Source organism: Lethenteron reissneri, chromosome 8 (genome assembly GCF_015708825.2).
Source record: "Lethenteron reissneri isolate LAM-NWPU_2019-01 chromosome 8, ASM1570882v1, whole genome shotgun sequence".
Classification (NCBI taxonomy): domain Eukaryota; kingdom Metazoa; phylum Chordata; class Hyperoartia; order Petromyzontiformes; family Petromyzontidae; genus Lethenteron; species Lethenteron reissneri.
In genome coordinates this window covers 8,429,017-8,500,508 of record NC_083786.1, presented here as the reverse complement: position 1 = coordinate 8,500,508, position 71,492 = coordinate 8,429,017, and the positions used below count along the sequence as shown (strand labels likewise).

Here is a 71,492-nt window from a genome sequence, read left to right as displayed (position 1 = left end):
GAGTGTTGATGGGACCGAGTGTTGATGGAGCTGAGTGTTGATGGGACCGAGTGTTGACGGGACCGAGTGTTGATGGGACCGAGTGTTGATGGGACCGAGTGTTGACGGGACCGAGTGTTGATGGGACCGAGTGTTGATGGGACCGAGTGTTGATGGGACCGAGTGTTGACGGGACCGAGTGTTGATGGGACCGAATGTTGATGGGTCCGAGTGTTGATGGGACCGAGTGTTGATGGGACCGAGTGTTGATGGGACCGAGTGTTGATGGGACCGAGTGTTGATGGGTCCGAGTGTTGATGGGACCGAATGTTGATGGGTCCGAGTGTTGATGGGACCGAGTGTTGATGGGACCGAGTGTTGATGGGACCGAGTGTTGATGGGTCCGAGTGTTGATGGGTCCGAGTGTTGATGGGACCGAGTGTTGATGGGACCGAGTGTTGATGGGTCCGAGTGTTGATGGGACCGAGTGTTGATGGGACCGAGTGTTGATGGGACCGAGTGTTGATGGGACCGAGTGTTGATGGGACCGAGTGTTGATGGGACCGAGTGTTGATGGGACCGAGTGTTGATGGGACCGAGTGTTGATGGGTCCGAGTGTTGATGGGTCCGAGTGTTGATGGGACCGAGTGTTGATGGGACCGAGTGTTGATGGGTACCGAGTGTTGATGGGACCGAGTGTTGATGGGTCCGAGTGTTGATGGGACCGAGTGTTGATGGGTCCGAGTGTTGATGGGACCGAGTGTTGATGGGACCGGTGTTGATGGTTCCGAGTGTTGATGGGACCGAGTGTTGATGGAGCTGAGTGTTGAGGGACCGAGTGTTGATGGGACCGAGTGTTGATGGGACCGAGTGTTGATGGGTCCGAGTGTTCACCGGCCCGAGTGTTGATGGGACCGAGTGTTGATGGAGCTGAGTGTTTATGGAGCCGAGTGTTGATGGGTCCGAGTGTTGATGGGACCGAGTGTTGATGGTCCGAGTGTTGATGGAACCGAGTGTTGACAGGTCCGAGTGTTAGTGGGTCCGAGTGTTAGTGGGTCCGAGTGTTCATCGGCCCGAGTGTTGATGGGACCGAGTGTTGATGGGTCCGAGTGTTGATGGGACCGAGTGTTGATGGAGCTGAGTGTTGATGGGACCGAGTGTTGATGGGACCGAGTGTTGATGGAGCTGAGTGTTGATGGAGCTGAGTGTTGATGGGACCGAGTGTTGATGGGACCGAGTGTTGATGGGACCGAGTGTTGATGGGTCCGAGTGTTGATGGGACCGAGTGTTGATGGAGCTGAGTGTTGAGGGACCGAGTGTTGATGGGTCCGAGTGTTGATGGGACCGAGTGTTGATGGGACCGAGTGTTGATGGGACCGAGTGTTGATGGGACCGAGTGTTGATGGGACCGAGTGTTGATGGGACCGAGTGTTGATGGGTCCGAGTGTTGATGGGTCCGAGTGTTGATGGGACCGAGTGTTGATGGGACCGAGTGTTGATGGGTCCGAGTGTTGATGGGACCGAGTGTTGATGGGACCGAGTGTTGATGGGACCGAGTGTTGATGGGTCCGAGTGTTGATGGGACCGAGTGTTGATGGGACCGAGTGTTGATGGGACCGAGTGTTGATGGGTCCGAGTGTTGATGGGTCCGAGTGTTGATGGGACCGAGTGTTGATGGGACCGAGTGTTGATGGGACCGAGTGTTGATGGGTCCGAGTGTTGATGGGTCCGAGTGTTGATGGGACCGAGTGTTGATGGGTCCGAGTGTTGATGGGACCGAGTGTTGATGGGACCGAGTGTTGATGGGTCCGAGTGTTGATGGGACCGAGTGTTGATGGAGCTGAGTGTTGAGGGACCGAGTGTTGATGGGACCGAGTGTTGATGGGACCGAGTGTTGATGGGTCCGAGTGTTCACCGGCCCGAGTGTTGATGGGACCGAGTGTTGATGGAGCTGAGTGTTTATGGAGCCGAGTGTTGATGGGTCCGAGTGTTGATGGGACCGAGTGTTGATGGGTCCGAGTGTTGATGGAACCGAGTGTTGACAGGTCCGAGTGTTAGTGGGTCCGAGTGTTAGTGGGTCCGAGTGTTCATCGGCCCGAGTGTTGATGGGACCGAGTGTTGATGGGTCCGAGTGTTGATGGGACCGAGTGTTGATGGAGCTGAGTGTTGATGGGACCGAGTGTTGATGGGACCGAGTGTTGATGGAGCTGAGTGTTGATGGAGCTGAGTGTTGATGGGACCGAGTGTTGATGGGACCGAGTGTTGATGGGACCGAGTGTTGATGGGTCCGAGTGTTGATGGGACCGAGTGTTGATGGAGCTGAGTGTTGAGGGACCGAGTGTTGATGGGTCCGAGTGTTGATGGGACCGAGTGTTGATGGGACCGAGTGTTGATGGAGCTGAGTGTTGAGGGACCGAGTGTTGAGGGACCGAGTGTTGATGGGACCGAGTGTTGACGGGACCGAGTGTTGATGGGACCGAGTGTTGATGGGTCCGAGTGTTCACCGGCCCGAGTGTTGATGGGACCGAGTGTTGATGGAGCTGAGTGTTTATGGAGCCGAGTGTTGATGGGTCCGAGTGTTGATGGGACCGAGTGTTGATGGATCCGAGTGTTGATGGAACCGAGTGTTGACAGGTCCGAGTGTTAGTGGGTCCGAGTGTTAGTGGGACCGAGTGTTGATGGGTTCGAATGTTGATGGCACCGAGTGTTGATGGGACCGAGTGTTGATGTGGGTGGGGTTTAGTAGATGTGGGCGTGGCTATGTAAAGGTGGGCGGGGCTTCTGTGTGGGAGGAGCCTCGCCGTGTGTCCCCGTTGAGCCTCCCAGCCAGCCCCCCATGTCAGAATCAGAATCTTCACTTTGACTGGAAGAATCCAAGGCTCATACTGGCGTTAGGGGGGTTGAACTGCTTCAAGGGAAGTCGAAGGAAGTTCCCACTCAAACGACCATTGAACGCAGTGATCATCTCTCTGCTGAGCCCGTGGTGGAAATTCCCTATTCCCTATAGCGGACGGTTGACGAGTCCAGTGTCTCTCTTGGACATCTACTGTTCGACTTGCCCACAACGTGGTGCTCCTTTTATTTACCCACCTCCCAAAGATGTGATGGGCTGAGTCAACCGCTCCAGCGGGATTTGACCTCGCGATCTTTCCCATTGCGAGCCGCTCGCTCTGCCGCTACGATTCACCGGGCCGGATGGACCCCCGCGTCAACGGAGACGACCTTGACAACGATGACGACGATGGCGCCGATGGTGATGATGATGATGAGCATAAACCATCGCTCGAACTCTGGTCATCCTCGAAGCAGCGACTTTTGGCTGACCACCAAACAAAGACGGTGGCCACCGCGTCAGCGCGCGTTCAGATGCGCTTGTGCGGCCGTCTGGAGAGCTCTCCCTTCCGATATTAGGAAGCCACTGGACTTTTAAATCATCAACATTGAAAACGCATTTCTTTAGAACTGCTCTTTGTGTTAAATGTATTGTCTTTCCACCGCAGCGGTTGGCTGCGTACGGCGCAAAAGATGTTCAACAGAAACACCTAACAACGACGACGACGGTGTGTGTGTGTGTTTCTCTCCCTAGCCCCTCTCCTCCTCCCACCTTATCCGACCCCCCCCCACAGACCCCGCCATGTCCCTGCCGACCCCGGCGAGCTGCGTGCCAGGGGCCAAGGCGCGGCGGCGAGGATCGGTGCCGCTCTGCGCCCTGCGCGTGGCGCTGCCCGACGGGCGGGCGCTGGAGCTGGCCGCCGCGGTGAGGTCACGAGCGCGACCCCTGACCCTTCCGCCACGAGCACGACCCCTGACCCTTCCGCCACGATCGCGACCCCTGACCCTTCCATCACGAGCGCGACCCCTGACCCATCCGCCACTAGCGCGACCCCTGACCCTTCCACCACGAGCGCGACCCCTGACCCTTCCACCGCTCGCTCTCTGACCCTCGACCGTGACCGTTAACCGGCTGTGATTTATTTTTTGTTTGTTACCTGGCCCGTGACCCTGAGCGGCGCAGGTGAGTGTGACCGGGCAGGAGCTGCTGGCGCAGGTGTGTACGCTGCTGCGGGTCCGAGATTCGAGGTTTTTTGGAATCAGCATCTCAATCCGTGAGCGCCCTGCACTGTGACACGTGACCTGCACTCGCTGTGTTTACACCCACACACCCTGCACTCTAACACGTGCCCTGCACTCCACGTGTTTACATCCACATCCTGCATGGTTACACCCTCAATATAGCCTAACACATGCACTTCGTCATACGCACAGGTTTTCTTTCACACACACTCCTTACTCTCTCACACACACTCACACCTTCTTATTCACACGAAGACAAAGATCCCCCGTATATTCCTTAACAGACTTTTGCGGCAAGTACTGTTAGCGAGCACCTATGAAGGCCGGCACGGGACACGAGATAGTGGGTGGCCAGCACCACGCCCGGCCGCCTTTGTCTCCCCAGTGGCGATGTTTACACACCACACCAGGTACTCATTTGAGGCTGAGTCGACTTAGGGGAGGTCCTAGGACCAGTTGAGATAATCGTCACTGGTGTTGGCGGCCGTGAGCAGGAATCCAACTCGAATCACCAGGTTCATAGCGTTGCGTACTAACCATGACGCCACACACACTAACACTCACACAACCACACCATCTCTGTCACACGCACATGCATGAAAACTCACTGACACCCATTCACTCGCTCATTCACCCGCTCGTATGTTCACCCTTGCATGCTGACTCTCTCACACTCACTCACTAAACTCTCACACTACACTCTCACACTCCACTCAACAACAACAACTACCAAGTGGCGGTGATGTCACCAGAGCGATCGTGCCATGCTAGCGGCAACCTGAAGTGTCGAAGGCCCATTGGCAGGAGGTCACGGAACAGATCCAGGTGCCGTGGGTTGACTGACTGAGATGATTGGCAGATGCACCAGTTCTGCTCCCCAACTTTCCTTGTTTTAGCCGCCTGGAGCTCTGCTCGCTTTTGTGAGCGTCGTTCCTCCCCTCTCTGTTGTTGTTCGAGGGCGACTGCCTCCAACTCCTCCATGAGGAGCCTCCTTCACAGAGGCCGATCTTGACACTGCTGGTACCGGTTATCGGAAAGTCCACTCAGCTCTACAATCCTTCTGTACCGCATTAGTCCATATCTTCTCTAGCCCGTCAAACTCCAACGCCCTAACACACACTCACTCTTATTCTTTGGTTCTTTCGGTTAAGTCACGTCTAAAGATAAAGAACCAAAGAATAATTCCTGCAGTCACGAAAGCTCCAAAATTAAGAACACACTCACTCTCTCGTGCACATTGTCTCTTCCCCCCGCACCCCCTACCCCATCTGACCCCCCCACCCCCACCACCTCTCCTCACCTTGAAAACCTCATCTCAAACTCAGACCACATGTCTGCCTTGGAGAGTTGCAGTGTAGAACTCAAAAGAATTGCCCTCACCGGCGCGTAGTTTTAGATTGGCCACCCACCCTCTCTCCGAGCGCTCGCTAGCAGCACTTGCCCCAAAAGCATGTGCAGGCTATCCGGTGCCTGTGCCTCTATACACACGTGCAATGCGCGCGTGTGCCCGTGCGCGCGCGCGCGTGTGTGCGCTGCAGGGAACGAGCACGTGTTCATGGAGCCCCAGGACAAACTCGGCAAGTACTGCCCCAAGCAGTGGCTCCGGGAGGTGGCCCAGGTTTGTGTGGGGACACCCCCGCGGCCCCCGCGGCCCCCGCACATCCACAGACTCCCACCACGACCCCCCCCCCCTCACCACTACCCACACGTGCACCCCCTTCTTGTGGTGTCTTTGGGGGTTTTTTTGGCCGAACCCTAACGCAGATGAGCCTAACTCGCAGACGCGACTCAACCCTGACCCTGTCCCAACCCTGTCCCAACCCTGACCCTGACCCTGTCCCAACCCTGACCCTGACCCAACCCTGACCCTGACCCACCTCTGACCCTGCCCCAACCCTGACCCTGCCCCAACCCTGACCCTGTCCCACCCCTGACCCACCCCTGACCCTGACCCTGCCCTGACCCTGACCCTGACCCAACCCTGACCCTGCCCCAACCCTGACCCAACCCTAACCCTGACCCTGCCCCAACTCTGACCCTGACCCAACCCTGCCCCAACCCTGACCCTGACCCTAACCCACCCCTAATCCTGACCCAACCCTCACCCTGCCCTAACCTTTACCTCACCAATCCTCACCTCTCACCAACATTCAAACCCCTCCCCAACCCTCGCCCCTCGCCGCCCCCCGCCCCAGGCGCAAGCTGCCGGGAGGAGTGGGCCCCCCCTCACCGTCTTCTTCCGAGCCCAGTGCTACGTGGACTTGGCCCGCGCCATCCGGTGCGTGCACGGTACAGACACAAATACAAAGGTTCCCCCCCCGTATAGCCTCAATAGACCGTGGGGGCAAGTGCTGTTTGCGAGCAGCATCCATGAAGGCAATGGTATCGCATCTCCAATTTAGCGCGGTTGACTACGTATGGTGCGAAAGAAGTTTAACTCGCGTGCGTGAGGGTGCGTTGACAGGTACCACGCCCCAGTGGCGATGTTACAGGGAGGAACAATGTTCCACACTGCCCACCAGGGATTATTTAGCTGTCTGTCTGTCTGACTGTCTGTCTGTCTGTCGTGCATAAATAAATATATAATACACACAGCTCTTTGATTGGTGGAGACCTACTGCCGGGTACGGAGAGGGGAGGTGCCTAAGGGAGGAGGGTCAGGGGAGGGGCCTAAGGGAAGAGGGGGTCAGGGGAGGGGCCTGAGGATATGGGGGGGGGGTGGCCAGGGGAGGGGCCTAAGGGAGGGGGGGGGCCGATAGTGAAGGGGGCTGGCTACCTGGCTGTCTGCCTGGCTACCTCAAGTCACGTGATCTTGTACACAGGTAGAGGAACAAGAGGTTCCACACTCCCCACCAGGGATTATTTGTCTGTCTGTCGTGCACGAATGCGCTGTCCAACCAAGTTCCTACCTGCCCACTCCGAAGGAACGTGTTTACTCACGGCACCGAGTGACTCATTTAAACCGATTCAAATAGTCGTCACTGACGTTGGGAGACCTGAGTGGGTTTTGAACTTGGGTCGCCGGGTTCGTAGTGCGCCGAGCTACCTGCTACACTACCGCTGCATACACGCACACAAAGATCACACCCGTTAGAGCCGTTAACAGACTGTCGGGGCAAGTGCTGTTAGCGAGTGCCTATGGAGTGCAGGCACGGCACACGAGGGGGTGAGTGGCCAGCCCCACGCCCGGCCGCCTTTGTCTTCCCTAGTGGCGATGTTTACACACCGTAACAAGGTGCGCATTTGAGGCTGAGTCGACCTAGGGGAGGCCCAGGACCGGTTGAGATAATAGTCACCGGGTATTGGCCGCGAGCGGGAATCGAACTCGGGTCGCCGGGTTCGTAGCGCAGAACAGGAACCACGACACCAAAAGAGGCCCAGGAACGGTTCAGAGAACCCCGTGTACAGCCTTTAACAAAGCGTCGGGGCAAGTTAGCGAGCGAGCGAGCGCACACACCCACACACACGCACACACACACACATGCACACACACACACACACGCGCACACACACGCACACACACCCACACACAACAACAACCGCCATTCGCCACTAAGTGGCGGAGACGTCACCACGACGCTTGTGCCAGGCCAAGTGCACCTTGAGGCCACGTGAAGTGTCGAACGCCCGCTGGCAGGAGGTCACGGGGCAGACCCAGCAGGTGCCACGGGTCGACTGACCGAGATGACCGAGATGACTGGCTGATGCACCACCTGTGCCCCCTACTGTACCAACACACACGCACACGCACACACACACGCACACACGTGTCGCGGAGCCACTGTGGCGCTGCCCACCCACCCGCCCACGTGCCGTGGAGACGCGGGACCGAGTCGACATCCAGAATTGGAACTCGCGACCTCGTGGCCTTCCCATCGCGAGCCGATTGCCGTGCCGTGTAGCCACCTGGCCGCTTCACCGTCATCGTGACGAGCGTCTCTCACCTGCGGTGCGCGCGCGTTGTGCCTCCCGTATCCCCGCACCGCCCCCACCCCCTGCTCCCCGTCCGCAGTGACCCGGTTTCGAGGCACTGGTACTACGCCCAGGTGCGCGCCCAGGTGCGCGCGTCGCGCTGCGCGGGGAGGGAGGAGGCCTTCTTCTCGCTCGCCGCGCTCGCGCTGCAGTGCGACTTCGGGGACCTCGCGGCGGGGCCGGCCGGGGCCGCCTCGGGGAAGACGACGCGGGAGGAGGCGCACGGGGACCCGACGGGGCGAGGTGGGGACCAGGAGGAGCCGTCGTCGCTGCTTCCTCGCCACGGCGACGAGGAGTACTTCGACCCCAGCGATTACTTCCCCGCGTGGGTACGCAGCGAGGAGAAGGAGACGCAGCGAGGAGAAGGAGGCGCAGGGGTGGGGAAAGTTTCCGGCCTTTCTAGGTGCTCGCTAACAGCACTTGCCCCAACAGTCTGTTCAGGCTTTACGGAGGGGGGGGGGGGGGGAGGTCTTTGTCTTTGATGGTGGCGGTGATGAAGCTGGTGTCGCACGTGCTAGGAATTAATGTAGATGACGACGACGATGACGACGACGACGACGACGACGATGATGATGACGATGATGATGACGACGACGACGATGACGACGATGATGACGATGACGACAATGACGACGACGATGACGACGACGATGACGACGATGGGTGGTGATGTGGGCGCGTGCCAGGTGCTGTCCCGCCGGGGCCGCGGCTTCGTGCTGCGTCACGCGCCGCGCGCCCACGCCGAGCTGGCGGGGCTGGCGCGGGGCCGCGCGCTGCTGCGCTTCGTGCGCGAGGCATGCACGCGGCTCGCCGACGACGTCCCCGTCACGCGCTACCACCTGCTGCTCCACGTGACGAGCGCACCGCACGTCATCACCGTCACCATTGTCTTCATCGTCGTCGTCGTCACTATCGTTATCACGTGCCCATCACGTGCTACCTCCTACTGCTGCTCCCCCACGTGACGAGCGCACCGCACGTTATATTCGTCGTCCCCATCATCATTGTCATCGCATTGCTCGTCACACACTACCGCCTGCTGCTCCACGTGATGAGTGCACCGGATGTCATCTCCATCATCATCTTAATCGTCGTCGTCGACATCACCATGGTCACCATTGTCAACATCGTCATCATCATTCTTATCATCACCACCATCATCATCACCATCGTCATCATCATCACCATCGTCATCATCATCATCACAATCGTGGATGAATGAGTGAGTGATTGAATGAGTGGGAGAGTTGGTAAGTGAGAGTGATTGAATGAGTGCGAAAGTTGGTAAGTGAGTGGGTGAGTAAGTAATAGAGTAGGTGAGTGAGTGAGTAAGTGAGAAAGTACGTGAGTGAGTGGGTGGTTGGATGAGTGCTTGAGTTATAGTTGGAGAGTGTGTGGTTGAGAGTGAGCTGAATGATTCGGGAGAAAGGAGTGAGGTGAGCGACTGAAACAACGAATGAGTTGACCGTCTCCGCAGGATAAACACGTGGACCGGGAACTCATCCTAGGAGTGTCGTTCGACGGACTTCAGATTTTTCAGGTGAGTGGTGATACACTCACCACATCGCTTGCCACATTGCTCGCCACATCACTCACCCCACCTGAAAATGTTGAACCGGTCCCGGGCTCCACATCCTTCCCACAAGCACTGTGGTGAAGTATGGTAAAAACAACCCCCCTTGAGCATGACAGCCTTCATCCAGCAGTGGAGCGACGACCGCCTGTGAATGGGAACTTTAATAGGCACGGTATATAAATATCTTGCCCGCTCTCCCTCTCGCACTCTCACTCCCACACTCTCCCCTCTCTCTCAGGGCCCGGGGAAGCACCAGGGGGAGTTTCTCTACGCGGTGCCGTGGACGAACATCGGGAAGATATCGGCGCAGGTGAGAGAGGGGGGCGCAGGTGAGAGAGAGGGGTGCAGGTGAGAGAGGAGGGCACAGGTGAGAGAGGGGGGTGCAGGTGAGAGAGGGGGGCGTAGGTGAGAGAGGGGGCACAGGTGAGAGAAGGGGGCGCAGGTGAGAGAGGGGGGCGCAGGTGAGAGAGAGGGGTGCAGGTGAGAGAGGGGGTGCAGAGGAGAGAGGGGGTGCAGAGGAGAGAGGAGGGAGAGAGAATGGAAAGTGAGAGTTGAGAGAGAGAGAGTGTGAGACTAGGCCCTAAAGAAAGTTGTCCGGTGTCGGACAATCAATTTCAAAGACAATGCCAATATATTATCAGAGCTTTATTCTTTGGTGCTTTCGGTAAAGCCACGTAGAAATAAAATAATAGTCTTATATTAGTTAATTAATTGTCTTTCTACATGTATTCTATTATTTAATTTATTTCCTTTCTACGTGGCTTTACCAAAAGAACCAAAGAGTAATTCCTGCAGTAACGAAAGCTTCAAATCAAGTTATCAGAGTATGTGTTTTTGCATGCTCACCACAAGCACTGAGTGCGGTTAGTGCAGACTTGATGGCTTGCAAAAGGTTTCTATTTAGTGCTTGAACATCTTAACGCCTGTTTTATTCATCATTTCGGTTTTTTTGGGGTTATATCGCGTAAATCTAAATGCGTTGTTAAACCCGCCACCACCAGACACAGACAACATAATTAGTGAGGTTTTAAACAGAACGTGGCCAATTCTTTACTAGTACAGCACACCGGTGTGTTGGAGAGAAAAACCACAACATTTACAATCCGAGTACGACGTTTCGCCAGTAATTACAACCAGCTTCATCAGGCGACAGCCAGATTTGTGGAGAAATCCTCCCGTTTCGTTCCTTAAATAGAGTGGGTAGACGCGATGACGTCACTTGTGAGCTCTTCGCGTGTGAAGTGAGGGGGGGGGGATTAATGAATGCAAATAAATTACAATGGGTGTCCATTTACGCTTGGGTTATTCACGTGGTAATCAACGAACATTAACCATGCCCTGTTTTATTGCCAGAAAGGGTAAAAAAAAACTATCCTTTACACCATTGGAACCTCATTTGCCAGTAAAAAATAGGATAATTGGTTTTTTACCCTTTTTTCTGACAACAAAACTGACACCTTTTTTTACAAGGAGTCATGTTTGCATAGACCACGATACCTGCAGTCATAATGCAAACAAAACAATTATCAGAGTTATGTTTTTTTGTTTGCATTATGGTCTATGCAAACATGACTCCTTGTAAAAAAGGTGTCAGTTTTGTTGCCAGATAGAAGGGTAAAAAACCAATTATCAAACCTATCCTTAATTTTCATCAGGAGGAGCAGCGTCTCCTGTTCTCACAGTGGGCAGGGAAGAGAGGGGGAGGGGGGGGACTCAGAGTGGGGGGGGGGGGGCACACACGGGAGTCACGTGGAAGCTTGAGCCGATTGAGACACAGAGAGAGATGATGACGACGACTTATTATTATTATTATTCTTCTTCTGTCCACTGCCCGCCACCTTCCCCCGCACCCGCGATTAACACGGTGGGCTACGTACGGCGCGAAAGAAATTCAACGCACACACACACACAAGTGTACAGCACCTCCTGCCCCCCTCCCTCTTCTACCTGCCCCCCCCCCGCCTCCCCCCGCAGGGTTCACGGTTTGAGGTCCGCCTCGAGGGCCGGGCGTCCGCGGGCGGTCGCCTGACGCTTCGCACCGGACACCCGCAGCACGCGAGCAGCCTGCTGCACCACGTGCGCCGCTGCCACGAGCTGCACGTGCAGCTGCAGCCGCTGCTGGAGAGGATGCGGGCGCGGGAGCAGGGTGGGTGGACTGACTGACCCCCCCCCCCGTCCCTCCAGAATTTTGCCAAAGATCCCCAAGGCAGGAGCCCGCGTGCGAACGAGCCTCTTGAGACTCGTCGCTGGTAATTCGTGGTGATCGTGATAATGATCACAAGTCAATTGCGCGCGTTTGGCATCACCGCCGACTGTTCTCAAGGCGTGAGCGCCACGCGGAATCTATACAAATAAAAACGCGGAATCTATACAAATAAAAACCTTCATCTGTGTGTCGCAAAGACCTCTAGGGGACTTGCCGACAAGGTAGAAAGCTGAAATGTGGTGCACAGGTAGCTTTTAGGCTGATACACACAACAGGAAAAATCTGAAAATCCGAGATTTTTCATTTCAAGGTCCCCAAATCTCGATTTTAAGTGGCCCATCAACATGTTTATGCATATATAAGATGATTCTTTGGGTCACGTAGATAGAAAAATAATAAAACAACGACGGACGTTTCGATCGCAACACAAGCAATCATCTTCAGGGGGAAAAATAGAACAGGCGGACTGCTGAGGCAGGGAGAAATATGGCGAGAGAGCTACCGCAGCCAAAGGTTATACTGGTAGGAACCTCCTGGTTACACCAGCCCACAGGGGATTATTGTGTCCGTCCGTCCGTCGTGCAGGGAGGGGCTGGGTGGGGAGGGAGGGGCTGGGTGGGGAGGCGAGGGTGGGGAGGGGCTGGGTGGGGAGGGAGGGGCTGGGTGGGGAGGGTGGGGCTGGGTCACCCCGTGGTGCCCTTATAAAACTCAACGTTTAACCTACTCACGCCGGCTTGTGTCCACCCTCACAGTCGGGCATATTTGTGGAATACACCACGCCGACGTTGACCCTGGACATTGACCGAGCAACCCAACGTTCCTACCAGCTCCCTCCGCAGGAATGTGTTATAAGTTTGAGGTGGGTAAGTGGGCGGGGCTAGAGATAGAATTTGCAAATAAAGGTAAAATCGCTGAGGGGGTACAATGGCTTGCTCCGTCTCCCCCCGATTGCAGACGTCCTCCCCTACCGAGAATGCTTCATCAGCGACTACCCTGACCCGAGCCCCACGGAGCCCCCCAGCGCCGACCTTGACCCCGCCAGACCGCAGGGGGTCCAGCAGCAGCGGCAGCAGCAGCACCAGCAGCAGCAGGAGCAGCGGCAGCGGCAGCAGGAGCAGCGGCAGCGGCAGCAGCAGGAGCAGCAGCAGCATCAGCAGCAGCACCAGCAGCGGCAGCAGCACCAGCAGCAGCAGCGGCAGCAGGAGCAGCGGCAGCGGCAGCAGCAGCAGCAGCAGCAGGAGCAGCAGCAGCAGCAGCGAGGGGACGGCGTGGACCCGCTCGGAGGAGGAGGGGGGGTCGCGGCGGACGTCGGACAAGACGAGACTCAAGGTGATGACAGAGACAAAGGTCCCCCCCCCCAACCCCTATAGCCTTAACAGACTGTTGGGTCAAGTGCTGTTAGTGAGTAGGACCCTATGGAGGCCAGGAGGGTACACGAGGGGGTGGGTGGCCAGCACCACACCCGGCCGCCTTTGTCTCCCAAGTGGCGATGTTTACACACCGCACCAGGTACTCATTTGAGGCCGAGTCGATCTAGGGGAGGCCCAGGACCGGTTCTGATAATCGCTATCACTGATGTTGGTGGCCATCAGTGGGAATCGAACCTCGGTCGCCGAGTTTGTAGCGCAGCCGCGCTAACCGATGCACCACCGCTCACACCAACGTCAACCGTGACACACGCACACGTGCACACGCACGCACATACACACGCGCGCACACACACACACATGTGCACACACACGCGCGCACGCACACACGTGCACACACACACATGCACACACACGTGCACACGCACACACACACACACGTGAACACACACACACACATGTGCACACACACGCGCACGCACACACACACACACACACGTGCACACACACGTGCACGCGCGCGCACAGCGTAGGCACTTTATAAACCGACTGGCGGATGGGTGAAGGCCTCATCTCCACGCCGCGTCCGTCACTGGGGTTCCTTGACCATACTTCACCACGCCGGTCAGTCGGTCACTGAGGCCCCAGGGACCGATTGTGACGTCACTCGTCGGGATGATTGCGCAGAGTCAACACCCTCCCCTAACCCCCTCCTCCACCTCCCCCACCACCCTCCTCCTCTCCCACCCCTCCTCCTACCCCCCCTTCCTCCCCCCCCGCCTTCTCCCCCACCCCCCCGCCTCCTCCCCTACTCCCCCGCCTCCTCCCCCTCCCCCCTCGCCTCCCCCTCCTCCCCCCTCCTCCCCCACCATCCCTCCTCCTCCCCCACCCCGCCGCCTCCTCCCCCTCCCCCCTCCTCCTCCCCCTCCCCCCTCCTCCTTCCCCCTCCTCCTCCCCCTCCCCCCTCCCCCTCCTCCTCCCCCACCCCCCCTCCTCCCCCACCCCCTCCTCCTCTCCTACCCCCCTCCACCCCTCCTCCCCCACCACTCCCTCCCCCCACACCACCCCCCAAACCGGGTCTTGAACTTGCGACATTCCGATCGCGCGGCGCCCAGTCGGCCCCCCATATGCACTCATAACGACAACAACAACAACGACAACAACAACAACACCGACAACAACAACAATTCACGAATCGATTCCGCAGGAGGGGGGCAAGTGGCGTGTGGCGTGCAGGCGGTGAGCGGTTCCGCGTGCTGCGCTCTGGCTCAAATCGCCGAATAGCGAGCATAGCGAGCATAGCGCGGTGATGCGTCTCACACGTTTTGCCCCCCCCCCCCCTCTGCCAGGTGTGCGCTATAAAAGACGCGAGCAGCGTCCTGGCGTTCTCCCCAGGCATGCCATCCCGGTCGCTCGATTGCTTGCACCTGTGCCCTGAGCGGAGAATTTTGTTTTGAGCAAAGGAAGAAAGAAAGACACTTTTCGATTTAAAGCTTTCGTGACTGCAGGGATTAATCTTCTTGGTTCTTTCGGTAAAGTCACGCAGAAGGGAAGTAATAAAATAACAAAAATAAAACATAATAAAATAATATTTTTTGTTATTTTATTACTTCCCTTCTGCGTGACTTTACCGACAGACCCAAGAAGAAAAAAGAAAGACACGTTTTTTTTTTACTCGGCGGCCCATCATTCTTTAGGGGGTCGATAAACCACCTACCACTTTGCGTGGAAGTCAGCGTTGAGTGTTCCGTTCTGTGGATGGAGAGAGATGATACTCGCTCGCGCCACGTGAATGTGCAATCGAATGTCCCTCCGGGGGGGGGGGGGGTGGGGGGGGGCGATAAAACAAGTGCCACTTTGAAGCGACGTTCTCCGCCATGGGAACGTGGAATTTCCCACCCGCTGGCTCTTTTCATGGGGCTTGTAAAACCACGAGATGTGAGCACCACCGAGATGCCTCGATCGACGACAACGACAACAACTAAAAATAACCGGACGGAATTAATATAACGCCGCTGTTGCTTTTTAATAATTCGGCTTGGCCGTTCATTGCCTCCGTTGTGTGTTGCCGCGTGGCGTCTGTTTGTGTTTCATCTCGCGGGCGGCTGCAGAGGAGTCGCCCCAGGGTCCACGCAGGGTCACGCTCAGAGATTAATCCAGCAGTAGATAGATAATGGTTGATGTTGCTACTACTACTATTGATGGCGATGATGATAATAGTTGTTGCTGCTGACACTGTTGCAGTTGATGGTGATGATGATGACAATGATGATTGTAGCTATGGGTGCTGAAGCTGATGATGATGATGATGACAATGATGATTGTAGCTCCTCTTTGGTTTTTTCGGTAAAGTCACGTAGGTAAAAATTAAAAATAAATCACGACGTTTCGGAGGCAACACTTGATACAGCAATTTTGCTGTGACGGTGCCACTTGAAGACGGAAGCTTGTGTTGCCTCCGAAACGTCGTAATTTAATTTATTTTTCTTTTTTTACCTACGTGACTTTACCGAAAAAAACAAAAAGTATGGACCCTTGCAGTCACAAAAACTTCAAATCTAGAATGATTGTAGCTATTGCTACTGCAGCTGATGATGATTATAGCTATTGGTGCTGAAGCTGATCGATGATGATTCGATCCAAAATATGTGAGAGTGGGACAGAAAGTCATCAACATAGCAGTTGATAGAAAATGACCACTGCTTCTGTTGATGATCACCATGCTGAATCCATGCCTCGACCCGGCCTATGCCAGACATGTGTTGTTGATTCATGGTGAAGTATAGCTGGTCTCGTTTTGTTTGTAGTCGTGCAGGAGACGTCACACAAGCGCCCCTGTGTGGAAGGCACGACAGCTCGGAGACACAGCTTCCAGGTGCCGACTGCTCGCTCGCTCGCTCACTCAGCTGATTGCTCACTCGCTCACTCACTCGCTCGCTCACTCAGTCGCTCGCTCGCTCGCTCACTCAGCTGATTGCTCACTCGCTCACTCGCTCGCTCGCTCACTCAGTCGCTCGCTCGCTCACTCAGCCGCTCGCTCGTTCATTTGCTTACTCATCCACCCACCTGCTCGCTCGCTCGCTCACCCACTTACCCACCCACCGCATCCACCCCCTCAATCACCAACCCATCCGCTTGCTGCCTGGCTTACTCACCCACTCACACACTCACTTACTCACTTGCTCACTCACTCACTCACCCACTCACTCACCCACTCGTTCAACCACGTGCCCACACACACTCGCTCACCTGCTCACCCACAGATTTTCCCACTCATTCACTCTCTGGAAGAGTGGACCTCTGCAACCCTAATGCCCATTATTCATTGAACAAGGAGATGTGTTCATCATCATCAGCACTATCACTACCATCATAATGATAACCTCCATCATCTTCACCACGACCATCACAACCCTCGTCGTGATCATCATCATCATCATCCACCTGATCTCTCCCCATCCTCTTGTGGCCACAGGGTTTGTCCACGTCATCTTCGGTGTCTCCTCCTCTTGTCGGCCGGACCTCACGACCCAGGAGCCGCAGCTTGGACGAACATCGCTCCCCCATCACCACCACCACCACCATCAGCACCACCATCCCCACCACCGCTACCGTCATCACCACCACCGTCGCCACCATCATCCCCACCAAAACCAACACCACTCTGACCAACACCACCATCACCACTACTATCACCAGTATCCTTGCCACCACGACCACCATAATCTCCACCACCATCACCCCCACCACTATAATCCCTATTACCATCAATCCCACAATGACCACCATCCCCACCATCCCCAACATCCCCACCATCACCACCAGCACCATCAGCACCATCATCTTCCTCCCCGACGCCACCGTCTCTCCCAATCCCCACTTCCCCAACGACTCCGGCGACCCCGGCGACCCCGGTGACCCCAACGACCCCGGCGACTCCGGCGAGTGGCGATTCCCGGAGACGCCGCGGAACCGGGACAGCGGCTACCACTCGCACTGCGCCACCGCCCAGCGGCGCCGCGATCGGGGCTACCGCAGTGGTGGAGGAGAGGCTACCGGTGGCGGTGGTGGCGATGGTGACGGTGGTGGTGGTGGCGGTGGTGGTGGCGGTGATGGTGGCGGTGGCGGCGGTGGCGGCGGCGGTAGCGGTTAGCGACCTGAGCCACGCCACGAACCCGGCGACCCGAATCCGATTTCGCGCTCACGACCGCCGATGACGATGACGATGATCCAAACCGGTCCTGGGCCTCCTCCCCTAGGTCGACTCGGCCTCAAATGAGTACCTGGTGTGGTGTGCAGCAAACATCGCCACTAGGGAGACAAAGGCGGCCCGGCGTGGCGCTGGCCGCCCCCACCCCCTCGTGGAGCGTTTCGGCCTTCATAGGTTGCTGCTCGTTAGCGGTACCTGCCCCAACAGTCTGTTAAGGCCGTACGGGGGGGATCTTTGGAGGTGGTGGTGGTGGAGGTGGTGGTGGTTGGTGGTGATGGTGGAAGTGCTAATAGAGGTGGTGGTGGTGGAGGTGATGGAGGTGATGGTGGAGGTGTTGGTGGAGGTGGTGGAGGTGTTAGTGGAGGTGGTGGTGATGGTGGAAGTGCTAGTAGAGGTGGTGGTCGAGGTGATGGAGGTGGTGGTGGAGGTGGTGGTGGTTGGGTTGGTGGTGGAGGTGATGGAGGTGATGGTGGAGGTGGTGGTGGAGGTGGTGGTGGTGGTTGGGTTGGTGGTGGAGGTTGGGTTGGTGGTGGAGGTGGTGGTTGATGTGGAGGTGGTTGTGGTGGTGGAGGTGGTGGAGGTGGTGGAGGTGGTGGTGGAGTCCGAGTGAATCACAGAACTATGTAGAACGAGTCCACAGGGGTCCCTAGTGCATCACTGACCCTGGGCTCGATAGCAATGAATGAGAGGGGAATGATGGCGAGCGTCCAGGGAATGGGGAAGTCTCGTGAACGACATCATCTTTGGACATCGTGACATTGAACGACTCCAGGGAATGAATCTAGAATTGCAATGGATGATTTTAGTAAATAGCAGTGAATGAGAAGGGAATAACAGCGTTTATCGAATGGGAGTGAATGAGTGTAGGGAATGACGGTGAATAACTCGGGAATAAAAACGTTTAGTATTATGAGTGTAATGATGATCTGAACAGTAACCGATTATATTAACAGTACGTGATGATGATGACGATGATATGTACACTACATGATGATGGTATGAAAAATACATTATGATATGAAAAGTACATAATGATCGTGGTGACATGAATATTACTTGATGACGATGACCATTGGAGTTATAGATTATATCGATGGAACTGACGCCGCATCTCATGATGATAATGGCATGATGATGGTGATTTGTTCTGATAGTGACGTCACCAGAGTAATGATGGTGAAACTAACACATTCCTGCGAAGGGAGCTGGTAGGAACGTCGGGTTGCTCGGTCAATGGCCAGGGTGAACGGCGGCGTGGTGTATTCCGCAAATATGCCCGACTGTTAGGGCGGGCACAAGCCGGCGTGAGTAGGTTAAACGTTGAGTTTTATAAGGGCACCACGGGGTGATCAGCCCCTCCCCACCCAGCCCCACCCCTCCCACCCCTCACCCAGCCCCACCCTCCCCACCCAGCCCCTCCTCACCCTCCCCACCCAGCCCCTCCCCACCCTCCCCTCCTCACCCAGCCCCTCCCTCCCCACCCAGCCCCTCCCTGCACGATGGACACACTAATCTCCTGCGGGCTGGTGTAACCAGGAGGTTCCTACCAGTATATTTGACTGCAATGATGATGATGCCATCATCATGAGCATCATCATCATCATGGCCACATATTTGAGTACAATCCAATAAGTCATCATCGCGTGAACGTTGTTTTACCATCACTGCGATGTCTTTTGAAAATTAAATAGAACAGAGTGATCCATTTACAGATGCGCCATTTAAATACTTTAAATCAGGGGTGGGGAACGTCCGGCCCGCGGGCCGTATGAGGCCCGCGAAATCATTTGGTGTGGCCCTGCCAAGGCAACCGCAGGCGGGACTCGAAATTCAATAAATCTCGGAGCAAACCTGGAAAAGCAGTTGCGAGTAGCAGCAACATCATCAATAGCCAGCTAACATCACACGCCTCGCCAAAGAGAAGCAGTTCCAGCCCATCGCATTAGGGGCGAGTTAATAAAATGTTTGACCAAATATAACGGGCAAAATATTTAAGTTGATCACTTTGTATGGCCCGCGAATGATGTTATATAAATATCCAAATGGCCCTTGGCAGAAAAAAGGTTCCCCAGCCCTTCTATAAATAAATACGTGACCTGCAAAGCCCTCTCGACTACGCACCTGCCATCAATCTCAATACAACTCGTTAAACATCGTAACCGCTCTCTGCGACGTGCGTACCATCGCTTTTCTAGCACTCAATCGGCCGTCGAGAAGGCAGTACGATTGGGTCGTAAGAAATCGGTCGCATACTGACAACAGATGAGCAGACAATGTCTCATTCGCGTGTCCGTCTGCACGTGACATCACAAATCTAAGTGTTTGTTTACACATCCCATCAACCGCACACACGGCGTTTTGTGAGTGCCCAATTGCAGCAGCATTGAATCAAGACGAGCAAACCGCTTTGGTGGCCCGGTTTCGCCACGCAGTGTCTCATCAGCAGCCCGAGTCGGTCTTCGCTTGAATCGGTGACGGTGAACTGGCGATTTTAATCATTAAATGGATCGCACTCTAAATTTGGAGGGGGGAGCGGTGGCGCAGTGGTTAGCGCAGTGCACCCCCTGACCCCCGAACTTGAGTTCAATTTACCCGACCACGGCTCACATCAGTGGCGAGTCATATCTGATCCAGTCATGGACGCTCCAAACTTCCGCCCTCATCCCCGACGCGACCCCCATCAACAAGGGCTTGAATGAGCAACATTGGGGTGGCGAGGAGCCGCTGTCTACCGCCGAGCCAACGACAACAACAACAACAATAACGATCACTTCGGATGATTCTAATTAAATACATTCCGTGCCATTAACCTCGCAGTCACAGGAAACGACTTCAAACTGCGAACGGGGGCGCCTGAAGATGAACGGATTTATGAACGATTTTGCATCTATAATATTCACGCATCATTAAATATTTAGGGATAGTTTATTTTTATATTTATTTGAGACCCCCTCCCCCTCTTCCCCGGGTGCCGCGTGCGGCGAGCGCGTCTCGCGGAATCTGAAACAACGGCGGAGGCCACGCGGAGTTGACGGCTTTCATTAGCGTCAGAGTCCAACACCCGTGCATCCATCCGTCCCTTCCACAAGCGCGCGCGCGTGTGTATCTTCTGCGTTTGTGTGTGTTGTGTGTCTGTGCACCCCAACTAGGGAGACAAAGGCGGCCGGGCGTGGTTTGCTACCCCCCCCCCCCCCTCTCCTCTCCCCCTCGTTTGCCGTGCCTGGCCTTGATAGGTGCTACTCGCTAACGGCACTTGCCTCGAAAGTCCGTTAAGGCTACGCGGGGGATCTTTGTCTTGTGTTTGTATTCGTGTGGGGAGCGGTGGTGTAGCAGTTGGCGCGCTGCGTTACGAGCCCAGCGACCCAAGTTGGATTCCCTCTGACGGTCAACACCAGTGACGATTATCTGAACCGGTCCTGGGCCTCCCCTAGGTCGACTCAGACTTAAATGAGTACCTGGTGCGGTGTGTAAAAAAATCAGCACTGGCCGTGCCAGTCTCCATAGGTCCTCCCTGTGACAGCACTTGCCCCAAAAGCCAGTTGAAGGCTATACGGGAGATCTTTGTGTGTATGTGAGTGTATGTGGATGCGTGTGTGAATGTCCGAGTGAATACATTCGAGGTGAGTGATGTGGTAGGTTGGTGAATGATGTAGCGGGTAATGGTTGTAAGCGAGGTGTTTATTAGGTGAGTGAGTGGGAGAGTGGGAGAGTGAGTGAATGAATGGTTCAGTCGGTGATTAAATGATCGTTTAGGTGAGTGAGTGAGTGGATGAGTGAGTGAGTGAGTGGATGAATGAGAGAGTGAGGAGTGATTCGGTAGGCGAGTGGTTCAGTAGGTGACTGAATTATCGAGTAGGTGAGTGAATGGATGAGTGAGTGGATGAGTGATTGGATGAGTGAGAGTGGTTAAGCAGGTGAGTGAATGATCGAGTAGGCGAGCGCGTGAATTGGAAGGCGAGCTAGTTGGTAGGTGATTGAGTGAGTAGTTGAGTGATCCAGTCGGTGGGTGACTGCGCGAGTAAGCTAAGCTTCGTTAAGCTAGCAAAACAATAATAACAGTTCACTTGGTTTTCTATAATAGTGCAATTGGCAGAAGGTCTCCAAGAACTTTACATAAAAGCTGCTTAAGTCACGGAGAATGCATGTTGTAAAAGAACATCTCTATCAGGTGGGTTTTAATACGAGATTATAAAAAGTGTAACGGACTCAGATCCACGATCGCGGAGCCTGGAATAACGGCGGAGTGGCACGAGAAGACCAGCAGGTGTCTACGTTTCGGAATTGTCACGAGTTAAGAAGGTGAGATGTTTATAGGAGGCAGCGCATTCAAGGCGAAGAAGAACCTTAAAGGTCGATGTTGTACTTCACAGGGAGTCAGTGTCGGAATCTAGACAATCCCTGCGTTTGGTGTTGCATGAAGCTCATTGTCCACCCTGAACAGCATCCGTTGCACAAACCGTGGCAGTGGATGCGGACATCTGATGGTGCACCAATGGTGAAATTAAAAACTCTCCAGCGGTGTGCGACTTTGGTGGCCATCCAGAAGAGAGACCGTGCAACGCGTCACGACGCAATGTCCCCATCCACCACTACGAAGGAGACATCGTGGCGATGGACAACTCACACTGCTCCTGACCCGGTTTGTCTCGGGTCGACCACCCGGATGTGACATTGTAGCTGTTGTTCTACATCGACGTCAGCAGCCGGTACTAAAGTAGAAAAGTGCAGGAATAGAAGTGACATTATCGATAAGAGGTTTTAATTAATTGGTTAGATCGCGTAAGTATAAATGTGTCGTTAAACCCGCCACCACCCGACACAAGCAATTCGTAAGGGTTGTCACGTTAACAAAATGTGCCAAACGTGTTACTAATTCAGTACACCGGTGTGTTGGAGAGTAAACCCCACAACATTTACAATTCGAGTACTTTTTCGATTTAAAGCTTCTCGTGACTGCAGGGATTCATATTCTTGGTTCTTTCGGCAAAGTCACATAATTTTACCGAAAGAACCAATAATATGACTTCGAGTACTTGCCTGTGGGTTTAACGACACATTTATACTTACGCGATTTCACCCAACACAACATTGAGGGCGATGTCCGCTCTGTGACTTTACCCAACTGGGCACGGCAAGTCCTCGCTTAACGCGCGGTGTTCACACAACGCGCGTTTTTGCTCCATTTCCAATTCGACGTTTCGTCGGTAAATTCCAACCAGCCGCATCAGGCGACAGCCAGAATTGCGGAGGAATCCTCCTCCCGTTTAGATCTTAAATATAATGTTCACGCCATTTAGATCTGGGTTAAATTCAATTGTGGGGGGGAGGGGCACGGGTGGTGTCACCACCCGTGCGCCCCCCCCCCCCTGGCCTCACGCAGCGCGTTAATTACCCTGCAGGAACCCACCACCACCACCACAACCCACCACCCCCACCACCACCCCCACCACCTCAATCGCGAGACCTTTTACCGCGTGGCTAAGCCATCTCAAAATTACCCCCCTCCACCACCTCCTCACCCCACCAACTCCCCATGCATGATTAATGAATGCCACGCCACCTGTTATCTCATTAGGGGTCGCGTCTACAGGATTAGATTTGAGTTGACTTCGTTTCGTGAAGCTCGCGGTATTATACGCGTCGTACAAATCATCGTCGTCGTAATGATGTTGATGTAATGTCATCGTTACTCGTTGGTTCTTTCGGTAAAGTCACGTAGCTATAAAATAAAACTAAATAAATGAAATCACGACGTTTCGGGCGCAACACAAGCGTCCGTCATCAGGTGTCATGATGATCGTTATCTTGAGTGGGTGAATGTTATCGTTATCTTGAGTGAGTGGGCTATATTTAGAATGTGGAGATCGCCCTTGCCAGCTTCCTCGTCGGCACGGCCAAGACCGCCGCAGGTTCGGGGAAGCCTGCTCACGCAATCCACCGAATGGGCAAAATAAAAATGCATTTCACAACGCCGCTATTATTGATGATTTATTTCATTGACCAATGATTAATGATGATGATGATGGCGGAGACGATGGTGATGTGGTTGTCGTCTCTGACACATGGTTCACGCGTACAGCAGTACACGTGAACCATGTGTAAGAGACGCAATTCACAAATTATGATACAGTATACAATGGTATAATCACCCCCCCCCCCTTTTAGCGCCGATTCGATTAGCGCTCGTTTCTCGACGAACGCATCCTGAGCGGCTAAGCGGGGTGTGCCTGCATCCTTGTGTTGTCGATATGAATGAGTGGATGATGATGATGACGACGATCGATTAATTAATGACTACTATTATAAGGTTGCGTGATTATAATTACAACGGAGTATGTCACCTCCAAGAAGAGTATTAAGGCTCTGCGCGCAGGAGGATCTTGCAACATTGCGATAATTTGGCCGACTCCTCGTTAAGGAGTGATGATGAGCATCATCGATAAATACAATCAATGATATTATAATCGAAACATACAATCAATTATCTCTATCATTATGATGATCATCATCATAATGGTAGAAATCATGATGATGATCAAACAATGATCTCTACTATTATGATGATCATCATCATTATGGTAGAGATCATTGGTTGTATTTATTGATTACTTTAACATTGTCTATTCAAGGTCTCAAGGCGTGTAATCGCTTGCTCTGTCTGCCTGTCCGTACCGGGTACGCAACCATATTTCTCTCGTAAGGACGATCCAATACGAACTAATCTTTGGCATGAAAACAGTAGCGAATATCCGAACCGGTCCTGGGCTTCCCTTGGGTCGACTCAGCCTCAAATTAGTACAGCTGATTGCGATGCGTTGGCAGAGACACACGAGGCACACCCTAGAGTGGACATTCCCAATATACAATCGCGTTTCGCTATGACAACTAAACCGTCGGCTCCCGTACTCCTAATTAAACAATTCCTAAGACGTTGGGCTAAATGATGCATTTCATAACTCGTCATTATTGATGATTTATTTGATTGATCAATGAGGATAAACAATTGATTGATGGATGATAATGATTCGGTGATGAGTATTATGATTAATGATGATAATTTATTGATGATGGATGAGAAGCTGGATTGATAATGATTTATGATTATTTATTGCTTGAGATTATTGACGGATGAATGACATGATCGATGGAAGGTGATGACTATTGAATGGGTGATGATGATGATTACGATTCATTGTTGAGCAAGGTTATTTATAACTGACTGCCGGACGATGATTATACGGATGACAATGAATGATAATTATTATTGATTATGATGATGAATAACTGAAACGAGTGATAGATAATTATTTTAAATCAACACAATTATTATTTTCATCGTTCGATGATTGATACAATCGATGTAAATACCGTCGAAAAAAAAAAGAAACCCCGATGATTATAATTACAATGAATGGAATCGGGACAACGAAGCGAACGGGTTCCAGTGGACGAATCCATGCAAGTTCCACCTGCACGCAATCCAACTTCCTGCAGGTGCGAAACGTCGGACATCGTTCCAAAGAGCGGGGGAAGAGGTGGGGGGGGAGGAAACGAAAGCGGTGCAACGCGACGAAATGCAGAAGCGCAGCGGGAAAGGCGACATCATCCTCCTCCCATCTCCCACCGCAGGGAAGACTTCAAATTGACTCTCACTTGTAACACGACTCGGGCGGCGGCGGCGGCGGCGGCCGCGGTTGAAGCGGAGACGGCGGGTGGACACCTGGACACCTACTCGGTACAGGGTGGACATCAACCCGGCATAGGGTGGACATCGACTCGGCACAGGGTGGACGCGGCCGCGACCTCCCTGTTGGATTTGCACCGCGCGCGGCCGACGGGGAGCGAGGCGTGCCATGTACATCAGGTGAGTGTGTTCACCAGGTGAGCGGGGCTAAATCTCGACTTAAAGCTTTCGTGACTGCAAGGAGAATTATTTTATTATCTTTTATTTTTATTATTTTATTACTTCCCTTCTACGTGACTTTACCGAAAGAACCAGGAATATCTCGACTTAAAGCTTTCGTCACTGCAGGAATTCGTATTCTTTGGGTCGTTCGGTAAAGTCACGTCGATAGGTGCAATGAAACATGTTTCTTGGAAGCTATCTCCGTGACTTTGCCGAAAGACCCAAATGGGGTGAGCAGGGGTTGAGCGTGTGGGGTGAGCGTGTGGGTCGGATGGGGAGGGGTGGAGGAGAGCGGTGGCGGAATGGTTAGCGCACTGCGCTACGGACTCAGCGACCCGAGTTCGATTCGCGCTCACGGCCAACGCCAGCTACGATTGTCTGAGCCGGTCCTGAGCCTCCCCTAGGTCGACTCGGCCTCAAATGAGTACCTGGTGCGGTGTGTAAACATCGCCACTCGGGAGACAAAGGCGGCCGGGCGTGGTGATAAACACACCACCCCCCCCCCCTCGTGTGCCATCACGGCCTTCATAGGTGCTCGCTAACAGCACTTGCCCCAAAGAGGCTGTTGAGGCTATACGGAGGGGGGGGGGCAGGGTGGAATCTTTATCTTTGCAATTTGTGTGATATAATCTGCACACGAGTTGATTTCGCCAAATGTTGGCATCTTTCGTTCGTTCAATCATCCGTGATGACGTCGTCTTCGTCTTCTTCTCTGAATTGTGATGAAATATTGAAAAGGGAGAATATTCACGCGCTGGGGTGGATCTGTGTGGATGTGAAATAATGCATCTCTTTAAAGTGCGCGTGCCATTTCCGCTTGTCGAGTGCCGCTTCAAAGAGAACTTTCAACGACTCCCTCGTTGCTGCTCGCTTTTAAACCGCACTCTCAGCGCGCTCGTCAAATAACGGGGCTAATACTGGTAGGAACCTCCAGGTTACACCAGCCCACAGGGGATTATTGTGTCCGTCCGTCCGTCCATCGTGCATCCAAAAATGGGAGGGGTGGGGCTGGGTGGGGAGGGGAGGATGGGGAGGGGCTGGGTGGAGAGGGGCTGGGTGGGGAGGGGCTGGGTGGGGAGGGTGGGGGGTGAGAGGGGTGGGGCTGGGTGGAGAGGGGCTGGTCACCCCGTATTAAACTCAACGTTTAACCTACTCACGCCGGCTTGTGCCCGCCCTCACAGCCGGCCATATTTGCGGAATACACCACGCCGCCGTTGACCCTGGCCATTGACCGAGCAACCCAACGTTCCTACCAGCTCCCTCCGCAGCAGGAATGTGTTTGTATATATGTGTGGATGAAGTCAAACCATCCCCCACCCTCCCTTAACGACACTTGTAAGAGGACAAAGATATATTTAGTGGATTTGTAATAGTTGTCAGCATGCGTTTTACACCACGGGGTGGGGTGGCCTCGATTTGAATTGTAATTAAAAACGTCTTTCTTGATGGCCATTCTGCAATTTTTTTCTTACATTGGCTTTTATGGACCACTAATGCATCCACATATTTAAATGCCTTGCGCGTCCCGGACACGGCCGGATTTGACTTCGTTCCGTACGCATCCACGGCTGCATGAACCCATCCTGACATCTTGTTGTTATATATAAACACACAGACACGTGTACGTCCAAAACCCGCTCACTGACTTTGGTGGCCGTGAGCGGGAATCGAACTCGGGGTTCGCATAGCTCAGCGCGCTGACCGCTGCGCCACCGCTCCTCACATTCGCACGGTTGGCTACGTACGGTGCGAAAGAAGTTCAACACGAATTTCGATTTAAAGCTTTCGTGACTGCAGGGATTCATCTTCTTGGTTCTTTCGATAAAGTCACGTAGATGGGAAATAATAAAATAATAAAAATAAAACATAACAAACTATTTCTCGACAGACCTGTTCTTCACCTGAGGACGGCTGCTTGCGTTGTGGCCGAAACGTCGTGAGAATTATTTTATTATGTTTGATTTTTATTATTTTATTATGTTTTATTTTTATTATTTTATTATGTTTGATTTTTATTATTTTATTATGTTTTATTTTTATTATTTTATTATGTTTTATTTTTATTATTTTATTATGTTTGATTTTTATTATTTTATTATGTTTGATTTTTATTATTTTATTATGTTTGATTTTTATTATTTTATTATGTTTTATTTTTATTATTTTATTATGTTTTATTTTTATTATTTTATTATGTTTTATTTTTATTATTTTATTATTTCCCTTCTACGTGACTTTACCGAAAGAACCAAGAAGTTCAACACGACTTAGTGAAGCGGGAGGGGAGAGATGGGTGGGGGGCGATTGCACACTCCCTCCAAGACCTCCCTCATCACCCCGCCCCCCTCTTCCGCCGCAGCTCAGTGGCTCGGGGCCGCGGGGACCCGGACGGGGGGGGAGGGCCCCCCAGGCGAGGTGGCGAGGCCTCGGCGCACAACAGCGGCGGTGTGGCGGGGGGAGTCGCGCAGGCGCGGGAGGCCCTGGAGCAGCTCAAGCTGGAGGCCAACATCCAGCGTGTGAACGTGCGTACCCCCTGCCCCCCCCCCCCCAGGGCCATACAGGGCCCCCGCAGTACAAGGCATAGGCTGTGGGGGGGGGGTATTTGCAGGGGCGTTGATAGTGGGGGTGGCAGGGTGACCCCCCCCCCCCCCATCCAACTGTCTCACAAACCCCGCTAAGTTATATCGTATTTCATCCACGCACCCAGCCAACCATTCATTCACCCACTCGCATACTCACTCACGCAGCCACCCATTAATTCACACACTCACTCACCCAGCCACCCATTCATGAACCCACTCGGTCAACCACTCACGCAGCCACCAATTCATTCACCCACTCGCACACTCACTCACCCGGCCACCCATTCATTAACCCACTCGGTCAACCACTCACCCAGCCACCCATTAATTCACCCACTCAGTCAACCACTCACCCAGCCACCCATTAATTCACCCACTCAGTCAACCACTCACCCAGCCACCCATTAATTCACCCACTCAGTCAACCACTCACCCAGCCACCCATTCGTTCACCCACTCGCACACTCACTCACGCAGCCACCCATTAATTAACCCACTCAGCCAACCACTCAATCAGCCACCCATTCGTTCACCCACTCGCACACTCACTCACCCAGCCACCTATTCATTAACCCACTAAGTAAACCACTCACCCAGCCACCCATTCATTCACCCACTCGGTCAACCACTCACTCACCCAGCCACCCATTCATTCACACACTCACTCACCCAGCCACCCATTCATGAACTCACTCGATCAACCACTCACGCAGCCACCCATTCATTCACCCACTCAGTCAACCACTCATGCAGCCACCCATTCATTCATCCACTCACACACTCACTCACCCAGCCACCCATTCATTCACCCACTCGGTCAACCACTCACCCAGCCACCCATTCGTTCACCCACTCGCACACTCACCCAGCCACCCACTCAGTCACCCACTCAATCAGCCACTCATTCTTTCACCCAGCCACCCATTCATTAACCCACTCAGTCACCCACTCAATTAGCCACCCATTAATTGACCCACTCGCACACTCACTCAGGCACCTATTCGCTCACCCACCCACTCAGTCACCAGCTCGCTCACTCACCCACTCACTCATTCACCTACCCACTGACCCGACCCACTCACCCACCCACCTACTCACTCAGGCACCCATTCGCTCACCCACCCACTCAGTCGCCTGCTCACTCACCCACTCACTCATTCACCTACCCACTGACCCGACCGACCCACTCACTCACCCAGCCACTCACTCAGGCACCCATTCGCTCGCCCAGCCACTCAGTCACCCACTCACTCACCCACTCACTCATTCACCTACCCACTGACCCGACCGACACATTCACTCACCCACCCACTCACTCAGGTACCCATTCGCTCACCCACCCACTCAGTCACCAGCTCGCTCACTCACACACTCACTCATTCACCTACCCACTGACCCGACCCACTCACCCACCCACCTACTCACTCAGGCACCCATTCGCTCGCCCACCCACTCAGTCACCCACTCACTCACTCACCCACTCACTCAGTCACCCACTCACTCACCCACTCACTCAGTCACCCACTCACTCACCCACTCACTCACTCACCCACTCACTCACTCACCTACCCACTGACCCGACCCACCCACCCACAGGTGTCCAAGGCCGCTGCGGACCTCATGGAGTACTGCACCGCGCATGCGCAGGAGGACCCGATGCTCACGCCTGTGCCGTCCTCGGAGAATCCGTTCCGCGAGAAGAAGTTCTTCTGCTCCATCGTGTGACGTTGACCCTGCGACCCTTTGACCTTGACCCCTGGCACCGGGCAGCACGCGACCCTGACCCTAAAACTCCCAGCCTCCAATGCTGCGAATCTGACCCAAATGTCTGCCGTACCTCGCTTCCCTCGTCTCGTCACCATCTGACCGGGGAATTATCCGTAAATCGACACCTCCAACACTGAGATCCTAACCCCAGCACCAACCCGGACACTATGACCCTGACTCCATCAGCACTTTAACCCTCACCCTATATGTATCTATAACCGCTAACCACCAACCCCCACAACTCTAATATCCCCGCATTGTAGCCACATCCCTCTTACCGTGCAACACAGAACCCTCTCCCTGTGCCAAAACCCCAACCCCAAATCTTAACATTTTATAGCCACGCCTTCACACACCCCGCACCCATCAACTGAATCGCTGAAAACCTTGACTCTGAAACTCTGGGTCTGGTGACCTGCAAAACGTTTCCCGGCACACCAGGTCAATAATACAGTTAGTCCTCTACTTACGACGGAGATGTGTTACGACGACCCCATCGTAAGTCGAAAATATCGTAAGTCGAAGATGGCCTCGCCTACCCAGGAGTCTTTAAGAATGGTGATAATTTAGCAAAACAAAGAAATTTACAGTAGCGTACTGTATAAACTATATACTGTATGCATTTATTAATTACAATACTGTATTGCACAGTAAAATATAAAGTAAAAAAAAACAAGATACATTCTTAGCCTACCTATATGAACTGCAATTTAATAGAAAGTTGTTTCAGGAAACAATCCTATCTGCTATAAAAACATTTTTAACATACATTGAACGTATCGTATCGTGATAACCTTAAAATGAAATCGCTGAAGCTACGTATCATACACATGCATTGAACGTATCGTAACGTCTCATATTGTATTGTACTCACCAAGATTCTGTCCGTGGTCTGCATACTTGAACGATGTTAGGTTGTTGATGGCAATTTTGTTGTATCGCTATCGCCATCGTAAGATCGAAATATCGTAAGTCGGACCATCGTAACTCGGGGACTACCTGTATATCCGAATAAAAAGATGTCCAGTAGTTTCCCAGATGTCCAACAGTAGTATATACTGTAGTAGGGTTTTACCCTTTCAACTGGTACAAAAACTGACACCTTTATACAAGGCATCATGTTTGCAATAACCACAACACAAGCAGTCAAATGCAAACAAAAAGAAACAACTCTGATGATGATAATGATATATCATTATCAGAGTTGTTTCTTTTTGTTTGATATATAATTATCATCATCAGAGTTGTTTCTTTTTGTTTGCATTTTGACTGCTTGTGTTGTGGTTATTGCAAACATGATGCCTTGTATAAAGGTGTCAGTTTTTGTACCAGTTGAAAGGGTAAAAACCTACTGCTATATTTTGCCACTGGTAAAGGAGATGTCTCATAGCGGTCGGGAACCTATGGCTCGCGAGCCATATATGGCTCTTTCGGTGACGGCATATGGCTCCCAGACAATTTTGAGTTGAAAAAAATAAAGATAAAAAAATAAAAATAAAATCAGTTTGGAACTTATTTTAAAATACTTGTGATATTGCTTAATAATAGTGTGTCATTTTAAAGTAAACAGAAATTAGTTTTGAAGATAAAATTTCTCGGGTCACGCCTGCACGAAGCTCAACCTCACCACGTCGTATGAACCAGACTACTACAAGGCCATCAGCAAAACCATGCAGCACCAGAAGTTGCATTAAAAGTAAGACATTTGATTTATTATACGTTAAAAATTACTATATGGCTCTCAATGCAATATATTTAGAAATATTTGGCTTTTATGGCTCTCCCAGTCAAAAAGGTTCCCGACCCCTGGAGTAGTATATACTGTTTCTCGCTGTGGCTACTCGTGGTCATGTGCCCCGTCCAGTACTTTCCGTTGGCCCGTAATCTCGAGTTAGAGAGGGATTATCAGAATCGGTTTTTAGACTGGAAGAATCAGACGTCCGGCAGAGGCGGGTCAGAACGTTACAACAAACAAACAACACAACACACACGACATCTCAATTGCCTTTTACTGTATTGTTATTGTATGGGTGGTAAAGTTTAACTAAATTAATAAAGCGCACTTTTTTTTAAAGTGACATTCATCTCTTGAAATGTTTTTTTGTTACGAATGAATTTGCCTTGGGGTAAAGTTTACGACGGAAAACCTCTGCGTTCATGCGAATACTGCATATATTTGTAGGTTTCATGAACGATTACAAAGATCACCCGTATCGCATTCTTTTTTATCAGACTGTTGGGGTAAGTGCTGTGAGCGAGCACACGAGGGGGTCCGTGGCTAGCGCCACGCCCGACCGCCTCTGTCTCTCCCAGTGGCGATGTTTACACACCGCACAAAGTACCCATTTGAGGCTGAGCCGACCTACATGAGGCCCAGGACTGGTCCAGATCATCGTTATTGGTGTCGGTGGTGGCCGCGAGCGGGAATCGAACTCGGGTCGCCGGGTTTCGTAGCGCAGCGCCACGCACATCTCCATTGAAAACTCATTTCTTTAGAACTGCTTTTTTTTCTCTTCTGTACGTTCGTTTGCTGTCCTCCCCTCGCACCTCCGATTAGCCGCGGTTGGCTACGTACGGCGCGAAAGAAGTTCAACAACAACAACTGCCATTCGTCACTAAGTGGCGGTGACGTCACCACGACGCTTGTGCCAGGCCATGTGCACCTTGAGGCCACGTGAAGTGTCGAACGCCCGCTGGCAGGAGGTCACGGGGCAAACCCAGGTGCCACGGGTCGACTGACTGAGATGACCGAGATGACCGGCTGATGCACCACCTGTGCCCCCTACTGTGCCAACTTGCTGTGCTTTAGCCACCCTGCGCTCCGCTCGTTGTTGTGAGCGTCGCTCCTCCGCCCTCCGTTGTTGTTGGAGGGCGACTTCCTCCAACTGCCCAGTAGCGTCCTTCACGAGCCTCCTCCACAGAGGCCGATTATGACACCGCTGGTACCAGTCATCGGCAAATCCACTCACACACGCGCGCACATACAACGTGTGCCCCCCTGAACGCTCACGCGTGATCCCCGCAGTCACCAGCGGCGGCTACATTCACAACGGAGTCGACTCAGTGCCGGATGAAGCTAGTGCGAGGCCTGTAGCATATGTTATGAAGGGGCCCTAAAGTTAAACAAAAACTTAAATATTATAACACAATCTTTTTTACTTGCATAGTAAAGTTATCGTATTTTTAAATTTGCTATGCAGCCAGATAATATGACAAATCGCTAAGCGTAAACACCCATTCGTTTATAAAAGTTGAAGGCGGTATAGTACTATAGTAATAGAGCAAGCGCAGAATCACCGAACCGGGATTGATAGCTTGAAAGCATTTAGCGCGGGGCCCTTGAAAGTGCGGGGCCCGTAGCTACTACAACATACGTAGTAGCTACTACGTATGTAGTAGTAGCTACTAAATATGTAATAGCTACTACATATGTCGAAGCTACTACTAGCTACTTTTGCTACGAGGATCATCCGGCACTGCGTCGACTAGCGATGCCACCAGAGGGCAGTCCAACGCCAGAGACAACACAACAAAGGTCCCCCACGCGACTCCCAGCCGCACACTCACCATCGTGTTGAACAGTGGCGCGTGTGTGTCTGTGTGTGTTTCCTCGAGGCGGATTGCTCGCAACTTTAGTGGCGTGATAAGGGGCCGTCCATAAATGACGTCACGCACCTAGGGATGGGGGGGGGGGTCAGACATTTGTGACGATGTGTGACGAGGGGAGGGGGGGTTGAGAAATGTGACGTCACATCAAAATACGCAACTTTAAATAAATATAGAATTGTTATAACAACACTCCTACAACATCAGAGTGCAGCGCCACATTTAATACGCACTATCGACTCTGCACGTGGTTGGGGATTCTCGGTGAGACCCACTTGTGAGTCGGCCAGGCTTGGGCCGCTCTTTAAGGGCTGTGGTGGCGGATTATTTTTGGGAAAAAAAATGGTTCTTCTTGTTATGCTTCGTTGCCGACCCCTGACCGTGGAATTCCAGTTCACCGTGGGAGTCCAGTTCACTATGGAAGTCCAGTTCACCATGGAAGTCCAGTTCACCATGGAAGTCCAGTTTACCATGAAAGTCCAGTTTACCATGGAAGTCCAATTCACCATGGAAGTCCAGTTTTCCATGGAAGTCCAGTTCACCATGGAAGTCCAGTTCACCATGGAAGTCCAGTTTTCCATGGAAGTCCAGTTCACCATGGAAGTCCAGTTCACCATGGAAGTCCAGTTTTCCATGGAAGTCCAGTTCACCATGGAAGTCCAGTTCACCATGGAAGTCCAGTTTACCATGGAAGTCCAGTTCACTATGGAAGTCCAGTTCACCATGGAAGTCCAGTTCACCATGGAAGTCCAGTTTTCCATGGAAGTCCAGTTCACCATGGAAGTCCAGTTCACCATGGAAGTCCAGTTTACCATGGAAGTCCAGTTCACTATGGAAGTCCAGTTTACCATGAAAGTCCAGTTTACCATGGAAGTCCAATTCACCATGTAAGTCCAGTTTTCCATGGAAGTCCAGTTCACCATGGAAGTCCAGTTCACCATGGAAGTCCAGTTTTCCATGGAAGTCCAGTTCACCATGGAAGTCCAGTTCACCATGGAAGTCCAGTTTTCCATGGAAGTCCAGTTCACCATGGAAGTCCAGTTCACCATGGAAGTCCAGTTTACCATGGAAGTCCAGTTCACTATGGAAGTCCAGTTCACCATGGAAGTCCAGTTTTCCATGGAAGTCCAGTTCACCATGGAAGTCCAGTTCACCATGGAAGTCCAGTTTTCCATGGAAGTCCAGTTCACCATGGAAGTCCAGTTCACCATGGAAGTCCAGTTTACCATGGAAGTCCAGTTCACCATGGAAGTCCAGTTCACCATGGAAGTCCAGTTTACTATGGAAGTCCAGTGCACCATGGGAGTCCAGTTTACCATGGAAGTCCAGTTCACCATGGAAGTCCAGTGCACCATGGGAGTCCAGTTTACCATGGAAGTCCAGTTCACCGTGAAAGTCCAGTTCACCATGGAAGTCCAGTTTACCATGAAAGTCCAGTTCACCATGGAAGTCCAATTCACTATGGGAGTCCAGTTCACCGTGAAAGTCCAGTTTACCATGGGAGTCCAGTTTACCATGGAAGTCCAGTTTACCATGGAAGTCCAGTTCACTATGGAAGTCCAGTTCACCATGGAAGTCCAGTTTTCCATGGAAGTCCAGTTCACCATGGAAGTCCAGTTCACCATGGAAGTCCAGTTTTCCATGGAAGTCCAGTTCACCATGGAAGTCCAGTTCACCATGGAAGTCCAGTTCACCATGGGAGTCCAGTTCACTATGGAAGTCCAGTTCACCATGAAAGTCCAGTTCACCATGGGAGTCCAGTTTACCATGGGCCAGGGGTCGACAACCTGCCACCCCGGAGCCGCATGTGGCCCATGAACGACTGTTTTCTCACAGTTCTTTATTCAGGAGCCATCGTCTCGTATTCACCGCGTGTGTGCATTGTGCCTCTTGCAATATTGGTGGTTTATCATTTTTTTTTACCAAATTCTCAATAAATGGATCGTCTTGTCGTTTTGTTTGTCGAGCCCCCTGTCACAGACAATAAGGGTTCATAATCAACGTTTTTGGGTTAGATCGCGCTTTTATAAATGTGTCGTAACCCTCCACCACCCGACACGGCCAATCAGCAAAAAAGTGTCACGTTGACAAAAGACAAATAGTTCACTGCTTTAGCCGACCGGTGTGTTGAAGCGTGAAACCACAACATTTACCATTTTTGAGTACGACGTTTCGCTGGTAATTGCATCCAGCATCAACTGGCAATTCGCCAGAATGGTGAGGCTCTGCTCTGGCTCCCGTTCTTATATAGAGCAGCAGCAGGGTGACGTCATCATTAACTCATCACGTGTTAAACTGACAAAAAAACCGTGGTAAAGGCGCAGCACATGCAATTGCCCGCTCACGCCACCGTCGGCGGAAGGGAGGGGTGGGGGCCTCCGCGAAAAGTGAGCTTCTAGAAAGCCTCTTGCGAGAGGGCACTTGGCCTGCTCTTCCACGCTGGTCAGTCGTCTCCGAAGAGGGTAAGAAAATAACCCGTAAAAACCAAGGTTTTCACTATAAATCCTTTATATGCGTGGCATCGGTTTTATTTTATTATTCATTTCTGTTTTTCTTGCGTAAAAGTTTTATTTTTATCACATTGGTATTTTAAATAAAAAAAATGTTTCACGAAAATAAATTGTCACGCACAACGAGTCTGTGTGCAAAATGTCAGCTCGATTGGATCACGGGAAGTGGGTTAAAAAACGACCGAAAGATTTGCACGGTCGTAAGCGCGCAAGCAAGTGAACTTAATATAAAGGATTAAAAAATTAGACGAACGGTTTCACGTTCGCGGGGGCCCTTCGATATTCGTGGCAACTCAAGTTTTTGCCGCAGTCGGGACGTGGAATTTCCACCGCTGGCGGCTCAGGGTCGCTTGTTGAGACGGCGCTCGTTCGACGTGAACCGGACCTCGCCCGCTCGACCAGCGACGATAATCATCGGCAGCAGCCATGGTCAATCCACTGCTGGACGAAGGCAACTCATAGCCGTCGCCATCTCTCACCGTCTCGCGATGCCAACGCGTGTCCAGCATGGCTCCAAGTCGAGGCTGGACTTTCTCTCGGGCGCGTTCCCTCCCTTGGCCGCCGTTCCGTCATTGGTCTCGACCATCGGCCATCGCCGTCATCATCATCGTCCTCGTCCAATCCAACGACGTTTCGAACCCAAGCCCGCTGGTGACTTTCCTTCACAATCACGGTGACGTTGTCTCTAACCTTTTGCCGTGGCGTGGGGAGCTTTCTTGCAAATATCAAAGTGCTAGAATAGGAAATAATAATATTAATTTTAATTTCATTTTTTACCTACGTGACTTTACCGAAAGAACTAAGAGTATGAATCCTTGCAGTCACGAAAGCTTCAAATCTAGAATGTTAGAATAGGGTTTTACCCTTTCTGGCAATAAAACCGGTGTCACAATGTGCATTGTCTTTGTGCTGTTCGCCTTTTGGCATCCTCTGGTCTAACACTGATTGAGACCAGGCCCTAAAGAAGCCTGTCATCGTCGGTGTCGACCAGCCAGCTTCAAAGACAATTCCACACATTGCCAGAGCATGTTTGTGTTTGCATGCTCAACACAAGCATGTGTGGTTAATGCAGACATGATTCCGTGAAAAAAGTTTTCTGTTTGGTGTTTGAACATCTTAACACCTCTTCTTGGTTCTTTCCGGAAAATCACGTAGAAGGGAAATAATAAAATAATAACAATAAAACATAATAAAGTAATAAAATAATAAAAATAAAAATAATAAAATAATAAAATAATACAAATAAAACATAATAAAATACAATTCTCACGACGTTTCGACCACAACGCAAGCAGCCGTCCTCAGGTGAAGAACAGGTCTGTCGGAAAGACAGCGTCTTGTGTTGTGGCCGAAACGTCGTGAGAATTGTATTTTATTATGTTTTATTTTTATTATTTTATTATTTCCCTTCTACGTGACTTTACCGAAAGAACCAAGAAGATGAATCCTCTGCAGTCACGAAAGCTTTAAATCGAAATCTTGACACAGCTGTTTTATTTCCTATTCTTATATTCTTTGGGTCTTTCGGTGAAGTCACGTAGAGAGGTTCAAAGAAAATAACAAAAAAATATGAAAAAACGACGACGTTTCGATCACAACTCAAGCGGTCGTCATCCATTTTTTTTCTTTCCTCCTGATGACGATCGCTCTTGAATCGGGTGCAACCGCAACAAACAAAAAACAAAAACATGAACAAGAAAACATCTTAAAGTGACTATGTGACTAAGTGCAAACAGAAAATGTAAGAAAAGACGGCGAAATATTGCAGAAAAAGCACCTTACACCAACGCTGTGTGCAAAAATCCCAGTGGGATGCAAGTCAAATATTAATTCCTGCAGTCGCGAAAGCGTTAAGTGCATATTCTTATACTTCTGCCGGATCTCTAATTTTATTTTTAAAGTGATTTGCTCACTTTGTATTCATGAGAGCCCAATGTCAGCACTGCAACATCTGAGCTGTAATCTCAGAGACAAGGAAGAAGAATACACAGCGTGCATGGGGTCCATTCCTGACCCTTCGACGCGTCTTAAATACTGGAGCCCAGAAGGGCAATCACCTGGCCAAGCCCCTCCCTCACCTCGCCTGCTTCTGATGAGTCTCGTGTGCCCGAAAGCGTCGATGCAACTGGTAGTGCCGTTCAGAACGTCAGGATGTTGCAATGTACGATGTGGGAAACGATGTGGAATAAAACATATTTTTCAATTTCGATTAAAAAAAGTTAATTGCTTGACCTATTCCTTTCACTGCTATCGTCTTTTTTGTATTTTGTTTGTCGTTGTAACGTTTTGACCCACCACTAGTGGGCATCTATTGTAAAAAAGAAGATTATTCGCTCATGGGATTCCTCCAGTATTAATCAAGATTATGATTCTGATCCACGTGTTCCTCTCCCAGTTCTCTCAATGGCATTCCAAGCGTGGCAGCCCTCTTCCCCATGCTTCTGTGCACACTTTTCAACTCTCGTTCCATTTCCTTTATCAGTGCCCGTGCTTTTAATACAAACCCGGTACTTTGCACTAATTACAAGACACACATTCTATTCTTCAGAGTCTCGTTCCTTCAGAATGTCGATTGGTAATGTACTCAGCAGCGGCGAGCCTCGATATTTCTCGGATGGGCGACTGCTACGCATCGCTGTTGGACGGCAGCAGAGGGCAGTGTGCAGCTTACAACGACACTCTTGTCGATTCCAAACATGCTGTACGGCGTGTACACTCAACACGGGGAATGGCTTTAAAAGTTGCATAATTATCTCCTGCAGATGTAGATACACACTGGTGTTTTTTGTGTTCGGTAGATGCCACTGGTTCTTCACGTTTTGCAAATGTAGATGCCACTGGTTCTTCACGTTCTGCAGATGTAGATGCCACTGGTTCTTCACGTTCTGCAGATGTAGATGCCACTGGTTCTTCACGTTCTGCAGATATAGATGCCACTGGTTCTTCACGTTCTGCAGATGTAGATGCCACTGGTTCTTCACATTCTGCAGATGTAGATGCTACTGGTTCTTCACGTTCTGCAGATGTAGATGCATCTGGTTCTTCACGTTCTGCAGATATAGATGCCACTGGTTCTTCATGTTCTGTAGATGTAGATGCATCTGGTTCTTCACGTTCTGCAGATGTAGATGCCACTGATTCTTCACGATCTGCAGATGTAGATGCCACAGATTCTTCACGTTCTGCAGATGTAGATGCCACTGGTTCTTCACGTTGTGTAGATGTAGATGCCACTGGTTCTTCACGTTCTGCAGATGTAGATGCCACTGGTTCTTCACGTTCTGCAGATGTAGATGCCACTGGTTCTTCACGTTCTGCAGATGTAGATGCCACTGGTTCTTCACGTTCTGCAGATGTAGATGCCACTGGTTCTTCACGTTCTGCAGATGTAGATGCCACTGGCTCTTCACGTTCTGTAGATGTAGATGCCACTGGTTCTTCACGTTCTGCAGATGTAGATGCCACTGGTTCTTCACGTTCTGCAGATGTAGATGCCACTGGTTCTTCACGTTCTGCAGATGTAGATGCCACTGGCTCTTCACGTTCTATAGATGTAGATGCCACTGATTCTTCACGTTCTGCAGATGTAGATGCCACTGGTTCTTCATGTTTTGTAAATCTAGACGCCACTGGTTCTTCACGTTCTGCAGATGTAGATGCCACTGCTTCTTCATGTTCTGTAGATCTAGATGCTACCACCGCCATCTGTTGCGCGACGGTTGAACTTACGACTCTCGGTCCGAACGGGCAACTGGACATACGGACCAGGTTTGTTCGTATCTCTGAAAGTTCGTACGTCGAATGCTCGTAAGTAGAGGAGTCCCAGTTCTTGCCCCAGCGTGGTGAAGTATGGTCAATGAACCCCCCACGACGCGAACGGTGTCGGGGGAGGGGGCGTGGTAAGGGGGCCTCATCCAGAAGTGGATTTGCAAAAGCGCTCTGCGGGAACAAAAGAAAAAAGGCAAAGTTGCTCAGATAGACAACCTTTTAATATTGGGGCAAGTGCTGTTAGCGAGCACCTATTATGGTGGGCACGGCACACGCACAACACCTGCCTTTGTCTCCCCAGCGCTGATGTCCAAACACCGCACCCGGGTCCACATTCAAGGCTGAGTCGACCTAGGTTAGGGGACGCCCAGTGACCGGTTCGGATAATCGTGACCGGTTTTGGTGGCCGTGAGCGGGAATCGAACTCGGGTGGCCACGCCGCGCTCACAACCGCTGCGCCACCGCTCCCTCCCTCCCTCCACACGCACGCACACTGGCCACAAACATCAATCCCTGGGGTTCCGTATGTGTGTGTCCGTAATCGTTTATTAGGGAAAGTTGAAACGCAGAAGGAGAAAGCTGGCTACGCACGAGTTCCTTCGCCTGTGTGTTCCTCGTCAAGGGCAGGCCGATAGACGGTGCCGGCCTGCCTTGTGAAGATAACTATACAGTGAATGCATGTCTTGTGAATATATAGAGACAGTGACTGCCTGCCTTGTGAATATGTCTAGACAGCTACTGCCTGCCTTGTGAATACATCTTCGCACTCACAGGTAACATCACTGACTCCCGACACTCACAACGCACTAGCCACCCAATCTAAACTATAAACGAAACTTTTTTGTTTGTTTCACCAGATAAGGTACCACTGAGCTGCAGAGCTGTTTTTTTTTCAGAAACGACCTGGGCACAAATGATAGCTCAACGAAGTGGGCTTATCATCGTGTGGAAATGTATCGCAGTCAAATACTCTAAACGTGTGATGTTGATTCAAAATGTGGAGGGGGGGGGGGGGAAACGGAGGATCCGGAGAAAAATTCACGCGACCACGGAGAGAGAGACACGCAAACTCCAAATATACAGCAGCAGGCGTCATGGTCGGGAGCGAACCCACGACCTCCTGTATACCAAGCGAGGTAGTTAACATCTCCTAGCCACCATGGCGCCATATTCACCACCAACAGCACCCTCAGCAGAATCTTCGTCCACGGTGATTAACTACGACCAGCTACTCGTCACGATAAATAGCACCACCACCACCATCATCGTCGTCGTCATTACACCTAGCATGCATTCACAACGGCCACTCATGATTACCACTACCACCCTCTCACTCACCACCACGCTAGGGAGACAAAGGTAGCCGGGCGTGGTGTTGGCCACCCACCCGTTCATGTGCCGTTCCGGCCTTCATAGGTGCTCCTCGCTAACAGCACTTGTCCCTACAGTCTGTTAAGGCTACACGGGGGGATCTTTGTATTTTGGGCAGCGGTTCAGACGATTATCTGAACAGGTCCTGAGCCTCCCCTAAAAGTTTGTCAAGGCTATACGGGTTGCGGGGACCTTGAGTATGTTTGTTTGTGTGTCGGGGGGGGGGGGGGGGGAGTTGTGGTGCAGTGGTCAACGAAAAATGCTGAAAATCCCATGGACAGCCAAAACCACCAATACACAAGTTCTGCAGGATATGGGCACTGACAGGCAACTGCTGAAGCCCATCATTAGCAGGAAGTGTTACTACCTAGGCCACATTGCCCGAAACGACCACAAATACCAGCTATTAAAGCAAATCCTGGAAGGAAAAATCGAAGGGAAAAAACGACCAGGACGGCCAAAAACGACATGGCTCAGTAACATCAAAACATGGCTACAATTAACAACAGCACAAACTCTACACGCCGTGCTAGACCGGGACCAATATCATCGTGAAGTCGCACACGCCGTTAGGCAGCACTAAAGAAGAAGGTCAACGCGCTTCGCCACGAATCCGGCAACCCGACTTAAAGATTCGCCGCTCACGAACGAGTTCAATTGGCGACTATCTGAACCGACCACGTGGAGCTGGGGGTGGTTGCGGATCGTCCAGATTGAAATGGCTCGGCTCGAATCGCATCTGGCAATGTTCATGTCCATGGGCTGCCACGATTTTCACGGTCGACCAAAACCCGGACAGATGTCTCAGTCGGCGCTCGGTCTATTGTCACTGCGCAGTATCCTGTGATAGAAGTGAGTCCATGGGTGAGTGTATGTATTTGTGGGGAGCGGTAGGTCGGCTCAGCCTTAAATGGGTCAGACCTGGTGCGGTGTGTAACTGGGGAGATAAGAGCTCACCAACCACTGGCCATCTTCCACGACCAGCCACTCACTGCCATAGACACAAACTCTCCATGGTCATTCACGGGACCACTCACCATTAGTACCATGCACTCACTTCCATCACTCAGCACCACCACCCGACATCAATAACCACCAAAACTCTCTAACCACTCACTACCACCAACCACAACCGCTGCTGTCACTAACCATCTTATCAGCACCACCTTCACCAACTCTTCCAACCACTATACCCACCACCACCACGATCACTTTCATACACAGCTACGACCACAATGCACCACCCCTACCCACCCACCACGCTACCAACACGCACCACGCACACCCACTCCTCGACCCCGCCACGCATCATTTCAACATACCACAACCACACCCACCACTCCACCACCACCCTACCACCATCCAGCACTTACAACCACGACACGCCACCCGCAACCCACCCACCCACCCACCGCCTTTCTACCCAACCACCACCAACCAACCACCCACCCCCCCTCCTCTCCCCCGTGTCTCTCTCCATTCGCCCCCACGCCACCCACCCCCCATTGCGCTTTCCTCCTCTCCATCCCTCCCACCCCACCACCACGCTCCCATTATTCTCCCCGTCGCTCCCTCTGTACACCCTCGCCGTCTCCTCTCTCTCTCTTCTCCTCTCTCTCTCTCGTCCTCTGCCTCGGCCGGGAAGGCGACGGGCAGCAGAAGGCGAGCCTCCCTCCCTCCCTCCACTCATTCCGTTCCTCGCAGTCTGCTGGTAAGTGGAGGTGGCGATCAGGCGTGTCTGTGTATGTGTGTCTGCGTGTGTGTGTGTGTGTGTCTGCGTGTCTCCTGTGCGCTGGTGTGTCTGATCTTTTGTGTTGCTTTTAGGAATCCCGTGTCCGGCCGTGTGTATGTGTGGTGCGTGCGTCTGGTGCGTGTGTCCGCTTTTGTGCGCTTCTTACACATTCCATGTTCGACGAAGTGTGTGTGTGTAGGATTGAGTGTGTGTGTGTGTCGGAGTATGTGTGTGTGTGTCAGTGCATGTGTTTGTGTGTGTGTGCATTTGGCCAGCTTTTACAATTCGCGCGTTCTTACGTGTGTGTCTGAGTTTTATGTGTGTGCTCGCGAAAAGCACTTGCCCGCAACAGTCTGTTAAGGCTATACGGGGTATCTGTGCCTTTTGTGTGCGTGTGTCAACTCAGCCTTAAATGAGTCCTTGGTGCGGTGTTGTAAATATCGACACACTGGGGAGACAAAGGCGGCCGGGCGTGTGCCGTGCCGGCCTTCACATAGGTACTCGCTCACAGCACTTGCCCCAACAGTCTGTGAAAGAGCTATACGGTAGGCAGGGGAACCTTTGTCTTTTGTGTATGTGTGTGTGGGGAGCGGTGGTGCAGCGGTTAGCGCACTGCACCGCTAATCCTGCGACCCCAGTAAAGATTATCCGCTCACGACCAACACGGGTGGCGAATATATGAACCCAGCATGTGCCTCCTCTAGGTCGACTCAGCCTTCAGTGGGTTAACCTGGTGCGGTGTGTCAATATCAGCACTGGGGGAGACAAAGGCGGCCGGGCGTGGCGTTAACCCCCCCTCCCCAACACCTCTCGTGTTGCCGTGCCAGGCCTACTTCGTGGGTGCTCGCTCACAGCACTTGCCCCTCCAACCCACCCCACGCCCCAACAGTCTGTTAAAGGCTACACGGGGGATCTTTGTCTTTGTAACTCGAAGAGACATTGCACCTCGCTACGGCACACACACACACGCGCGCTATAAACCTCTGCGTTATTGCCGGCGAGCAAATGATCTGTACAAAATATGTGTGTGCGCGTGTACACACGTGAATAGAGTAGATGCGTGGCAACATTTTATTGTTATTAAGATGATTATTTGTGAAAAGTGAGCGAGCCGTGGGTGCCGTGTGCTGCGCGTGCCACGCCGAGAAATAAACGAGCGGTCGTGCATTGCAGACACGAGGCGGGTTGCCACCAGTCCGGATTTAACCCGGATGATCCCAGAGAGTCCCAAATAGTCCCAGATTTGACTGCTGTGCTTCGGGTGGCAAGGGGCTTGATTCGTAACCGAGATGCGGTGCCGGTGTTGCTGTGTGGCAGAGGTCGCAAACGGGTTTTGATTCCTTACCCGTACCCGGCCGCGCCAGGGTCGCAAACGGGTACCCGTACCCGGCCGTACCCGTACCCTACCCGTACCCGGCCGGGTACGGGTAGGGTACGGCCGGGTATCGGGTACCTGATTGCGACCACTGGGATGAAGCCATGTTGCAGGCGCGGGTGGATTGATTCTAGGAACTTGAATTGTGAGAAGAGACAAGACGTTGGGAAATGAGTGACAAACAGTTACTCACCAGTGACTCACGGCCTACCCGTACCCGTACCCGGCCGCACCAGGGTCGCAAACGGGTACCCGTACCCGGCCGGCCGGGTACGGGTAGCCGGGTATCGGGTAGGGTACGGGTATCGGGTACCCGGTTGCGACCTCTGCTGTGTGGGACTCTGGAGCGTGAAACTGCACGGTTTCTTGTGATAGAACCCTGGCGCTGACTGAGAAATCTGTCCCGGTTTTGGTCGACAGTACTGTGGGAAAAGTGGCAACCGTAGTACTCTCAGCCACCCACCCGCCCGTTATCTCACTCACCCACTCGTTCGTTCGTTCATTTGCACCTTCATTTACCAAGTCACTCAGCAACTCACAAAGTTCCCCCTTAACAGACTGTAGGGGCAAGTGCTGTTAGCGAGCACTTATAAAGGCTGGCACAGAACACACGAGGGGGTGGGTGTGCCAACACCACGTCCGGCCGCCTTTGTCTCCCTAGTGGCGATGTTTACACATCGCACCAGGTACTCATTTGATCAGTAATCGAACCCGGGTCGCCGGGTTCATAGCGCAGCGCGCTAACCGCTACACCACCGCTCCCCACAAGTAACTCCACCACCAACATCACCACCAATACCCAACCACCACTAGTAATACTTCCACCACCAAAACCATCATCCCTTCCAGCACCTCCTTCACACCCTCTTCACCCACCATGTGTGTTTGTTGTAGTACAGAGTTAGCCTGTTAACTTTAATCAAAATTGTCTTATGGTTGTTATTGTTTGACTTGCATCCCACTGGGATTTTTGCACACAGCGTTGATATACAGTGCTTTTCCTGGAAGACTTTGCTGGTTTTTCCTGGATTATTCTGTTGCGCGTCGTCACTTTAAGATGTTCCTTGTTCAATGTTTTTGTTTTGTTGCGGTTGCACCCGAGTCAACAGCCGCATGGCTCACAGGACTATACCTAATACATGCAACTGAAACCTCCCTCCTTCCCCAGACCCACCAAAGCCGGTGCCATGGGGTCCCCTCCGCCGCTGCCGCCGCTGCTGCTGCGTTGGCTGCCCCTGGCTGCCCTCCTGGCGGTGTCTCTGCTGCCCCGGGTGCGGTGCCTCTCGCGGGGAGAGCTGCTGTCGTACGGCTCGGCCACGGGTGACGAGGTGCTGCCCGGGGGAGACGACATCACCTCGTGGCCCGTCAACCTCGCCGTGCCCATCCCCTTCTTTGAGACGACCGCAGAAGCGTTCCGGGTGAGAGAATTCATCAGGCGGAGCTGGGTGGTGGGGGCAGAAATTTTTTAATATATTCGTGCCACCCCCGGCCACCCCGACACCTGCCAGCCCCTAGTAGCTCAGCAAAGATATCATCAGCTCAGGGGGTGCGGCAGTGGGTCAGGTGGTGGGCGGGGGGGGGGTCATCCAATATTTGATTGGTCTCTCGCACGACGGTCGCACCTGGATGCTATTTGTATACCGCGACTTCTCTTGCCACGCCCGGCCGCCTTTGTCTCCCAAGTGGCTCTGTTTACACACCGTACCAGGTACTCATTTGAGGCTGAGTCGACCTAGTGGGGAGGCTCAGGAACGGTTCAGATAATCGTCTGAACCGGTAAGCATTTTCATAAAAAAAAACATTCAAACCGCGTTGTAAATAAGTTGTTGTTATTCTTTTGACTTGTTGAAATCATATCTCATTGTAGTTGTCAAGGTCCCCCCCCCCCAACTCGGAGCTTTGGCCACCGGGGGGGGGGGCGGGGGTGGAGAGAAGGGACCGCCCCCTGCCCCCCACGCTCGTTACGTGCCTGTCTCACCTCCCCCCCACTACCCCGTCCATCCCCCATCCCCCCCTCCCCCATCCCGTCCCCTCTAACGCGAGGGGGTGGGGGGGTGTGAGAATGAGGGGCTAGCCCCCCCTGGAAATATTCTATAAAAAAAATGCAACCCTCATCGGTATCGCCACGATGCTGCTACGACCACTACTACAGAACGACTACACGGTAGTGCTCTGCTGATGAGACCCGGGAGGTGGAAACCGGTCCAGAGGTCCACTCTCCGAAACCAAACGCTGTCGGATAAACACATTCCTTGCGGAGGGAGCTGGTAGGAACGCTGGGTTGCTCAGTCAATGGCCAGGGTCAACGGCGGCGTGGTGTATTCCGCAAATATGCCCGACTGTGAGGGCGGGCACAAGCCGGCGTGAGTAGGTTAAACGTTGAGTTTTGTAAGGGCACCACGAGGTGACCAGCCCCTCCCCACCCAGCCCCACCCCTCCCACCCCCCACCCAGCCCCACCCTCCCCACCCAGCCCCTCCCCACCCTTCCCACCCAGCCCCTCCCTCCCCACCCAGCCCGCCCCTCCCTCCCCACCCAGCCCCTCCCCACTCTCCCCACACAGCCCCTCCCCACCCACCCCCCACCCAGCCCAACCCCACCCTCCCCACCCAGCCCCTCCCCACCCACCCCCCACCCAGCCCAACCCTCCCCATCCAGCCCCTCCCCACCCTCCCCTCCCCACCCTCCCCACCCAGCCCCACCCCTCCCATTTTTGGATGCACGACGGACGGACGGACACAATAATCCCCTGTGGGCTGGTGTAACCAGGAGGTTCCTACCAGTATAAAACGTTCTCTGTGGAGCCAAGAGGCAGAGCCGATGGGCCGACACATCCCGTGAGTTACACACGGGAGTGTGGAGACAGCAGAGGCCTGCAATGGGCTCTGCACGGCCCCTCAGTTATTCCATTGCTTGACGACGGCAGTTATACGAACTAAACTAATGTTATTTTACCATTTAAGGCATCGCTGAGCTATGTAGCTCTTTTTTCAGAAGCGACCTGGCCACCAATGATAGCTCGTGGAAGTGGATTACCACGTGGAAATGTATAGCAGCAGCCAAATACTCTGAACGCCGTGACGTTGTTTCTAAATGTGGAGGGGGAAAACCGGAGGACCCGGAGAAAAATACACGCGACCACGGGAAGAGAGAGAGAGACACGCAGACTCCACATATACAGCAGGCGTCAGCGTCGGGATCGATCCCACGGCCTCCTGCATACCAGGCGAGGTAGTTAACATCTCCTTAGCCACCGTGATGTTTATGATGAGAGAGAGACACGCAGACTCCAAATATACAGCAGGCGTCAGGGTCGGGATCGAACCCACGGCCTCCTGCATACCAGGCGAGGTAGTTAACATCTCCTAGCCACCGTGATGTTTATGATGAGAGAGAGAGACACGCAGACTCCAAATATACAGCAGGCGTCAGGGTCGGGATCGAACCCACGGCCTCCTGCATACCAGGCGAGGTAGTTAACATCTCCTAGCCACCGTGATGTTTATGATGAGAGAGAGACACGCAGACTCCAAATATACAGCAGGCGTCAGCGTCGGGATCGAACCCACGGCCTCCTGCATACCAGGCGAGGTAGTTAACATCTCCTTAGCCACCGTGATGTTTATGATGAGAGAGAGACACGCAGACTCCACATATACAGCAGGCGTCAGCGTCGGGATAGAACCCACGACCTCCTGCATACCAGGCGAGGTAGTTAACATCTCCTTAGCCACCGTGATGTTTATGATGAGAGAGAGACACGCATACTCCAAATATACAGCAGGCGTCAGGGTCGGGATCGAACCCACGGCCTCCTGCATACCAGGCGAGGTAGTTAACATCTCCTAGCCACCGTGATGTTTATGATGAGAGAGAGACACGCAGACTCCAAATATACAGCAGGCGTCAGCGTCGGGATCGAACCCACGACCTCCTGCATACCAGGCGAGGTAGTTAACATCTCCTAGCCACCGTGATGTTTATGATGAGAGAGAGACACGCAGACTCCAAATATACAGCAGGCGTCAGCGTCGGGATCGAACCCACGACCTCCTGCATACCAGGCGAGGTAGTTAACATCTCCTAGCCACCGTGATGTTTATGATGAGAGAGAGACACGCAGACTCCAAATATACAGCAGGCGTCAGCGTCGGGATCGAACCCACGGCCTCCTGCATACCAGGCGAGGGAGTTAACATCTTGCCATCGCGGCGCACGTTGTTGTCAAGAGTGTAGCGGGTGAGCCATAGAAGTACATTACAACAGTTATTTTGTCCGCACTGCCATCGTCTCGAGTGTAGCGCTATTGATTTTATTGAGCGCTGCGTTTACGCAATGCTGCGTGCACACTGCTGTTACATACACAGCGAGTGAGAGAGATTGCTATATCTAGTAGCACAAAGACTAAGATCCCCCGTATAGCCTTGTATAGACTGTTTGGGTAAAGTGTTGTCAGCGAGCATCTTCGAAGGCCGGTATGGCACACGAAGGGGTGGGTGGCCAACACGACGCCCGGCCGCCTTTGTCTCCCCAGTGGCGCTGTTTACATACCGCACGGAGTAGCGCACCTTGGGGAGGCCCAGGACCGGTTCAAAATAATCGTCACTGGTATTGGCGGCTGTAAGCAGGAATCCGACTCGGGTTCGCCGGTCTCGGATTCATTCACCCCCGCTCAGAAACACAGCGAAACACAGAGACACGCGTACACCCACCCACGTGTACACACCCACCATTCACTCACATTCAGAAAGACAGGGACACACAGAGACACGTGTACACACACCCACGTGTACACACCCACCATTCACCCCGCTCAGAAAGACAGGGACACACAGAGGCACGCGTACACACCCACGTGTACACACCGACCCTTCACCCCCACTCAGAAGGACACGTGTACACACACCCACGTGTACACACCCATCATTCACCCCCACTCAGAAAGACAGGCACACACAGAGACACGCGTACACACACCCACGTGTACACACCCACCATTCACCCCCGCTCAGAAAGACAGAGACACACAGAGACACGCGTACACACACCCACGTGTACATACCGACCATTCACCACCACTCAGAAAGACAGGGACACACAGAGACACGCGTACACACACCCACGTGTACACACCCACCATTCACCCACACTCAGAAACACAGGGACACACCTAGAGACACGCGTACACACCCCCACGTGTACACACCGACCCTTCATCCCCACTCAGAAACACAGGGACACACAGAGACACGCGTACACACACCCACGTTTACACACCGACCCTTCATCCCCACTCAGAAACACAGGGACACACAGAGACACGCGTACACACACCCACGTTTACACACCGACCATTCACCCCCACTCAGAAACACAAGGACACACGGAGACACACACGCACACACACACAGACGCACATCCACATAGACGCGCGTACAAAAACAAAGAGACACACACACACACCAGCCCACCCACGCGCGCACGTGCATCAGTTGAACAGCGCTGCATACAGCCTCATGGACGTGCCAACTGTTGCATTGTGGCACTTTGATCCTCTGGGACATCTCTGTGGCCAAGCTGAGCGCTTCGGGCCGGGGGTAATTTAGTCGCGCGAGCCATCTTCTCCAAATTTAGCTGCGACATTGGTTTTGTCAAAATCCCTCTCGTCTCTCTCTCCCGTCTCTCGCGTCTCTGTCTGGCGCGCCCTCTCTCTCTCTCTCTGGAGGTGAGCAGAATGCAAGCGGGTTCTTTGGAGGCGGGGGTGATGTGGAGGGGAAGGGACATTTCAGCGCGCGCGCGAGATGCAGCCACCAGCGGTCTGACGATCATCATTGCCACCGGAGGTCACCGGTTCAATTCCATTTCCTGGCACGCCAGTTGTAAAAACTAAAAAAAAACAGCTTCTTAAAATCCACATCGACCCCTCCCCACCACCCCCCTCGCCGCCAGCCGACGTTTCTGTGAACCCAACAGTTTGGTCCAAGGCAGGGGTCAGGAACCCCCCTTGGGGCTCTGGAAGCCGCGTGCGGCTCTTTAAAGGACTGCCGCTTCGTGACAGTTTTGTATTGAGGACCACCGCCGTCTCGAATTCACCCGCGTGTGCATTGTGCGGCTATCGAAATATCGTGGGTAGGGTTTGTTTTTTCTAAGATAGATGTGGATACCTTCCTCCCTCGCAATGGGATAGCCCGGCAAAGCCTTGATGTAGGATTTGCCGTAGTAGCAGAGCAAGTCTCGTACTAACCATAGCACAAGCACGAGACTAACGCTGGTCAACACACTTTTTCTGGCATAAGGTATTCCAACGGTCATAATGTAATTTTGGGGTGCTGATTCCAAATCTGGAATCCGTTTTTGTCTATCACATCAGGTTTTTGAGATATCAAATATTGCATTTTCAAAAAAACTGCAGAAGAAAAATATTAAATAAATGTGGATATCTACATACAATTATATTATAAACACACTATCCTAAAAATACAGCACCATATTTTAACACTAAAGCAGTCACTGACTCGCAACAACTTGCAATCATAAGTGACAAGAGTTAATTTCGGGTAAAATCAATGAAAATGGGGTATGCCGTTAGCATAAAAATGAGATGTGATAGAGCAAATCTGAGATCAGATTTGGAATCAGCACCCTGAAATTAGTCTAAAACAGCTGCAAAAGTCCAGGCCAGAAAAAATGTATTTTTTTTGTTGACCAGTGTTATCTAACCCTAGCCTAGCCCTAACCCTCGCCTTAACCTTCACCTAACACCTGCCCGAGCCCGAACCGTAGTCTAACCCTAGACCCAGGGGGACATCAAGGCTCGCACTGCGTGGCGAGACGGTGATGGTGGCTCCTTAATGAATGACGTCACGAAGCAGTTCCTTGAAGAGCCGCGGATCGTCGGCCGTTGCAACTCGCCCGAGTCGAGTTTGCAGCCGAGGAATTCGCTGTGCAGTGTGTGGTGGGGGGTGGTGGGGGCCTGGGTAGCGGAGCCCTCCTCCCCAGAGTCTCCATCCCCGCGCGTGATCCCCACGACCTCGTTATCCCGCGATGGATCCCATCCCCTTCCACCGCAACCCCCCGCCCGGCTCGCGTCGCCCTCAATCATCGCGGGGGCTGCCCGAGTTAATCGGGCCGGCGATGGGGATTGGTCTCCCTGCGGAGAAGGCGGCGCTGTAGCGTCCAGCGGAGACATCCCGATGTGGTGTATCGGGTGGGGGGGGGGGCTAAGCGAGCTCTCTGCTCCCACCCTCCCCCAATTACAAAGATCTCCCGTGTAGCCTGTAACTGACTGTTGGGGCAAGTGCTGTTAGAGGGTAGCACCGACGAAGGCCGGCACGGCGCACCACGGCCGGCCGCCTTTGTCTCCCCCAGTGACGTTGTTTACACATCGGAGTAATGTGAGGCCGAGTCGACCTAGGGGAGGACCGGGACCGGGTTCAGACGATCGCCGCTGGTTTTGAACCGTGAGCAGGAATCGAACTCGGGTCGCTGGGGATCGTAGCGCATTGCGACGAACCCCTCCACACCACCGCTGTTGGCTACGTACGGTGCGAAAGAAGTTCGACACACAGTGCAAAGAGACAAAGACCCCCGTATAGTCTTGAACAAACTGTAGGGGCAAGTGCTGTTAGCGAGCACCTATGAAGGCCGGAACGGTGCACGAGGTCGGTGGGTGGCCAGCACCACGCCCGACCGCCTTTGTCTCTCTAGTGGCGATGTTTACACACCGTACCAGGTACTCATTTGATGCTGAGTCGACCTAGGGGAGGCCCAGGGCCGGTTCAGATCATCGTCACCGGTGTTGGCCGTGAGCGGGAATCGAACCCGGATCGCCGGGTTCGTAGCGCAGCGTAGCGCTAACCGCTACCCCGACCACACACACCCAAATCCGTCGCACAGGCTGACCCACACACAGCACCCCCCCCAAAAAAAACACAATCACCCAACCCCCCCCCCAACCCCCCCCCCCCCCCCCACGGGCCCCATCACGCTCGTTTTAACTCGACGCAATTAGCGAGCAGATCAATGTGTTGATTATTGCGCACGCGACCGATCGAGCGTGCGTTCGATGGCGGTGGGGCAGCGGTTGACGTCAACAACAACAACAACAATTAAAATAACAACACGTGCCACCCAATGTGGTGGGCGGGTTGTAAAACCTTGCCCCCCCGTCCCCCTCCGTTAATTATTCAGGACGCGCCCGTCTCGTATTAACCAAATGCATCTTGCCGCCCTTGAAATATCGATTTTTCTAAATAAAAAAATTGTTAATTGACCGAATTTCGAAACGACAAAATATCTCAATCTTGTCATTTTGCATTCCCAACTCGCCTTGGCGGCTCGTGTTCGTGACCAGTCGCACGGTTGGCTACGTACGGCGCGAAAGAAGTTCAACATACATACCAGTTGCGCTCGTTGGTGAACCTGTGTTCAAGAAGAGGCCCCCCTCCGTTCGTCTAGAGCGGTGGCTCTCCTTCACCTGGGGTGCGCGCACCCCCTGGGGGTGCGAGATGCCCCTTTTGGGGGTGCGAGACGTGGCCACATTTGTTTTTCGAAGGTAAATAATAAAAAACACAAATTAAGCACGGGCACTTTGCTTCATCAAACCCTATGAATTTTTTTTTACGTTATACAAATAAATATTGCAAACCAAAGCTGCAGTACAGGTTAAGAACCACTGATTTTGAGGGAGTGCTTTGGCCAACAACATCTGGCAACCCAGAAGCAATTTATCTATTTACAATCCTCACTCTGCTGACGATAACCAGAACGTTGAAACTCACCCCCCCCCCCCCCCATCGTTTTACTTGCGTCAACACGCGCCGCTGGATCACACTGGGGGGCTGCATGCCAACAGGCGATGGTCTAAAATATATCCCGAGTATATTTACGCGTGCAGCACTAGGACACTGAGAATGGAGCGTTCTGCCCATATATGCCCAGTCGACCGGCTGGTTCGGGTTTAGAGGCTTAACACTCGTGGCTTGGGTTGGGTTAGGGATTAGTGTTGGTTACGTGGCTGGTTGGGTTCGAGATTAGCGTTTGCATGACTGGATCACTCACCCCCCTTCCTCCCCCTCCCTCGCAATCCACAATCCGCTCGCCATACACCCCATTACTAAGTTTCGCATTTTCAATTTATGACCACTCATCATTACACGACCACCAATTACAAAGATACCTCCCCCGTATAGCCTTAACATACTGCAGGGGCAAGGGCTGTTATGGAGCACCTATGACGACACACGAGGGGGTGGGTGGCCAGCACCACGCCCGACCGCCTTTGTCTCCCTCAGTGACATCGCCGCTGGGGAGACAAAGGCGGTCGGGCGTGGTGCTGGCCACCCACCCCCTCGTGTGCCGTTCCGGCCTTCATAGGTGCTCGCTAACAGCACTTGCCCCAACATTCTGTTAAGGCTACACGGGGGAATCTTTGTGATAAAAAAGGAAAATATTAAATAGGCGACGTTTCGGGGAATGGTCCTTCCTTCATAACGCATTCAAACAAGTGTTACGAAGAAGCGTCATTGCCTGAAACATAGCCCTTTTGTAATACAGTAATACTTCAGTAATAACATTACATTATATATAATATATACAGTTTATAAATATCTAGATTTGAAGCTTTCGTGACTGCAGGAATCCATACTCTTTGGTTCGTTCGGTAAAGTCACGTGGGTAGAAAATAAATAAAACAAATCACGACGTTTCGATTGCAAACACAAGCAACCTTCATCAGGTGGGAACACCCACGGCAAGAAAACATTTGCTGAAGTGGGCGAGAGAGCTGCAAGTTATTGAAGGTTGCTTGAGTTGCAATCGAAACGTCGTGATTTGTTTTAGTTCTAACTACGTGACTTTACCGAAATAACCAACGAGTATAGGTTATATATGTTCTGTTTTGTTTTCCTTTCAGGGCCACGGTGTAATTGACGAACTTTTCGGAATAGCTGTAATTTGTGGGGGGTATGCAGCGTCGCGATGCGTTGTCGCGATGCGTTGTCGCGATGCGTTGTCGCGGCAACACAATCCCATCATAGTTTACATGCAGATTATCCTGTTCCATTATTTCTCAGTGGTAAAGTTCTGAATTGTTTGCGACGCATTGAATCCGAGCCCAATTTGTACGCAAATCGTGATTGATGGCAACTTTCGCGGATAAATGTCTCACACCTGCCCGCATCGCTTAACCCACATAGCGTGCACACACACACACACAAGACAAATATACCCCATATAGCCTTTAGCAGACTGTTGGGGCAAGTGCTGTTAGCGAGTAGCCGGAACGGCACACGAGGGGGTGGGTGGCCAGCACCACGCCCGACCGCCTTTGTCTCCCCAGTGGCGATGTTTACACATCGGACTAATTTGTCAGAGGGAAATGGAGTGGCCAGCACCACGCCCGGCCGGCCGTATTTGTCTCCCCAATGCTAATCTAAGGACAGGGCCTGGCTCAGATAGTCGTCACAGAAGTTGGGCCGTGAGTGGGAATCGAACTCGGGTTCGCCGGGTTTGCAGCCCAAGTCCGCGCAACGACAACCGCCACTCGTCACTACGTGCCGGTTGACGTCGCCACGACGCTCGTGCCAGGCTAGGTGCACTTCGAGACCGCACACACACACATACACACGCGCGCTCCCGCACTCACCCATAATCGGATGGAACTAATAATGGAAAACCGCGGAGGTGTTAAACAAAAACAGTTATTAATATTATTATTTGGTAGGAAGGCATAATGTGAAAATGTGATTCTTAGTGTGGAACGGGTGACAACGATCGCTCGTCAAGAAACAAACTGAGCCACTCGCTCACACCTCGACGGGCGCTGGGGTCAGCGCTCGCGTGACATTGACGAGTCACGAATCCCGATTGAGGCTGGAGAAACCCGATGAGCCGCTAAGCTCTTCTTGTCGATCTCGCGCGATGTCCCACGAGTGTTCACAGAGCCCCCGTCCACCCGATCGCGGTGGCCAAAACGTCGCGCACCTCGGCACGCTTAGCAGTTGTTGAGGCTGGATGATTGTGCATTACAAGGTGCTATGGGCTGCCCCCGGGGCTAGGCTGTGGGCAGCGAAGGGGCAGGCCAGCAGCACTTCACTCCGTACTTTAATTCCATGCTCGCACCTCTGAGCTCAACCTCCCCGCACTGACCAGCGTGGTTGAAGTATGAGTGAACGAATGGACCAAGGGAATGAACGAGCGCCCGATCAGTTGGATGGACCAAAGAAATAGAAAAAAAAATAACTACCGAATGAATGAGCGAATGACTGAATGACTATCTGCAAACGAATGTCGGATTAATGGATCAGCTGAACGGCCAAACATACGACCGAATTGTCGAGCGAATAGCCCTGTCTTTCCCTCACCCCAAAGACAAAGATCCCTCATATAGCCTTAACAGACTGTAGGGGCAAGTGCTGTTAGCGATCACCTATGAAGGCCGGCACGGTACACGAGGGGGTGGGTGGCCAACACCACGACCGGCCGCCTTTGTCTCCCTAGTGGCGATGTTTACTACACACCGCAGCAAGTACTCGTTTGAGGCTGAGTCGACCTAGGGGAGTCCCAGAACTGGTTCAGATAATCATCACTGGTGTTGGTGGCTGTGAGCAGGATTCGAGCTCGAGTCGCCGGGTTCGGAGGACATCGCACTAACCGACTGTGCCACCTAAATCTCGATTGAAAACAATCTTTTCTAGAACTGCTTTGTGTGTCTGGTTTGTTGCCCTTTCACCTGCACCTACGATTGGCGCGGTTGGCTACGTACGGTGCCAAAGAAGTTCGACCGAATATCCATCATACACCCCCCTCCCCTCCCCTCCCCCTAACCCCCTTTACCACCCCCCCCCCGCCCGCCCCACCCCCGACCGGCAGGTGAGCGTGAACGGCTTCGTGACCCCGCACGACGTGCCGGAGGAGGGCTCCTACGTGGACGGGCCGCTGCCCACGAAGTTCGGGGTCATCGCCCCCTTCCTCGCCGACCTCGAGACCCAAGAGCTGAACGGGGGGCCGCCAGGCCACGCCGGGGGGAACGTCTTCTTCCGCGCGCTCGACGGGAGGAGCCGGGGGGACGACGACGACGCCGCCGGCGCCGCCGGTTCCGACCGCGCCGTCCTCGACGCCGCGGCCGCCCACGTGCGCCGCGCGTTCCCGGCGGCCGGAAATTTCGCTCCGATCGCCGGATTCCTGGCCACGTGGGACCGGGTAGCGGTGCACGCCAACCCCGGGCAGGTGGGTGCCGGCGGTTTCCGCGGGAGAGGGGCGGCACAAATCGCCACGACGCCGCAAACAACCGCCGCAACACAAACAACCACCACAACACAAACAACCACCACAACACAAACAACCGCCACAACACAAACAACCGCCACAACACAAACAACCGCCACAGCACAAACAACCGCCACAACACAAACAACCACCACAACACAAACAACTACCCCCCGAACCAGGACAACTCAGCCCCCGGGTGCGTATCCCGTCTCTCGGCTCAACCCGTCCAAACTCGGCCGATCTATCGGTGCCGACAGCGCACATTCTTCTCCCCTCTCTCTCTTCTCTCTCCCTCTCTGTCGTCTCTCTGACGAGCGCTCGGTTCCATCAGAGATGCTTCGAGCCTCCCCCCCCTCCCACCGCCCCCCCCCCCCCCCAGTGTTCTCCTACCCCGCTTGACGCGCCCTTTCCACGGTGTTGATTAGGGCGCGTCGATACCGGCACCGGTCAGAGCCAGGCGACGTCGACGCTGCGGCTACCCCTGCCGGGTTAGAGCAGCAGCAGCAGCAGCCGCAGCAGCAGCAGCCGCCGCAGCAGCAGCAGCCGCGCGCTCTCTCGCTCTCTCTCTTTCCCCGGCACCCACGGCCAAATGAAATGTCACTTTGTCTTTGCCGACGGGAAACGGTGTTAATAAGCCCCCCACCCCGCGCCCTTGCCTCTTCTCCCTGCTCCCCCCAGCCCCGCCCGCCTGCCCCCTCCATCCTCCAGCCTCCTTACCCCCCACCCCTACCCCCACCCCGTGACCCAGCGTCCGTCGGTCACGGACCGCTGGGCGGCCAATACCAACGCCGACGCACGGGTTCGAATCCGGGTCCGTTAAGTTGATGGCCTCTAGCCCGGCGGTCCCCACCGTCGACTTGGCGAGGACACCCACGGGCAGCCACCGGAGTAGTGAGTTGACGGGTCTCAGTCCGGTCTGGAAGTGGCCGGATGGGGTCAAGGGGTCAGGGAGTCACTGAGCCGGCACAGTCGAGGGTCGCGGGTTCGTGAAATCCGGGTTGTGTGGTTTTGGTCCGGTCACGAAATGACTCACGTAGAGGCTCATAGGCGGACACAGAGAGGGATAAACTCGCGTAGACACCCGTGGGCTTACATGGACTGCGTTGTCGCAAGGTGGAGTCAGTTGGTCACGAAAATTCGTCGAATCACTGCAGAAGGGGATGGCGGTCTGTGTCTTTGTCTCCGTGGTTGAGGGTGAGTTGAGGGGGGGGGGGGGTTGCATAGGCTGAATCGTTACACGTCTGGTACAAAAACACATCCTCGCCATGGGAATGTGGAATTTCCACCACTGACTTGACGACCACGCGTGAGACGTTTTTTTCTCTCCCCCCCTACTCTTTAAAAGGCAATCAACGCGTACGTAACGTGCGCTGCCGATCGATGCCTTCCCATTGGCTAATTCTCACGGCAGACAGCACGTGCGCTCCATGGATTCCTCGTGCCTCCTGGCGCCCGTCACCAATCCATAGCCGTGATAGCGTCGTCTGTCGGGCAGCCCGCGGAGGGGAGGGGGATGGGGGTAGACGGAGGGCAACGCCAACCCTGGTACCAGCTGGCACCATCATTACCGCAGTTCGTTACCCCTGGGAAATCCTTAAAATCCACGACTCGCGCGTCCGATTGTCCTGTTAAACTCCCTTTCGCGTTCCGACGACGTACGTGTGCACGTCGTCGTCGGTTCTTCTTCCGGTTCCGCTCCCCATGGAATTCGCATCGAGAGGCGGAGAGGGGAGCGCGCGGATTGGAGAAGGGCACGCCGGTTGAACGACGGAATTCAAATGAATGTTCGTGCAGGGCGCGTCGTTTGGTGGAAGGGGTTTGATGGACGGCTGATGGTCGAGACTCACAACGGAGTTAAGGCCAAAGAACGGAACGCGTCCGAGGGGACGTCCGCCGATGAGAGATGGGGCCGTGTGCAGGTCGCTGGATGGATTGTCGCACCGCAGGATCGTGAGAGGTGGCGACGACAGCTTGGCAAAGGCTCTCATCCAGCAGTGGATTGATCATGGCTGATGACGATGCTGTTGGTAATCACGATGGTGGCGACGCTGCTGCAAATGCTGCTGCCAGTGCTGCTGAGGATTTTGGTGCTGGGTGGGACACTGACCAATAATTTAACTCATGCGTTTCTGATTCTGCAGTTGAGCATCTCTGTCCAAAGGGAGGATGCGGCTGGGGTGGTGCGGTGGGGGCGGTAGAGAGGAGAGGGAGGGACGGGGGTGGGAGAGAGAAATAAGGGGGGCGGGCGGCGGGAGGTTGCTGGGGAATGGATGCGGAGTGATTTCGTTAGAATTGGAGACAAAAATAAGGATCGTGTTGGAGTGACCCCGTCGGACATGGGAGGTTGGAGATTGGGAGAGAGAGAAAGAGAGAGGGAGCCAGCCCAGGGCTAGGTGATGGCTTCAGGGCGATGATAATGACGATGATGGAAATATTCGTTTAGTTCAGTGAATGCTGTCGCACGCTACTTCCCACAGTCAAAACACCAGATACATTTGCGACGAATAAATAAATGCTCTTTGAGTGCACGGCCACCCCGCGCCGCACGTAGCCACAGAGCCACTTTGCAGCCTCCTCCTCCCCCAGCACGTGCAGGGCCACTGGTCCGCACGCCTCGCCCTTGACGCACTCCAAGTGCGCAGTGTCGTCTCCTCGCACGGCCCCAGCGATGTTCCAAAGCAGCAAACACGCGCGCGCACGCTCCCCGATCACGCCCGAAGCGGTTTAACCGCACCCATCGGCGCCGTGGGAGGTCGGAACGATGGCAGTGATGGTGGCAGATGATGACGCCGCTGCTGTCATAATAACGCTGATGATAACGATGATGACGACGACGACGACTACTATGACGGCTGTGATGACGATGACGGTGACATGAACGGGGATCGCAATGGCAATGACGATCACGATAACGACGATAAAATCTACGGTGACGACAGTGATGACCACGATGAAATCAACTAAAATGACCACGACGACGATTTAGAAGGATGCCGATTAGTGAAGTTGATCACAATTCGCCCCCACGCCGACCCCAGGCCAGAGACCTGCTGACCATTCTCGCCGTTTCGCACCCCTGTCGTGTTTGTTGCGTTGTGTGTTGTTGTTGTGGTAGCAGCTCGCTACTTCATAGCTCATCGGTTTCTTCCTCCTCCAGCGTAAATAAAGATTCTGATGCTGCAGGCTTTGTAGCCCCGCTATGGAACATATTCGCGCTGTGTAGCTCATACATCCACTACCCCCCCACTACCAATACCCCCACCACCACCCTCACCACCAACCCCCCACCACCATCTTCCCCACCACCACCCACACCACCAACCCCACCACCATCCCCCCCACCACCCCCACCACCACCCCAACCATCCCCCCCACCACCCTCACCACCACCCCCACCATCCCCCCCACCACCACCCCCCGCCACCATCCCCCCCCACCACCACCACCATCCCCCCCACCACCACCCCCCCCACCATCCCCCCCCCACCACCCCCACCACCCCCCCCACCACCCCACCCCCACCACCATCCCCCCCTCCACCAACCCCCCCCCCTACCACCACCGCCCCCACCACCACCACCACCCCCCCCCACCACCCCCCCCACCCCCCACCACCACCCCCCCCCCACCACCACGTGCTGATAGACACCGCAGGAGCAGGAACAGGAACCGCTCACGTGCTGTGTGGTTCCCGCCCAGCGTCGCCCCGTGACGATGGCGGCTATCCGAGAATGGGGGGGGGGGGGGGGGTGCGACGGGAGGCAATTGCCCCCACCCCTCTCCACGTTCCATCGCCCCCCCCCTCCACCACCGAGCCTCTCTTGAGACCCTCCCCCTCTCAGCACCAATAATTGATGTTTTATTGATATTTACCAGCGAAATATATAACGTTGAATCTTTCATTTTATTAACGTAGGGACCGAGTTCAAAAGACTGACATTTGAAGACTGTCCCCCGCCCCCCTCTACACCCCCTCTACACCCCACCGTTGGGATGACCCACCCCCAACCTGTGACCCTGAGACACCTAGATCGACACCCAGTTCCATCTCGCTTGCCCCACGCCTACCCTCCACGAGGTCAGCCAGTCAACCGAGATTACGTTCGCTCAGTTGACTTGCCTGGGTTAGAGTTAGAGCGCGCCAGTGGCTGGTTAGGTTCGGGTTAGGGTGATAGCGCAAGTGGCTGCTTGAATCACGGCTTCAGCGCCAGTAGATGGTTGGGTCAGGGTTCGGGCTAGCGCTGGAGGGTGGTTGGATTATGGCTATAGGGCTCGTGGCTGCTTGGATGATGGCTAAAGTGCGAGTGGCTGGGTGGGTTAGTGCTAGCACTGGAGCCTGTTTACAAAAGGTTAGGGCGAGACAATTGCTTGACTGGCTCAACCTCAACCACCCCCCCCCCCGCCCCTCCCCCAGGTGAACACCTTCCAAGCGGTGATCGTGTCTGACGAGGAGGACACGTACGCCGTGTTCCTCTACCCCGAGGGGGGGCTCAGCGTGTCGGGCACGGCTCCGAAGGAGGCCCGCGGGGATCGCTCTGAGGTGCCGGCCCGCGTGGGCTTCAGCCGGGGACCCAAGGTCGTCTTCATCTTCAGCACCGAGGGCCCCTCCTACCACGTGACCCACGGCGGAGTGCCCGCTACCTCCATGCCCCGGTGAGGCCCCCCGGACGCGCGGGGTAGTAAGAGCACGTAAATGTTGAAAAAATATTTTTGTAATGAATGAATCGGTGTTTACGCACGCTGGCGATGAAAACAGGTGGTGTCAAGATGTTCAAAGCAGCAAAGAGATACCTCTTGCAAGGAGTCGAGTCTGCATTGACTGCAAGCGGTACTCGTGGGGAACACGAAAACAAATAAACATGCCCTGACAATTCACGGTGTAACACGATTTTTGTCCCTCGGTAGTAAGTGTTATTTTTTAATTGCTTACGCCTAAAAAGTCTAGAAAATGGCTATTATTCCCCACAAACTTTGCTTTTGTGACCAGGACTTTACGTGAAGGAATGACACAAATGCACACCACGTTTTCTCATTGAAAAATAGATACATTTCAAAACATCAATGGCCTGGTCACAAAAGCAAAGTTTTTTGAGAAATAACAGCCATTTTCGATACTTTTGAGGCATAAGCAATAAGGAAATAACACTTACTACCCAGGGACACATTTCGTTTTTGTTACACAGTGTTATAATGTATGGGCATTGTCTTCGAAACTGATTGTCCTAGAGCAGAGACAGCAGCAGCCTTCTTCCTGGCTTGTCTCACCAGCGTCAGGCAAGGGAACAACGCCAAAAGGCGAGCAGTAACAGAGCCAGTGCACGCATGGAAGCATTGAGAGCTCGGGGTGAGCAGCTATTTCATATATTTTGATACTCGCAAAGAGAGGGCCTCATGACCAGTAGTAGCAAAAGTAGCTACAGAAGTAGTAGCTACGGGCCCCGCACTTTCAAGGGCCCCGCGCTAAATGCTTTCAAGCTATCAATTACGGTTCAGCGAGTCTGCACTTGCTCTATTACTATAGTACTATACTGCCTTCGACTTTTATGAACGACTGGGTGTTTAAGGTTAGCGATTTGTCGTATTATCTGGCTGTATAGAAAATGAAAAAATACAATGACTTTACTGTGCAAGTAAAACATTCGTGTTTTAATATGTATCTGTTAATTTATTTATTTAGGGCCCCTTTATAACACAATCCTGCAGGCACCACGCTAGCTGAATCCGGCACTGCTCGTGACACGTATATACAGTTTAACGCGAAGGCTTTCTCCACAACTCCGGCCCGTCGCCTGATGATGTCGGTGGTTGCAATCACCGGAGGAACGTCACGGCGTCTCGACAGGTCAATGCTGTCGTGGAGTTTTTACTCGCCCACACGTAGCCGGCGAGCAGCGTCGTTGTCACAAAAGGGCCACGTTTTGTTTACGCGACGAAGCCCTTACTGATTGGCCGTGTCGCGTGGTGGTGGCGGGTTTAACGACACACATTCATATTTACGCGATCTCACCCGAAAACCTCTATTGTGGATATACAGTGCATAAAAGCAAGCATGCATGTATATTTATATATTTATTTGTAGAAATAAATAGATGAATATATTGGCAGAAAATAAATACGTAAATACGCGCCCGTGGTTGTTTTAAAATATATAGATATTTATACGCGTACACAAATGTATAAATATATTTCTTGTTGGCCCATATTTATAATTTACTCGGTCGGTCTCGCTGTCAATCTCACAGTTTATTTATGCAAATAAATATATAAATGTATGCCTTGGGAATGCTGCGGTATGAAGATAGTCGTAATAATAATAATGTGACCTGTGATAACAAATAACACAATCGTGAAATGCAGTAAAATATTTTTAAAGCGCACGCACAGTCTTAACAACACTACAGGCGGGTGGTGTATGTGGCGGCGTCTAATACTGGCTGCATGTCTCTGTCCGTCTGCCTCTTAGTCAGTCTGTTTGTCTCTTGGTAACGCTGTCAGTGCGTGAGTCTGTCCGTCTGCCTCTTAGTCAGTCTGTTTGTCTCTTGGTAACGCTGTCAGTCCGTGTGTCTGTCTGTCTGCCTCTGAGTGAGTCTCACAACCAATCCGTGTGTCTGTCCGTCAGTCGGTCTCACTGCCTGTCAGTCTCACTGTCAGTCGGTGAGTCAGTCTGACTCGAGCAGGCAGTCAGTCAGTCCGGCGGTCAGCCACCCTTGGTCCGGCGGTCAGCTTCGGTATCTGTTGTGAGTCTATCGCCACTGTCAGTCAGTCTCACCCAGTCAGTTTCACTGTCCCTCAGCCCGCCAGTCTCTTCTCCGCGTGACACGGAATGGATTTTGTGTGCGCGCGTGGTGGAGGGGTTGGTGGCGATGGGTGGCGATGTTTGGTGCCGGCGGGGTGGGTGGCAGCGATGTTGCAAATCCGCGGCGGTTCCTCCTCCACTCGCGTCATCGTCATCACCGTCGCATGCCTCTGCGGCCATGGTCAATCCGCTGCTGGATGGAGGCCATTGCCAACCTTGCGTCGCTGCGTCGACGTGATCCTGGCTCGCAAAGGTCGCGAGTTCACATCCTCGATGCTATAAAAAAAAATGCTCAGCAGGAAATCACTTTGAGCTCATCTTTCTTTGTCAAAGCGCGCACGAGTTGATTTCGTCGATCCGTCTGCCTCCTGAGTGGACGTGCCCCCGGGACGCGTTGCCGTTCCATTCCTCGCCCGCACTCGCATCGTCAATCGTCTCCGTCTCTCATTGCCCCGGCGGAGGCGGCGTGGCAGGGCCACGCGCTGTCAAATCTAAAGGTGGCCAAGCCGAAGACGTTTTGCTTCCGCGGATTTCTATCGCCTATTCACCACCCGTGTTCTGCGAGGATGCGAGCTGGCATTAGCAGCACGTGACGACGTTTGTGGACGCGATGGGCGTGATGTGTAGACAGCGAGAGGGGCTGGGTAGGTAGATTGAGGAGTGGGTATGTGGATAGATATCAGAGTGGGTAGGTGGATAGAAAAATAGATCAGTGGGTATCTAGGTGGATGGACAGATAGAGGAGTGTGTATGTGGATAGATAGAGTAGGTGGACTGATAGATGAGTGGGTAGCTAGGTTGGTGATAATCACAATCGTATTTTTAAAATATTTACCTTCATTAATCACAATTACCATTTCATAATATTAATGGTTTCATTCTAATAACCCACAGGCCTTTGTACATCCACTGCTGGAGGATGGCCTGTTATTTGACCAAGCGTCTCTTGCGGGTTTGGTGAAGGCGGTGAGCGTAGAGGTGGGAGCATAAGAGTGCAGTACAACGATTAATTCTGCGGCCCACAAACGTATAGCTTCGCAGCAATCTATACCACCTGTTATGCATGGTGGATGCCACCAAGGCCGTTACCTGCTCAGCTTTCTGAGATCTAACGAGGTTGATGGAGTGTGTGGGGGCGGTGGGGGGGTATGTGGCAGTGGGCGTATAGCGGGTCGTGGGCCTCCCCTAGGTAGACTCAGCCTCAAGTCAGTACTTGTTGCAATGTGTGAACGTCAGCAGTCGGGAGAGCGTGGTGCTGGCCACCCAGCACCCTCGTGTGCCGTGCCGCCCTTCGTCAGGTGCTGCTGATGATGCTGCTGCTCACGGCACTTGTCCCAACACGGGGGGGGGGGGGGGTCCTTGCGTGGGTGAGGGGGGTGAGGTGGGTGAGGTGGGTGAGGGGGGTGAGGGGGGTGAGGGGGGTGAGGGTGGGGGAGGGGGTGAGGTGGGTGAGGGGGGTGAGGGTGGGGGAGGGGTGAGGGGGTGAGGTGGGTGAGGGGGGTGAGGGGTGGGTGAGGGTGGGTTAAGTGGGTGAGGGGTGGGTTAGGTGGGTGAGGGGGGTGAGGGGGGTGAGGGGTGGGTTAGGTGGGTGAGGGGGGTGAGGGTGGGTTAGGTGGGTGAGGGGGGTAAGGGTGGGTTAAGTGGGTGAGGGGTGAGGGGTGGGTGACGGGTGGGTGAGGGGGGTGAGGCGTGGGAGCAGAGGGCTCTCTGTGGATCCCCGATGCCCGCGCGTTGACCCAGGATCGTGTTGACACGGAGATGGACGCGGAGATTAGAGCGCGAGACGTAGCCACTGTGGGGTGAGCGGGGTGGGTGAGGGGGTGGGTGAAGGGGTGGGTGAGGGGGGTGGGTGAGGGGTGAGGTGGGTGAGGGGAGTGGGTGAGCGGGGTGGGTGAGCGGGGTGGGTGAGCGGGTGGGTGGGGGGAGAAGAGCGGTTGTTGAGGAAATTGTGGCGTTTGAGAGGAGAGGGTGGCTCATGGAAAGGTGGGGTGGCGCGGGGGGGGGGGAGTTGGGGGGGGAAGAGGGGTGAGTTTGGGGTAGGGTGTGAGTGGAGTTGGGGGAGGGGTGGAGTTGGGTGGGGTAGAGGGGTGAGTTTGGGGTAGGGGTGAGTGGAGTTGGGAGGGGGAAGAGGGGTGAGTTTGGGGTAGGGTGTGAGTGGAGTTGGGGGAGGGGTGGAGTTGGGTGGGGTAGAGGGGTGAGTTTGGGGTAGGGGTGAGTGGATTTGGGACGGGGAATAGGGGTGAGTTTGGGGTAGGGGGTGAGTGGAGTTGGGGGGGTGGAGTTGGGGGGGGAGAGGGGTGAGTTTGGGGTAGGGGGTGGGTTTGGGGTAGGGGGTGAGTGGAGTGGGGGGGGGGGGAGTTGGGTGGGGTAGAGGGGTGAGTTTTGGGTAGGGGGTGAGTGGAGTTGGGGGGGGGTGAAGTTGGGTGGGGTAGAGGGGTGAGTTTGGGGTAGGGGGTGAGTGGTGTGGGGGGGGGGTGTGATTGGGTGGGGTAGAGGGGTGAGTTTGGGGTAGGGGGTGAGTTTGGGGTAGGGGGGAGTGGAGTTGGGGGGGTGTAGTTGGGTGGGGTAAAGGGGTGAGTTTGGGGTAGGGGGTGAGTGGAGTTGGGGGAGGGTGTAGTTGGGTGGGGAAGAGGAGTGAGTTTGGGGTAAGAGTGAGTGGAGTTGGGGGGATCGTTCAACAACAGTGCCACTATAACATCGCTGCATCAGCGAGTTCACGCGACAGCAGCCCACGCGCGCGTGCGTAAGTAGAAGACAAAGCTCCCCCGTGTAGCCCTTAGCAGAGTGTTGGGGCAAGTGCTGTGATCGAGTTGTCACCGACGAAGGGCCGGCACTGTGGCACGTGGGGGCGGTGGGTGGCCATCACCACAAAGACAAAGGTCCCCCGTATAACCTTAACAGACTGCTGGGGCAAGTGCTGTCAGCGAGAGGAGCACCTGTGAAGGCCGGCACGGCAGCACGCAGACACACACGCTGCTGTGCTTGACGCACAGGGCGGAGGCGGACCCCCCCCACTCGAGCTCCGATGTTTATTTGATGGAGGAAGGCGGCTCTAATTGTTGGCTTACAGGAATGCCTGTGAAGTGTAGCCATTGAATAAACACGGCCCCAGAGCTGTGTATGCCGTGTGTGTGTGTGTGTGCCGTGTGTGCGTGTGCCGTGTGTGTGTGTGTGTGCCGTGTGTGTGTGTGCCGTGTGTGTGTGTGTGCCGTGTGTGTGTGTGCCGTGTGTGTGCGGTGTGTGTGTGTGTGCCGTGTGTGTGCCGTGTGTGTGTGTGTGCCGTGTGTGTGTGTGCCGTGTGTGTGCGGTGTGTGAGTGTGCCGTGTGTGTGCCGTGTGTGTGTGCCTTGTGAGTGTGCCGTGTGTGTGCCGTGTGTGCCGTGTGTGTGTGTGCTGTGTGTGTGTGTGCCGTGTGTGTGTGCCGTGTGTGTGTGTGTGCCGTGTGTGTGTGCCGTGTGTGTGTGTGTGCCGTGTGTGTGTGCCGTGTGTGTGTGCCGTGTATGTGTGCTGTGTGTGTGTGCTGTGTGTGTGTGTGCCGTGTGTGTGTGCCGTGTGTGTGTGTGCCGTGTGTGTGTGCCGTGTGTGTGCCGTGTGTGTGTGTGTGCCGTGTGTGTGTGTGTGCCGTGTGTGTGTGCCGTGTGTGTGCCGTGTGTGTGTGCGGTGTGTGTGTGTGCCGTGTGTGTGTGCCGTGTGTGTGTGCCGTGTGTGTGTGTGTGCCGTGTGTGTGTGCGTGTGCCGTGTGTGTGTGTGCCGTGTGTGTGTGCCGTGTGTGTGTGTGCCGTGTGTGTGTGCGGTGTGTGTGTGTGTGCCGTGTGTGTGTGCCGTGTGTGTGTGCCGTGTGTGTGTGTGCCGTGTGTGTGTGCCGTGTGTGTGCCGTGTGTGTGTGTGTGTGCGGTGTGTGTGCCGTGTGTGTGTGTGTGCGGTGTGTTTGTGTGTGTGACGTGTGGTGTGTGTGCCATGTGTGTGTGTGCCGTGTGTGTGCCGTGTGTGTGCGGTGTGTGTGCGTGTGGTGTGTGTGTGTGACGTGTGGTGTGTGTGCCATGTGTGTGCCGTGTGTGTGTGACGTATGTGTGTGACGTGTGGTGTGTGTGCCGTGTGTGTGTGCGATGTGTGTGTGCGGTGTGTGTGTGACGTGTGGTGTATGTGACGTGTGGTGTGTGCCGTGTGTGTGTGCGGTGTGTGTGTGACGTGTGTGTGTGCGGTGTGTGCCGTGTGTGTGCGTGCCATGTGTGTGTGTGTGACGTGTGGTGTGTGTGCCGTGTGTGTGACTGTTTCACAGCGGATGGGTGGGTCCGTAATATTAAATCATCATCAGCAGCAGCATTAGCATTGTCATCATCATAAGCAGAAGCTATGTCATCAGAGGCAATAGCAGCAGCAGAAGAAGCATTTTCATCATCAGCAGCAGCATAATCATCGGCAGTCGAAGATGTCGTCAGCAGAAATATATCAGCAGCATTTACATTATCATGGCCATCGTTACTATCAGCGTAAGCATCGTCATCAGCAGCAGTAGTAAGTTCTAAAACATCATCATCAGCATCAGCAGTAGAGTGCTCAAAGGCCATCAGCGGCATCATGGGCAGCAGCAAGAGAGACAGCAGTGATGTCATCACCATTATCATCCAACATCAGTCGTCTATCCACTGCTGGGGTGCCTGGCTCCCCACGCCATAACGCTCTCTCAACAATGTCCCAACCACCACACGATCGAGCCGTCACTGCTTTCGCACCCAGAGCCGATCATTTCGTCGCTCCATCTCCGCGGAGGTTCCGTCCTTTCTGGGGGCGTCGTGGAGGCGCAGCAAGTGAGCCTGACCGTCATCTGTTGGATCCATCTGTACGGGGATTGAGTGTTACGCCCTCGCGCAAGGCGTGGGTTGTCTCCGCGTGCTCCGCTTTCCTCCTCCCGCTTTGTGTAAGCAAAACGCTCGTCATCATTAGTTGGGCTGAAAACATATTTAAAATAAATAAATAAAAGACAACCCAATGTAAGCAGCAGGAAACAATGTCCTCCTAAAATATTCTCCGAAACGACTCCGTGTGCCCTGTCCTGGATACACAAGTGAAATGTGATTCGCGACAGAGATAGAAATGCCGCAGGGAGTGTGAAGGTTGGTAATACAAAAAAAAGAAAGCGTTGAATGGGGAAGTTCGCAGTCACGAGGAGCGAAAGGTCAGACATTGGCAACGCGAGGGATCACAATCCGAAAACCACGTGGAGTGAATCGGAGGGAGGTGGATGGGGGGGGGTAGTGGCAGTTGGGGGTGGGGGGCAATGGCATTTGGGTGGGGCAGTGGCAGTTCTGGGGGGCAGTGGCAGCTGAGGGGGGGCAGTGGCAGTTGAGGGGGGGAAATGGCAGTTGGGGGTGTGGGGGCAGTGGCAGTTGAGGGGGGGGGGAGCAATGGCAGTTGGGGTTTGGGGAGGACCCAACATTCCAATATTTTAAATTTGGCTCGACAACATCGTAATATAATGAGACCCTTGAATGCAATTTTGTCTCCGGCAAATAGCGATGCAAATCCAATCCTAGCGATCTCAAGTGGGGATTAATCGTTGGCGATAGAATTTCAGAGAGATGGTGGCAGGGCAGGCACATGGAGGGAGGGTGGAGGTATGGGGGGAGGGGGCAATGGCATTTGTGGGGGAGCCAGTGGCAGTTGGGGGTGTGGGGTAGTGGCAGTTGGGGGGGGGCAGTGGCAGTTGGGGGTATGGGGTAGTGGCAGTTGGGGGGGGCAGTGGCAGTTGGGGGGGGGCAGTGGCAGTTGGGGGTATAGGGTAGTGGCAGTTGGGGGGGCAGTGGCAGTTGAGCGGGGGGGGGGGGCAGTGACAGTTGGGGGCAGTGGCAGTTGGGGGGGGGCAGTGGCAGTTGAGGGGGGAGGGCAGTGGCAGTTGGGGTTTGGGGAGGACCCAACATTTCAATATTTTAAATATGGCTCGACATAATATGATGAGACCCTTGAATGCAATTTTGTCTCCGACAAATAGCGATGCAATCCCCATCCTCGCGATCTCAAGTGGGGAATCAATCGCTGGCGATGGAATTTCAGGGAGACGGTCGCAGGGCAGGCACGTGGAGGGAGGGTGGCGTGGGTGGAGGGGGGGAGTATCGGAGGGGGAGGGGGCGGGGGAGACGGTGATAATTGAACCGTGAGTCGAGCTGCACTGGTGTCGGCTTTGACCGAGCGTTGTTAACACGCTCGATAGCTCAGCTGAGCCGCAGAGTCAATGAGCGTGGCTCTCTGTCCTTTGCGATACATTCTGCCGTGATGCCCTGGAGCCCCTGCACTAACAGCCCACACCACCCCCTCCTCCACACACAAAGATAAAGACCTCCCCCCCCCTTTTTTAGCCTTTTACTTAACAGGCTAAGGGGGCAAGTGCTGTTATTAGCGAGTAGCAGCTGTGAAAAGCCGGCACGAGGGGGTGGTGTGGTTTAACACACCGCACCAGGTAGTCATTTCAGGCGGGGAGGCCCAGTGACCCGGTTCAGATGGTCGTCACTGGTGTTGGCCGTGAGTAGGAATCGGACTCGGGGGTTTGTAGTGCGGTGCGCTAACTACTGCACCGCCAATCACGCACCGCCACTCACACGCCAGCTGGAGGGCCTCGAGAGATTTGTGAATTCTGAATTTTATTTGTTGTTAGCCTTGTAAAATGTAATTAACATTTTCGTTTAACTTTGTTTTCCCATTGAAAATATTACTAGGGGCCTCACAACACCCGTAGCCCAGGGGCCGACAACATCTTAATCCGGCTCTGCTCACACACCCACGCTTACTCAACCGAAATCTACCCCAACCACCAAGCCCCACTCCATAACCCCTGCCCTTTAGCACAACCCCGTCCGCTCCACCACAAAAATGTGTTTTTATTTCCTTTGTGTGGACCAGAGGTCACTTGAATAAGGGATATCGGAGGTAGCTTTGTGATATCCTGCTTCTGTGAGCCGTCTTTACTGATTGTGGACCAAAGGTCACTTGAATCAGAGATCTCAAAGGTAGCTCTGTCGTATCCGCTTCCGCGGGCTGTCCTTTACTGCTTATGGACCAGAGGTCACTTGAATAAGGGATCTCAGAAGTAACTTTCTTCACGCGACACTGAATGCACAATCACAATACAATTGGGGGGGTGGGGGTGGGGGAGAAAGTGCCAAAACTATTATTATTGTAAAGTCGCTGACGACCGGGGCAATGTTAGCGTCTGTAACCACGGGCGACCGGTGGTGTTGGAACGCAACAGAAAGTCCAGACAAAAAAACGCAGTCGCGTTTAACCATTCGACACCGAGATCACTAATGCTGTAATTTCTGCGGCTCAGGATTGCATAGTTGGCCTCTATTGCTGTTGTCGTGGCTTCAATTCACGTTCTCACAGTTTTCATTCCTGGTAGCTAGTGTTCGTCGTACAGTGCAATGCGGAGTGCCCCTGGCATCGTCTCGCCGCCGTGACCTCGTGCACAGGAAGTCGAGCGCTGGCACAGGAAGTGAGGTCACAATTGTCCTCCTGATTTAAATTGAAAGCGCAGTGACGTTGCAAACATCACCCGATGCATAATTCGTGAGCTCGTGAAGAAGGGCCATCGCCTGAAACGTCGCCTGTTACATAAACAAAGACCCCCCCCCCCCTCCCCCATAACCTTGTATGTACACAGAACTTGTCAGACCGTACACAGCCAACCGTGCTAATCGGAGAAGCCTTAACAGACTATAGGAGCAAGTGCCGTTAACGAACAACTGTGAAGGCTGGGACGTAGCACGAGGGGGCGGGTGGCCAGCACGACGCCCGGCCGCCTTTGTTTCCCCAGTGGCGATGTTTACAGACCGCACCAGATGCTTATTTGAGGCTGAGTCGACCTCAGAGAGGCTCAGTACCGGCTCACATAATCATCATCAATGGTGTTGGCCGCGAGCGGGAATCGAACTCGGAGTCGCCGCTGGGTTCGTAGCGCAGCGCAATAACCACCGTGCCACCGCTCTCCCAAGGCCACACATACACGCGCACACAAAAGACAAAGATCCCCCGTGTAGCCTTAACAGACTGTTGGGGCAAGTGCTGTTAGCGAGCACCTATGAAGGCCGGAACGGTACACGAGGGGGTGGGTGGCCAGCACCACGCCCGACCGCCTTTGTCTCCCTAGTGGCGATGTTTACACACCGCACCAGGTACTCATTTAAGGCTGAGTGGACCTAGGGGAGGCCCAGGACCGGTTCAGATAATCGTCACTGGTGTTAGCCGTGAGCGGGAATCGAACCTGGGTCGCCAGGTTCATAGCGCAGCGCGCTAACCGCTACACTACCGCTCCCCACACACACACACACGTACCCACACACACACGTACCCACACACACACGTACCCACACACACACGTACCCACACATACACGTACCCACACACACACGTACCCACACACACGCGTACCCACAC

General features: G+C 53.4%; 3 protein-coding genes across 4 annotated transcripts in view; all 3 read left to right on the top strand.

Moving 5' to 3' along the window:
• Positions 1 to 18,545, top strand: part of LOC133362227 (uncharacterized) — a 21,393-nt gene extending 2,848 nt beyond the window's left edge. For both annotated transcript variants that reach the window (XM_061581164.1, XM_061581170.1), the window contains 12 exons: positions 3,566 to 3,741; positions 4,000 to 4,085; positions 5,592 to 5,671; positions 6,249 to 6,331; positions 8,066 to 8,354; positions 8,712 to 8,876; positions 9,503 to 9,565; positions 9,840 to 9,911; positions 11,576 to 11,747; positions 12,762 to 13,136; positions 15,982 to 16,049; positions 16,650 to 18,545. In XM_061581164.1, the coding sequence (XP_061437148.1) occupies positions 3,614 to 3,741; positions 4,000 to 4,085; positions 5,592 to 5,671; positions 6,249 to 6,331; positions 8,066 to 8,354; positions 8,712 to 8,876; positions 9,503 to 9,565; positions 9,840 to 9,911; positions 11,576 to 11,747; positions 12,762 to 13,136; positions 15,982 to 16,049; positions 16,650 to 17,327 (2,259 nt within the window). In that variant the 5' untranslated portion in view covers positions 3,566 to 3,613 and the 3' untranslated portion in view covers positions 17,328 to 18,545. The remainder of the gene's footprint in view (positions 1 to 3,565; positions 3,742 to 3,999; positions 4,086 to 5,591; positions 5,672 to 6,248; positions 6,332 to 8,065; positions 8,355 to 8,711; positions 8,877 to 9,502; positions 9,566 to 9,839; positions 9,912 to 11,575; positions 11,748 to 12,761; positions 13,137 to 15,981; positions 16,050 to 16,649) is intronic.
• Positions 18,546 to 25,237: 6,692 nt separating this feature from the next.
• On the top strand, positions 25,238 to 30,177 carry LOC133361793 (guanine nucleotide-binding protein G(I)/G(S)/G(O) subunit gamma-2-like). Its single transcript, XM_061580792.1, has 3 exons — positions 25,238 to 25,248; positions 27,650 to 27,812; positions 29,469 to 30,177. Exons 1-3 carry the CDS (start codon positions 25,238 to 25,240, stop codon positions 29,595 to 29,597), a joined length of 303 nt encoding a protein of 100 aa, XP_061436776.1. The 3' UTR covers positions 29,598 to 30,177.
• A 12,241-nt stretch (positions 30,178 to 42,418) lies between these two features.
• Positions 42,419 to 60,927, top strand: LOC133362870 (nidogen-2-like). The gene is made up of 4 exons (XM_061581815.1): positions 42,419 to 42,605; positions 45,170 to 45,419; positions 55,872 to 56,228; positions 60,685 to 60,927. Exons 2-4 carry the CDS (start codon positions 45,189 to 45,191, stop codon positions 60,925 to 60,927), a joined length of 831 nt encoding a protein of 276 aa, XP_061437799.1. The 5' UTR covers positions 42,419 to 42,605; positions 45,170 to 45,188.
• Positions 60,928 to 71,492: the final 10,565 nt, after the last annotated feature.

Excerpts from the sequence above, each read along its gene's own strand:
- LOC133361793 (XM_061580792.1), top strand. Across the intron at positions 27,813-29,468 it reads CCAACATCCAGCGTGTGAAC|GTGTCCAAGGCCGCTGCGGA; the intron begins GTGCGTACCCCC and ends ACCCACCCACAG.
- LOC133362870 (XM_061581815.1), top strand. The coding sequence starts at position 45,189 with ATGGGGTCCCCTCCGCCGCTGCCGCCGCTGCTGCTGCGTTGGCTGCCC. Across the intron at positions 45,420-55,871 it reads CGACCGCAGAAGCGTTCCGG|GTGAGCGTGAACGGCTTCGT; the intron begins GTGAGAGAATTC and ends CCCGACCGGCAG. Across the intron at positions 56,229-60,684 it reads TGCACGCCAACCCCGGGCAG|GTGAACACCTTCCAAGCGGT; the intron begins GTGGGTGCCGGC and ends CCCCTCCCCCAG.